The 72,089-nt window shown below is 46.6% G+C and overlaps 1 protein-coding gene across 2 annotated transcripts; it reads right to left on the bottom strand.

The window, feature by feature from the left end:
* Positions 1-24,436: 24,436 nt before the first annotated feature.
* On the bottom strand, positions 24,437-64,071 carry Ndufa10 (NADH:ubiquinone oxidoreductase subunit A10). Of its 2 annotated transcripts, none has more exons than XM_052192910.1 (10): positions 63,937-64,071; positions 61,183-61,351; positions 60,201-60,416; positions 57,405-57,491; positions 54,405-54,526; positions 52,138-52,217; positions 51,203-51,257; positions 49,149-49,234; positions 38,797-38,905; positions 24,437-24,838 (listed from the first exon to the last, which is right to left on the bottom strand). In XM_052192910.1, the coding sequence occupies exons 1-10, from the start codon at positions 64,009-64,011 to the stop codon at positions 24,770-24,772; spliced, it is 1,068 nt and encodes a 355-aa protein (XP_052048870.1). In that variant the 5' UTR covers positions 64,012-64,071; the 3' UTR covers positions 24,437-24,769. The 2 variants fall into 2 exon arrangements, with proteins under 2 accessions (XP_052048870.1, XP_052048871.1); XM_052192911.1 differs by lacking the exon at positions 63,937-64,071 and adding an exon at positions 63,653-63,852.
* Positions 64,072-72,089: the final 8,018 nt, after the last annotated feature.

The following is a 72,089-nucleotide window of genomic DNA, read 5'->3' as shown; positions in this document are numbered from 1 at the left end:
CATGGGATATGGGGTGCAATCCAGCTGTGAAGCGAGGTTCATATGGGCTTAATGGTCACTTCCCAGAACAACAGGACAGGGATGGAGAGAAGGAAGACTCACAGCCTACAGATTTCTAAAGCCGTGTGAGCATGATCTGATCCAGAGGCAGTGCGGGGCCTGGGCCAAGCCACAGGGAAGCAGCCATAAAGTTGGGCAGGAAGGAGCCTTGCTGCCTAAGCTCACAGGTCACAAAGAGGACTGTGCCTGGCAGTCAGAATCCCATAAAGCATCACTCTCAGTGGGGAAGAGAATGGGGTGAATTTGATCAAAACATGTATGAAATTCTCAAACAGACAAACAGAGATGCTGACAAGGACCCAGGGAGGAGACAGGAACTAGAGAGCCACATGGACTGGACCTAGAGCCGAGGGCTAAAGGAAAGGGGTGTCTTGCTTCACCCACAGTAACACCTTCCTCCTTCCCTTCTTAGGACATCTCTTGCCCTTTTTGATGGCCTTTTGGAGCCAGCACATAACTCTCAGGTCCTGTCCATGTGACTCTACAGCTCCTGTCTCCCCCCAGAATCCATGTCAGCATCCCTGTTTGAGAATTTCATACATGTTTTGATCAAACCTATCCCATTCTCTTCCCTACAATCCCTCAACTGTTTTCCTCTCCACTTTTCTCTTCCAATTTAGCATGCTCTTGTTTTAGAATACCTGATGACTCCAATTTGTGCTGCTTATATGTGTATGGGGCACAACTGTTTCCTGGAGCATGGGCAGCCTCTTGGGGTTGGCATCCCTGAAAAAAAGCTGACTCTCCTTCACAGGAGGCATGCCAGCCACAAAGCAAGAAAACCACAGCATCCCTCCTACCAGATGGATTTGAACAAGTGCTTTGTCCCAGGCTGACCTTGAACTCAGAGCTCTCCTTGCCTCAGTCTCCTCGGATTAAAGGCATGTACTACCTTGCCTGGGCCTAAGCTTTTCAAGGCCACTATATCTCAAGGTCTCCATGTCAAGATCAGGGTCAGAAGCCTGTGTCTTCCAGCCTCAAGATCTGGATCACCAGTGTGGCCTCCATTTCTGGACTGTAGTTCATTCTAGATGTGACTATGATTTGTCTCATGCTCTAGGGGGAGTGTGATTTTGCCAGCTACAGATAGTTTACATTGGAAATCTGGGGACTCTTGAGAGGGTATAAACAAGATAGCCCAAAGGGTGCCTGTGGCAGCTTCTGCTCCCCTTACTGCTACTGATTCCTGTTGCTGCTCTTGCTGCCTTTGCTGTTGCTGAATTTGATGAACTGCTGAACTGCTGGTTGCTGGTTAGAGATATTCTGACAATGAAGATTGGACTTCCCCTAAGGAACTTGATGTCCCTAATCATCAGGAAGTAGTCTAAAGAGGTCTACTAAAGAGGTCTACACTCCCTTTCCCCCTCTAACATTCTTTCTCTTCTACTTAGTGTTGGGGATTGGAAATGATTGGGGTGGAGAAGGGGGTTAGATAGAGGAACTCAATAAAGTATCCAAAAAGTACAGTTACACTGGGAGCAGATGTGGTTAATAGTTTTTGTGGCTTTTGTGCCATCAATAGGGATAGGGACCACACTGGAACCTTCTCAGACCCTTATTGTAAGTTTGTTTTTCTCATTCAATTTCTAGAAGCCATCTTTATGGAAGGTGTCACATGTACTTTATAAAGAGTTTCAATATACTCAAGTCCAGTCTTTAGCTAGCTTACTTTGTTCCTTAAGGAGATGTATGTGTGCTCTATTGTGTACACAGAATTTAATTATCACCGGGAAAGTTTTCGTCAAATTGTGCTGTGTTTAAATATGCCTAAAATAAGCTACTCAGATCAGACTCCCAAAGTTTGAACTAACACCAGGTACTAAGTCATGTTGAATTGAACTACCTTCCTGCCTTTTCTGGATCATTACTCTGTTGGTCATGGTAGTCACAGAAAACTTGTGTCATGTGGACAGTGGTCTTCTTGGATGATATTGGGAGTGTCACACTCCAGACTCACTGTGGTCAGCTTCAGCTCCAGCTGTCTAGACACCTCTGATTTTTACTGCAAGCCATGGCCTCTAATTCCATGGTCTTGTACACTGGGTGTAAGTATGTTTTGAAAATCAATGGCAAAATCTCCTGGAGCCTAGAGAATATCATGTCTCCCCCACACACTCAGCAAATCTCAGAGCCTGGATGCCTGTGGGTGGGGCAAGAAAGAAGCCCTCATACTAACTCTCCTCTTAAGGAAAGCATTACTGTCTTAGAGTTTGTATTCCTGCACAAAACATCATGACCAAGAAGCAAGTTGGGTAGGAAAGGGTTTTTCAGTTTATACTTCCATATTGCTGTTCACCACCAATGGATTGGAACTCACACAGGTCAGGAGGCAGGAGCTGATGTAGAGGCCATGGAGGGATGTTCCTTACTGGCTTGCTTACCCTGGCTTGCTCAGCTTGCTTTCTTATAGAACCCAAGACTGCCAGCCCAGGGATGGTACCACCCACAATGGGCTGGGCCCTCCTACCCTCGACCACTAATTGAGAAAATGCCTTATAGCTGGATCTCATGGATGCACTTCCTCAAGGGAGGCTCCTGTCTCTGTGATAACTCCAGCTTGTGTCAAGTTGACACACAAAACCAGCCAGTACAACTACCTTTCAAGATGCCAGATGAACCTTGTGCTCCCTGAGCAGGCCCACCATGAGCTGAGTTCAGGTTATGATAGACATCTGGGAAATATCACCCATGGCCAGTTCACAGCCACTTTTAAATGTCAGTTATCTCCTTGGTTCCCATGGCTTTCTTGACAGTGTATCTGGACTCACAATAAAGTTCTCCAACTTTATTGTGTTGTCTTTCATGCCAAAGGCCATTCATTCCTTTCATATCCCCTCAGAGTCCTAAGAATAAGTTTCAAGTGCAAAGCAGTGACATTGGAGACTTGTAAGGAAATGTTGTATCACACCCAGCAGTGACAAAGACCCTCACCAAGGTTGTTAATGGAGAATAAGGAGAGAACATGGATTTCTGTCCACACCAGAAATAATGGGGCAATTGGCCTCCTGTTTAAGGAGTTAATCAATGCAGGATCTGAATAAGAGCCAGAGTTCAATAATGCAATGGAAACACATATGGGTTTCACTGACAGTCACTTGTCATTCCAAGATCCAGGAGGACTTGAAACTAAGTGAAAATCAGAACATGACAACAGTGAAGTGGCAAAGAAGTCAGAATTCCACCAAGGTTGCAAGGAAACTGTCATGACAATGCTTCAACAAGCAAATGTAAATGTGTTTGATGTAAACTCAAAACAAAGGCACAACCAGGGCGTTCCTGCAAACAAAATAGAACATTCCTACAGAAGATGCAATTTAATCGCCAGCTGCATGGGACAGGGAGGGCTAACAGGACATAAAAGGAGGGTGGCGCACGCACTTCACCTGAAATAGATAAGCAGAGCCTATGACAAGCGATGTGTGTACCGTGTAACATCTGAAACAAATCTTAAAACTGCTGGAGCAAGACACATGCAACACTGCACAGCAGTCAAGATGGACTGCTGGACATGTCCAGGGACAAGCAGCAAAAATGAACGCATACAACGTGTCCCTATACCTATGGCTACCCTGCAGCACAGCCAAAGGCTCTAAACACACCATTTAAAGACAGGGAAAGACCAACTGACTAGAAAAGAGATTAAGACATGTGACATACTCTTTACATGGTGTACTGATGTGAATGAGAATGACTGCCATGGGTTTATACATTGAATGTTTGGTCCCCAGTTGGCAGAAGTGCTCGGGAAGGATTAGGAGGCATGGCCTTGTTGGTGGAGGCATGTCACTGTGGATGGACTTGAAGTTTCAAAATCTGGCACCGTTTCTAGTTAGTGCTTCTTCTGCCAATGTGTAGATGAGGATGTGAGCCCTCAGCTCCAGCACCATGTCTATCTGCCTGCTGCTGTACTCCCAACCAAGATAGTTATGGACTCTAACCCTCTGTAACCACAAGCCCCAAATAAACTTTCTTCCATAAGTTGCCTGTGTCAGTGTGTGTTATACCAGCAACAGAAAAGTAACTAAGACACACGGTGATGTAGAGAAGATAAAATAGATAATTAAGATTAAGAGGCATAGAAGATTAAAAATAGATACATTGAACTGTATGAATGAAAAGCAACATATTAAAATTCATGTGTGAGATCTAGAGCCACAGAGAGAGGGGGAGGAAGGGAGGGATGGAGGGGGAGGGAGGGAGAGAAAAGAGCTTGATGTCATGAAATAAATACACAAATTAGATGAGATGTCTTGAGGCTGATGCTATAACTCAATAGTAGAGCATTTACCTAGCATGTGTGTGACCTTGGGGTTGACAAAGTTGCAAATGTCAGTCACCTAGTCAGGAGCTGCTCTTCAGAGGAGAGGACAGATATAAATGTGTGCACCCCCCCCATAGGTCTGTGAGACATCAGAAAGGAAAAGGGAAACCCACAAATCCTCAGAGCAGTGACTTAAGAACCTGCCTTTCAACTCAGTAGAAAAACTGAGCAAAAAGTCAGTCAAGCCACAGGAAAGCACGCAGTGTGAACCATAGAACCGTCACGGCCTGTAGGACACAATCTGTGGTTCAAGAGCCCAGGGCTCATTCAGTAAGACACACTGAGTAATGCACCATAAGAAAACCTCACCGATCAGTGCTAAAGAATCAACTGCAAGGTGTGCTCACTGACTAGAGGAAATCAACCTGAGGATCAATACCATTAGGATTCTCCCAGACAACTGGAAACTAAATAGCACGTTCCAAAATAGTCCACAGGCCAAAAAATGGAGTTTCAGGAGAAATTAAAAGTAGATACCTTGAACTGCATGAAAATGAGAAGGAAAATGTATTAAAATTCGTGTGTGAGATCTAGAGCCACGGGGGAGGGGGTGGGGGGGAGGAAAGGAGGAAGGAAGGGAGGGAGGGAGAGAGGGAGGGAGGGAGGGAGGGAGGGAGGGAGAGAGGAAAGGAGGGAGGAAGGGAGGGAGGGAAGGAGAGAGGGAAGGTGGGAGGGAGGGAGGAAGTGAGAGAGGGGGGAGGGAGGGGTGTTCGATGCCATGAAATCCACTCAGATGGTGTCTTGAAACCTATGCTACAGCTCAACAGTAGAACATTTACCTAGCATGTGTGTGACCTTGGGCTTTATCTCCAAACCTAAGAGAGAAAGGGAGGGAAGGGGGGGGGGAAAGAAAGGAGAGAGGGAGAGAGAGGGGTGGGGACAAGATAAATAGAACAAAATTGAACACATCACAGTAAAGATTAAAAAAATCTAAACTCAAAATGAAAAGCAGAAATGATCAAATTGAATCTTTGTGTGTGTGTGTTTAGATTGTTTTCTTTTTTTATTCAATATATTTTTTATTTACATTTCAAATGATTTCCCCTTTTCTGGCCCCCCACTCCCTGAAAGTCCCATAAGCCCTCTTCCCTCCCCCTGTTCTCCCATCTACCCCTTCCCACTTCCCTGTTCTGATTTTGCCCTATACTGCCTCACTGAGTCTTTCCAGAACCAGGCCACTCCTCCGTTCTTCTTGTACATCATTTGATGTGTGGATTATGTTTTGGGTATTCCAATTTTCTAGGCTAATATCCACTTATTAGTGAGTGCATACCATGATTAATCTCTTGAGACTGGGTATACCTAAACATAGTAAAAGCAATATACAGCAAACCGGTAGCCAACATCAAACTAAATGGAGGGAAACTTGAAGCAATCCCACTAAAATCAGGGACTAGACAGGGCTGCCCCTTTCTCCTTATCTTTTCAATATTGTACTTGAGGTACTAGCTCAGGCAATTAGACAACATAAGGAGGTCAAAGGGATACAAATTGGAAAAGAAGAAGTCAAACTATCACTATTTGCAGATGATATGATAGTCTACCTAAGTGACCCAAAAAACTCCACTAGAGAACTCCTACAGCTGATAAACAACTTCAGCAAAGTAGCAGGTTATAAAATTAACTCAAGCAAACCAGTAGCCTTCCTATACTCAAAGGATAAGCAGACTGAGAAAGAAATTAGGGAAATGACACCCTTCACAATAGCCACAAACAGTATAAAGTACCTTGGTATGACTCTAACCAAACAAGTGAAAAATCTGTATGACAAAAACTTCAAGACTCTGAAGAATGAAATGGAAGAAGACCTCAGAAAATGGAAAAATCTCCCATGCTCATGGATTGGCAGGATTAATATAGTTAAAATGGCCATTTTGCCAAAAGCAATATACAGATTAACGCAATACCCATCAAAATACCAACTCAGTTCTTCATAGAATTAGAAAGAGCAATTTTCAGATCAAATTGAATCTTAAGATGCCCAAATATATTCTGGAAAAGAAAAGGACAGGAAAGTCACATCAGGTAAATAATATTCCCAAGGGCTGAGCTGAAGGGCTGAGGTCACTATTACACAGGGAAGATCTGTGGGGAGAGAGGCTGCCATTGAAAATGGGGATATGAGCCTGGAGAGATGGCTCAGTGGTCAAGAACAGCAGATGCTCTTGTAGAAGGCCTGGGTTTGGTTCCCAGCACCGCACAAGGTGGTTTGCATTTTCTGTTAACTCCAGTTCCATGAGATCTTACGCTATCTTCTGGCCTTCGCGGGCATTGCATGCAGGTAGTGCAGAGGTATCTGTGCAGCCAAAACACCTTTAAGCATGTCTTTTTCTTTTTTTAATTTATGAAGAATATGTCAAAGTCCTAATTTTGAAAGCACTAAGCCAAGAGATGAGTCTTTTTATAGATAGTCTTAGAACAGGGTTTCAGAACACACAAAGACAACTGATAAAGCAAAAAGGGAAAGTATATGAACCCATATCTCAACTCGAACATGTCTCTCCCCATAATTAATGTCACAGCCGTAATGAAAATAAGGGTAAAAAGATGAATAAACACACAAACCACGGTCAGCTTCAAGTTTACAGGATGCTCTCCCTAGAGGGCACAAGCCACACTTCTATCAGCTGCAGAATACTAGATAATTCCCAAATATTTAGAAGCTAAATAAAATCTTTTAGCCAATTGTCAGGTGAAATTTAAAAAAAAAAAAGTCACAAGCAAAAGAAACAGCATTTTGATCTGAATGAAAATCCAACACAAGACACCAGCGTTCCCAGCATAGCTCTGACCATGGAGAGGGTGAGCTCTGACTGAGGTATGGCCTGTCACTAAGGTAGGTGACCTCCAGAATCTTCAGAGTAGCAGCACACATCCTCAAACAAGCATCAGGAATTCGATGACTATAAAAGCAAAACTCAACAAAAACGGAGCAGAAATAGAAAAAAATAGAAACCAACTATGCAGGTCATGAATCCTCTTCTGCCAAAGCGACGAGCCCTGCTACCTACTTCAGGTGATTTGCTGGGCTCTAGGAGCAGCTGACACAAAGTCAATGGTGAGCACACTGTGCCGCCACACCGAGAAGGGCAAGGGGTCCCAGCCTGAGGCCAGGGAGCAGGTGGGCCTTGGATGTCAGCAGCAAAGACTGACTGTGTGTGCTACTGTAGGAGTGCACAACCCTGGGGTTTCCAGAGAGGCCCAGGGACAGCTGCTCTGAGTACGAATGGTGCCATCCCACAGTCTGGGGGCCTGGTTGGACTATAGGGGAGAGGAGAGAAGTCCTGTAATGCCTGTCTTTCCTTCTCTGCTGCCTGGGCACCATGGTGTAAATGGCTCACTCCATCATGTCCTCTCAACCGCCACGGCCTGAAGACTGAAAATGTGAACCAAGGCAAACTCCTCCTTTCAACATTGCCTCTCTATGTGCCATGGTGGTGGAAAGCTGGCCAGCAGTCAACTTTTCCAAAGATGAATGCCAAAGAACATGTCCAGTCCTGTGAAAAGGTTCCAGCTAAACCAGAAGGTAAATGACTGGGCAACTTCCTCCAAACTCTCTGGGCTTCACCACAGGGTATCTTGGGGGTCCCAGAAGCAGGAGTCTCCAGCTGGGGAGATGAATGAGAAGGTTCTCCTGGACTTCCAGAGACTTCTGTACCATATACTAAGCCTGCAGCTCACAGTGGGACTATTTAGTCCAGGGACCTTGCAGACATCCCAAGATTTCAGGTGCATCCCTGCCCCACTCTCCTTTCCTGCTCAGAGGGCTGCCTGGAGCCTGATTCGGGTTTGGCTCCCAGTGAAGTGTCTCCATGGTGGCCGTCAGGGTCCTGAGAGACTCTGCCTAGGTGTCAGGACCTGGGGAGAGTCAATGATTCTCTGTAATGTTCTAAGTCAGACTGGTCCTGGGGTCCTCCAGTATCAGGGACTCGAGAGCTCTGGCAACCTCAGGATTGGTTACTGTGTAGAACAGGATTGTAGACACCTACTGTGGGGTTTTGTGTCCCTGAGGTGAGGTCATCTTGGTTCACACCAAGGAGGCAAAGTGTCCCTGAAGTACCTGCAGTTTTTAGAAGCTCAGCTTAATTAGAAACAAATTTCCATGATACTAGTTTCCCTGTGGGAAAATCAGCTTCAGAAATGCAAAAGCAAGAGGCCAGCGAGGGCCTAGAAAGATTCACCTCTGGGCATAATGTGAATACTTTCTGCAAAGGAACTAAAGGAAACAATTCTCAGCATTTAAAGCAAATTGTGCTGATGGCTGATATTTCCTGAAAGATCCAGGCTGCTGCTACACAGAGGACAAATCAAGCAGCTGGCACACGCTCCCTCGGGGCTCATCTGAGGGACAAGGAACAGCCCCAAGCATGCTGCCAGGGCTCTGAGGGAAAATTCCTGTCCTCAGGGGAACCAAGGAGGGGAGCGGAGTGTATGCTCTGAAAAGCCGAGAGAGCATCAGATGTCTCTGGAGAGGGGGGCTTCCTCATTCCTGGAATCCCAGGGAGGGCTGGGGTGCAGGGGTGCAGGGGTGCAGGGGTGCTGGGGGTGAAGCTCCTAATTCTACAGGACAAATTCATCAGAAAACCATGGAGGGAGCAGGGCTTTGAGTAAAATGGATCTGTGTGGGCAAGTGAGGTACCTACTTGTACACGGGGTGGGGGTGGGTGGGGGAGGGTGGGAGAGGGTGGGGTTGAAAAATCAGCTGCTGAAAATGGATGCACATGGATGCGGGGAGCCCTTAATATTCACAGGAGGAACCCCAAACTGTGAAACTGCTACAGTCAGAAAGGGGAAATGTCACATGTCATGTCCCCAGTCTGCACCAAGAAGAAAGGATGCCTGCCCAACCCTTGATGCAGATCCTGTGCCCCGCAGAGTCTAAAGGTGACCCCTCAGGTCACAGAACAGAGAAGCCTCCATGCCACAGGCACAGAGCTAAGTACCTGCAGGACACAGGCCAAGGTCCCATTTGTCCTGGCTGTGATGGGAGAGCAGCCCCTGATAGTGGGATGAGAAAGGTTTGCTTTGAGACCTGCTTGAGAGGGAAGGAGAGAGAGGGAGGGGGAGGGCCTTGTGGAGATGCCCACAGAGGAGGGTTTGGAACACTCTGTCATTGTCCTCATGCTGCATTTGGAAATTTACTAAAGAATCACTAGGATGGACAGACTTCAAGCACCCAGGTAGACAGGGTGTTGGAGCCTAGGATAGACAGACAACCCTTCCAGCTTAAAGCCAAGAACCCAGAGTCCCCATTGGTCTCCCAGAAGCAATAGAGTGACTGTACCACAGCTGGGCCACACACAACCTCTGTCTTCCTGATGCCCAAGGTATCCACGGCTCAGGTCACCTTAAGCCACCTCTCCCATAAAGACACTACGGGTCATGCTTTCCCCATCTCTATGTCAGGCACCAGAGGGTCCCATGGGCTGTGGAACAGACTCTAGGTAGAAGATTCTGTCTGTTTCCCTGTTCTAGGAAGGGAGGAAGACATGGCTTATGTGTCTCCCCATTAGAGTGTCCTAAGTCCCAAATCTCCATGGAGGAACAGAGACCCTGAATCCCACTTAGTGTTAGCTATGCAGCCGGACCCCAGGCAGGAGTCACCTCCACCGAATGCACACACAGTGAGCCCCTTTCTGAAGTCTAGATCTATGGCAAGAGGCCTCTCCCTTTGCTGAAATGACTTTATTAGTTTTATTGCCTTTAAGTGATTATTCTCTGACTCATGCAGAAACAGCTTGCTGTAACTCAGGATAATATGTATGGACATCGTGTTTAATTTAAATAACTGGGTGTTTGGCACCTGAGTTTTTCCCTACTTACGGGCAATGTAGCTATAGTATCTTTATTGCTAATAAATCCACTGAAACCCACAGAATTCACAGTCAGAATTCTGTCTTTTAAAACAAATTAGAGAACTTGTGGCTTCACACCTGCCCTACTGTGTTCCTGGGGAGGCAGGGGAGGGCCTGCCTGTGCTCTAGAAGGAACTGGAGTGACTGTCACGGAGCACTTGAATGGATGGGTGTGACAGAGTACAGCTGTGGAGGGGATCAGGATGCTGTGAAGGGGATGCTGTGAAGGCCCCTGAGGCTGGACACCTGCTACCCTCCCACAGCCAAGTTTCTCCCTGTAAAAGTCCCCGAGGGCAGCCTGCTCCTCTCAGGACAAACCCACACTGCTTAGACTGGCCTGAGAAGGGTCTTTGACCTGCCCACAGTCTGCCCGCATCTGCTCAACTCCACTCTCCCTCCCGTGGAGAATTCCTGCCCCACGGCCTAGGAGACTAGACTCCTGGCTTCCGTACACATCAGGCCTGTTACTGCAGATCCAGCCCCTCCACCCACTCAGAAACGGAAAGCTCACATCCAGATCTGACTGCCAAGCGCGCTGTGCTCACAGCTGCCTGTTTGTATCAGGAGCCGTGAGGTCCACATGCTACCAAGTCTTTCTCTCCCTCTCCATCTGACCCCAGGCCTGCAGCATCCTCAACTTGGGGGAGGTGGACCATTCCCTGTGAACTAGGTGAATCTAGGTGCTGTGTCCTCTGGGAGTTCTGTGAGCTTCTTATTCCCACCCAGTCCAGGATTTCTCATCTCACATCCATCATTGCCAGGATCCTCAGCAAAGCCAACTGTCTTAAATAAATAAATAAATAAATAAATAAATAAATAAATAAATTGGCTTTCATAGTCTGTCCATTCAACTATCCGTCCTTTTATCTTCACTGGCCATGTAACCATTCATCCTGTATCTATCTACTTATTCTTTGGAGGCAGATTCTTACTACGTACTACAGGCTAGCCTCAAGGTCTCCGTGCTCCTCCTTTAGTTTCCTGAATGCTTCACTCACAGGTGTATGCCCACAGCTGCCATAGCCCGTTTGAATTATTCTTTTCTAAACACATTGACTATAAGAACAGCAGACTCTTGCTGCACATGACAGGGTCCAGGAGTAGAGGAACCGGTTGGACCGTTCACAGAGAATGGCTCTGGTTATGAATGCTGCAGACGATGTCCCCGGCTCTCCAGCAAGTCATTGGCAGGGTCGGAGGGAGGGAGGGAAAGGAGACTGGGTGGCATGTGAACTTGATGGCCCCTGATGCAAACGGCCAGCTCTGAGGACACGGCTCAGTCATATCAGGATGTGAACCTGGGTTTATGCTACAAGGGAAGTCTTCCTGAGCTGGGAACTTCTGGATCCAGGTGATGTGGGGAAAGGCCTTGCCACCGAAGGGTGCGGCTCGAGTACCCGCAGCCAGGTGGCAAGCTGTTTGCTTTAGCACAGTTTAGAACAAAGGGGCTGGTTTACCTCACTGAAGCTGGGGATACTGCAGACAATGTCTCCAGCAAGGTAGAGTTGAAACAAGATTGGAAAACATCTCTCCCCTTCTTTCAACACTAGGGACAAATCCCAGGGCCTCATGCTTGGCAAGAACTCTACCACTGAGCTACATATCAGCTTCAGAGACTTTTGAATATTAGTGAATGGTTAATCACCCATTCACAAATAAATATATGTATATGTACATGTACAGAATTTTGTAGGATCACTGATCCCTGCAGAAGAAAACATTTGCTTAAAGAATATTTTGAGCCAGGCGGTGATGGTGCACACCTTTAATCCCAGCACTTGGGAGGCAGAGGCAGGTGGATTTCTGAGTTCGAGGCCAGCCTGGTCTACAGAGTGAGTTCCAGGACAGCCTGGGGCTACACAGAGAATCCTGTCTTGAAAAAAACAAAAACCAAAAAAAAAAAAAAAAAGAATATTCTATAATTATGTCTCGGTCTCTTGGCTAATGTCAAGTGAGGACTATTTTTTAGATGGTTTGTTTTCCTTTTAAATGATAAAGAATACCGTTTTCTTCTTTTAAAAAAAAGAATGTTAGATTTTTCATCAGTCTCCAGTCACTTTCAACAATGCCACAGTGGCCCCAGTGAAATCTGTAAAACAAAATTTTAACAGATTGAGGCGAGAAATGTCTCCTGGGATTTTGTGAAACACACTGTACAGAAGCCGAAAAATCTCACTTGGCAATTTCCTAAACTCTCCTCCTTCTTAGTAGCTTGGACCAAGAAAAACCAAGCTAATTAAGATGGGCCTGTAGTTCTCAAGAAGCTGTTCACCGGGATTCCTAAGGCCTGGCCGATAATCCGTTCTTTGAAGTTGACTCACTGACTGCCAAACTCCCTTTTAAGAATTGCCATGCTTTGTCTCATAGTCATTTACATAATTACAACCTTCCAACCACATGCAGGTCTATATGACTGTGCGTATGTAGATGAGGGTGGCCCTGGCCCTCTGTACGGAAAGCATTTATTAAGTCAGGAAGTTTTTTTTTTGTTGTTTTTTTGTTTTTTTACAAGGTAGAAGCTAAATGTTAGATACCGATTTCTCACAAAAACTTGTTAGGACCCAGGGGGTATAAGAAACTTCAAACTCTTTGAAGGTTTACTGTAAACATTTAGTGACTGTATTCTAATTAAGAAGTTTGATGGCATCTGTAAATTGATCCTCTGTATCTGTTACATGAGAAACATTGTACCTGATTGACTTTGTATTTTCTTATACCAAATGGTTATGATAATTGTGCCTGCCTCGCTGGCTACATCTTTTGAAATGGTAATACCAACTCTTCGTATAACAATCCTTGCTTTAGAGCTCCTAAATACATTCAGATTCAAACTGCCTCTGTGTGTGTGTGTGTGTGTGTGTATGTGGTTGTTTCTGTCTGTCACCTCAGCCGGACCTGTGCCTTCCTGGACCAAAGAATCCTGGTTATCCCGTTGGCAGAGTTTGGACTGTAATACAACAAACTCTTCAGTGTATCTCCCCTCAACTGCTTAATATTACCCACCGATGTTCTATCACCTGTCAGCCTCAGGTGCTCCACTAAGACAGAGACAGTGCCTGGAGCACTAGGTGGGGACAAGCAAAGGCTGCAGACACTGCCAAAGCTCCAGCTACCAGGCCAGACTCCCGAGTATCCCTACACTTCCCTTAAGGTACAGGGGTGTTTTGAAATTCTTTTTAAAGGACAGGAGATTAGGACTAAGTCATCTGAGGAACTTGTACTGGGGGATTGTTTTTTAGATTTATTTATTTATTTATTTACTGATCTATCTATTTATTGTTATGTATATGAGTACACCAGAAGTGGACATCAGATGGTTGTGAGCCACTACACAGTTGCTGGGAATTGAACTCAGGACTTCTGGAAGAACAGCCAGTGCTATTAACCACTGAGCCATCTCTCCAGCCCTCGTGGGATTTTTTGTAGGTTACCAAAGCCCCTAGACTGAAAAATGAAATTAAAAGTAAAAGGAGGAGAAAGTGGGGCTGGGAAGCAAAGGCGGGAGAGATGGAGAGGAGAGGCTGTACCTGGAGGAAATGAAGTCTCTGGAACATGTCAGGAGGTCAGAGCATGAAAAGCCACAGCCGCAAGTCTGGGAGACAGTCTACAGGAGAGAAAAGCTGGGGTTTTATACCCCCCAGGAGGTGGCACTAAATCTTACCGTGGCAGGTGCTGAGCGACCCCTAAGACTAAACTGCCTGCTTTTGAGAATTGGCACCATTCTCTGACAGATTCTAAAAGACACTGAGAATTTAAGAGTGTATGCCACAGGAGTTCAGCCGCCCCTGATGATGGAGTATCTACACTCAATAAAGTACTACGAGCTAAGAAAGTCTAGAAAACAAGAAACCAAGCAAGTAATGCTACTACCATCAAGTGAAGGGATTTCCTTCACTTAGGACTTTTAATTCATTTCCTAAAGAGCAACCATTCTATTAATACCTATTGTCAATTACTGCACAATCAAACAATTTGTCAATTGCTGCACAATCAAACAATTTGTCAATTGCTGTACAATCAACCAATTTGCCAGTTACTATATAGCCAAACAGGTGACCATGATCAAAGCCCCATTAACCCCCCCCCTCAACCCCCTTTACTGCTTGTGACTGGAAACACAGCAGGCAACATGGAAGTTATTACTTTTTTGAAGAAACAGGGAAGTGGGATCAAAAAACTAGTTGGCCATATACTTAAGTAAACAACCAATACAAAACTATGCAGTCATTCAGAATCCCTCATACTGAAAAGTCATAACCTCCAGGCTGATGAAGCAAAGCAGGTATGAGGGTTTGTATGTGCTCAGCCCAGGGAGTGGCACTATTAGAGGGTGTGGCCTTGTTAGAGTAGGCGTGTCACTGTGTGTGTGGGCTTTGACCCTCCTCCTAGCGGCCTGGAAGTCTGTAGTTTCTAGCACCCTTCAGATGAAGATGTAGAACTCTCAGCTCCTCCTGCACCATGCCCTCCTTGGACACTGCCATGCTCCTGCCTTGCTGATACTGGACCTCTGAACCTGTAAGCCAGTCCCAACTAAATGTTGTCCTTAATAAGACTCGCATTGGTCACGGTATCTGTTCTCAGCAGTAAAACCCTACCTAAGGCAGCAGGTTTCTGTAACTCATGCTCTGAGTCTCGGAGGAGCTGGTGTGGATCTTTCTGTTCAGGTTTTAGTTTCATCTTCAGCTGTGCTGAAGACAGCTGTGCCTTGTAGGGAGAGGCTTCACATAAACATGTCTCAGGATCTCAGGGTGGGTACTGTCTGCCGTGCCACAGTCTGCCTACTCTCTCCACATAATTGCCTCCTTCTCTTCATTCTGTCCTTCCTCAGCCTCCTCCTCTCCCTGCTTTTGTCTTTCTCTCTCCTGAATCTGTTTTTTTTTTTTTTTTTTGTCCTTTCGCTCAGAAGGTTCCTTCTTGCCTCTCTGCTCCACCTGTATGCTTCTAGGGTGTCTTTCAATGGTGTAACGAATGCTGGAACCCCTCTCTTCCATGGCTGACAGCACATCATTGGCATAGAACCTGTGCTTCCCTTTCATTGTGCAGTTACCCACACAGAAGGCATACAGAAGGAAGACACGGCCACTCAGGAGATGGCACTGTGGTCTCCTTGGACATGTTAATGCCGTCCAGGAATGCCTCCTCGATGATCCTGTTGTCGGGCAGGTGTAGGTCCTTGGACCTCTCCACCATTGCTCTGGCCTCTGCTCGGGCTTGAGCTTCCTCCATCTCAGGCCTCCTCTCCAGACAGTTCTAGTGTCTGCATTTCTCACTTTACTAAGATCTCAGGAATTTTGTTTTCAATGCTTTTTTTTTTTTTTTTACAACAAATTACCGGGTATGCAACAAAGTTCTGTGTTCTGTTTGACAATATTGCTTGACTTATATTTATGGTTAATTATGTAAGTTTCCACCAAAGACAAATTCAAGAGAAATCTAATTTTTATTAAAAATTCTGTCCCTAACATGTCTGGCGATAAATTGATTACCTTCCATGGCACATATAAAACCACCAACAAAGCATTCTATGTCATATTTCTTTCTTTCTTTTTTTTTTTTAAAGATTTATTTATTTATTTATTCTATGTAAGTACACTGTAGCTGTCTTCAGACACACCAGAAGAGGTCGTCAGATCTCATTACAGATGGTTGTGAGCCACCATGTAGTTGCTGGGATTTGAACTCAGGACCTTTGGAAGAGCAGTCAGTGCCTTTAACCGCTGAGCCATCTCTCCAGCCCGTCATATTTTTTTCTTAAAATGGAAGAAGAAAATAACAGGTCCAGACAATAAACAAACAAGAGACAAGTTTCAATACGAGAGTAGAGTGGATTCAGCCAACCATGGCCTCAAGTTCACAAAACCAAAGGGTGAAACTGACTGTGGGTACTGCTAAATGCCCACTATGTGATTCTGAAAGCCATCTGTATTTGATGCAGACATTGGAAAAAGTACTTATAGCAGACATAGTTTCAAAAGCCTTATCCTGGTTGTTTAGTTTTAGGCCCCAGGACAAGGGGCTGGGGTGCATATTTTACATATCAAAGCAGACCTGGCCTCCACATTCTCCCAGCATCCTTCAGTCCCTACCTGGCATACCCAGTCCCCAACCCTGAACTCTCCAGCCCAGGGGCTGGGCTGCCCTTCCCAGAAGCTCCTCCCTATATAATCTGGACATTTTTGTCCCCTCTCTTCTCCCTCCCTTCTCCCCGCCCCTTCTCCACCCCTTTCCCCATGCTGACTTTCTTGGCCTCTGTCCATAGGACCAGTGAACTCTCCCCAGAGTGGTTTCCCAATAAACCCACCTTTAATATATTCTAATCTGGCTTCAATTGTTTCATTTCACTGGTGGAGAAATAGTTTATCAGTGGTGACTTTGAAGATGCTTCACAGTGCTGAATCAGGCACTTGTGTGCTGAACATCCAAACCCAAGGAGGAATGGGGAGTGGTCATTCTACAGTGAGAGAGCTCGTTTTCAGCACCCCTTGGTCAGCTTCGCAGGTTCCAGAGGGCAGCTCAGCAGACAGATGGACAGGGTGGATCTTAGGCCTAGGAGGGAGGCTGTGAATGGAGACTCAGACCTCACAATAAGCAAGAAGTTAGAACCTAGGAAGGACATGCTGGGGCTGGGGGAGGCAAGTGGGCTCTGTGTCCTGTGCCAGGGCCAGTTGTTACAGCCCCTGCCTTGGACCTGAGCCCACGGGAGGAAACACCTTTAGAGAGCCCTGTAAAAGAAATGGGTGGGGGGTTCTTCCCCCTTGCTCCTAATTAATTGCTGAGTGTCTCTATGCCTAGTCTAGCCTGTTTAAGCTCCCGAATGAGACCTAACAGATTTACTAACAAGCTGGCAGCCCTAACTGGGCAGATACTCATTTATTCTAACCCTACAGGGCTAGCTTGGCTATTTCTCAGCCACAGGGTCCTTGACCTGTAATCCTAGTCTTGTTCAGACTTGTTCTGCTCCATGTATATCCTCATGGTGACTCCGCCTGGTCTCTTTACAGCGTCTCTTCCTCTCTCTCCTCACCTGGGACCGCCATCACTGGGGATTGGATATTCTGCCTTCAGTCTTCTTCTGCCCAGTTATCAGCTGAATCAGCTCTTTATTAACCAATCAGAAGTAATGGAAAACAATTTTTACATAACAGTGGGACCGGAGATACTCGACTGGGACCAGATGTCTGGGCATAGAAATCAGCATCTGAATACACAGTGCACAGACCATCCCCCTGCAGAGCCCAAGCAGCCAGCCCAGACTCACAGGATACTTCCTTAAGTCTAGAAGTCCCTGTCATCAGCTCCTGAGGAGTGGTGGCCAATCAGAGTCCAGAGCTGGATCCAGTGGCCTCCCAGATGTACCCTCAGTCAAATGCATGTCAGCTATGGCCTTGAGCCCTCATGTCATCTTTGCAGGATACTGTGGGCTCTCAGGTCCTGTTAGGTCACAGAGAGTTATCATCTGTCCTCCCAGGTTCTGTGAAGGACAGGAGAGCAAGAAGGCACGTGACTCATATCAGTGGTTTTAGCAAGGTCTAGTGTAGTAAAAATATTTTTAAAAAAATCCCAGTGCAGGTCTTTTTTGACCATTTATGTTTCTAGATGAAAGACATAAATATCCTTTATATTTTTAAATATGCCTTTGGTAGCATAATAGCTGGGCAACTGCCTAGTCTCCATGTTGTTAGAATCTACTTTCCTACTGATAACTCTGAGTTACGACTTATTAATTTCGATGTTCTGTCTGGGTTACTCTTAACTCCAATTTGGCCAGCCCACATGTCCATGTTTTTAGGTCTCAGCTATCCCATTCTGGCTCTCCTCCCTCCTGTAGGTTCTTCCTCTTCCAGCAGAGGCTCCTTTCTCTCTCCTCCATCCTCTTCCTCGTGTTCTCAAGCCAGGGGAACCTACCCCCCCCCCCATCTCTTCTCCCCAGCTATTGGCTGATGGCATCTTTACCAATCAGAACTAACTGGGGGCGGGGTTCCTCAGTGTCTTATGTGCAGACTTTCTGGTCTTTGGGGAAGTTGGGGGGGGACCCAAATTAGCATTAGAATATAAGCAGCATTAGGCCTACCCACTACATTCCTCCCTTTTTGTTCAATTAAAAAGGCCCTTGAACCAATATTCACCCTTGAACCAATAGTCTAGTAGGAACCCTTAATGTGATCTTACATCTGGCAGGGGGTGGGGGGGTTGGGTGGGTGGGTGGGGGGTGTGGGGGGGTGGAACTCAAGGCAACAGACAGGCTAGGAGTCTGGAGCCCAACCGTGGACCTAGGATACCCGCCCGCTGGCTGTTTGCTGAAGGCCTCCTGGTCTCCTTCCATCTTGGTAACCGCAGGAAGTGACACCCAGGTGGTTTCGGAGCAGGGGAGGAGGGGCTCCAAGGCTTCTGAGGTTCTAGGTCTCTTCCTCTTGCTCTCTTCCTCTGTGCATAGCCATCCCCCAGCCTCAAGCGAGCACCCCTGCTGTTGAGAGGGGTCCTAAGACTTGAGGCCTCCTCTGGCTTCAAACTAACTCCAGCACCAAGACTCCACAAGTCAGAGCTGCAGTGGGAGTGGAGGCCAAACATCACAGCCCAGACCCCCATGCAGCTTAGTGCACCCAGTACCTTCCTTGCCCATGTCCCACCGCCCCCAGGATCCTTTTCCCTTTGGCCTTCCCTTTCCTTTCTGAGGAAAACAGGAAATGCCCAGACTTGCTGTATTAGTTACTTGTTCTTGTGATTAAAAAAAGAAAGTAAGGCAATGAGGAGGGTTTTCTCTGGCTCCAGTTTAAGTACAGTCTGTGAGGTCTAAGAAGGTGTGGTGGCAATAGCCTGCACATTCACATTGCATCTGCAGTCCGGAAGCCGAGACGCCTAAGACCAGGAACATGAGAACCTCAGGTAGGCCATTTCATTCCACGCCTTTCTGTCTGGTCACATATGTGCTTAGTCAATGAAAAGGCCTTGACCTGAAGCCTGAATGGATGGTGTGTGAGGGGGGGTGTGGTGGGGGAGCTTAGGTCACCTGATTGCCAGATTGGTGGATACTGCCCAGTCCATAAGGCTTCCCCGGTCAAAGCCGGACTCAGAGGAGCCGATCAGCACTCTGGTCCCTCTCGCTAAGACATAGAAACCCAGAAAACCACACTTTTCAGATGCCTTGAACCTGAAACACCTGTAGGCACATAACCACAGTGACTACACGGTGGCCGGGAGACAAGTACCAGGCCTTAGCTGGAGGTAGCTGGGAAGGACAGTAGCTCTGCCAGCCAGGCACACGCCAGAGGCATCTGTAGTTGCAGCAACCCTAAGGCTCTGTTCTCTTGGCTTCCCACTGGCCCTGTCTGGATGCTTCTTGGGAGCCTCTCGGGCCAGAGAGGAGGCCCGAGTACTGCTGGCTAGAGGGTGGGATGCTGGCCAGTTTATAAGAAAGGGAAAAGATGATCTGGAAGTGTTTAAGGAAGAGAAGTAATTATACCTGTTATATGTATATTCAAAAAGCTTGGCAGCTTGGAAAGAGAGCCCGGATCTGCCATTTCTTCCTATTTCCTGCAATTTCCCCTACTATTGTCCAGGGCTCACTGAGCCAGCTCGCCCTTCTCCCAGATGGTCCCTTCTTCTCAACAGCTGCTGGTTCCCAACCAGCCCTGCCAAAAGACTCATTGTAGGCCAAGGGAACTAGTGAAAAAAGGGGGTGGCTCCCAGTCTTAGGGAGCACTGAGCATTGACATCAGGGGTCACCGGGATCACCTTGCTGGCCACAAGGCACCCCAGGGCTGCAGAGTCTTGACAATAGTCAGCTGGAAGCTGGGTAGCTGCTTGGGGGCTCCTGAGGGCAGGGGTGTCTGTTGGTATTCTGTCTAAGCTCTACCCCACACATACCTGGCAATAGCCAGGTATGCCCCGCCCCATAGATCTGGCCCACTATAAAAGGGGCTACTTGCCCCTCCTCTCTCTCTTTGTTCTCCCACATACTCTCACCTCTCTGCCCCTTGGGCTCTCTTCCCCCACTTCCACATGGTCATGGCCGGCCTCCATTACTCTCTACTCTCTGTCTCTCTCTGCCTTTCTCTACCACTAACTCCCATCCCCTACTCTGAATAAACTCTATTCTATACCATGCCTGTGTGTGTGTGGTCCCTCAGGGGGAAGAGGTGCCCGGACAGGGGCCTGCCTGGGCACCTCCTTCCCCCACACCGCTGTGCCACGCTCCTTTAAGCCCCATCCTCTCTTTTTAAGCTCTCTCAGTGTCTGCCAAATGAGATCCAGGGCTGTGGGGAAACAGCAGCAGGGGCCAGTTCATTGTATGGCCTTTGAGATTCTCTTTGCCCAGAGCCTATCTCCAGGTTGAGCAGGGTCTGTCCTCAAGACTGCCCAGCCCACAGGTCTCTGGACTCGGAACATGCTGGGTGAAAAGCAAGAGTCCACCAATAGTAGCTAGAGGCCCTGAAGAGATGGATTCAAGGGCTGAACTCCAGCAGGACACCTATGCTACAGAGAGACACTTCCCACTGGGCAGTAACCACAGGGTATTGTTTGGGTTCATCCTTAGCCTCAACAGCTATGTTCACCTCCCAGAGTGGCACTATGACTCATGTGGCCTTTAAAAAAAAATGAATCTGAGCCAGTGGTGGTCTGAGAGGCAGAGGCAGCTGGGTCTCTGGGTTTGAAACCAGTTTGGTCTATAGAACGAGTTCTAGGATAACCAGGGCCACACAGGGAAACCTTGCCTTAAACACACACACAAACAACAACAAACCCCTACCACTGCCACCAACAAAAACAGGCTCTGGAGAATGGTCCTAGGCAGAAGCCCTGTGTTTGGTACCATGGCGATAGCGTACTTGCTGGTGGGGTACCTTTTTACCTTCCACTGACACCCTTGAAAGCTCAGATATAAGATGTGTGAGCACTAAGGGGGCAGGGGTATCAGCAGTGACTCCTGGCTCCTCCCAAGGCACAGTGTACAGAGCACAGAGCAGGCGGCATAGCCACATTCCGGTGTCTCTACAGAGATCACACAGGACCTCCGAGCAGCTGTGTGCCAAGGTATCTAAGAATGCTGCTGTGGCTACAGTTCCTCAAGGAATTACTCCTGTCTTGTGACAGTAGTGAGCTCAGGGCCTGAAGGCTGCCTGTCATGCTGATGAGTAAGGCTTCTCTCCCACTCCACTGTGGCCTTTAGATTCTTCTCACTCACGAGGAAGGAAGAGTCCTTCTTTCATTACCTGGGTTTCACCAGTAACAGGATCTGGGGGCAGCCATTCTCCCCAGCCCCGGTCACTGAGAAAGTTGGAGCTGAACCAGCCACTGGCTTAACAGGTTGACAACACAATGACCTTAGTCAGAAATAACTGTTTTGATGGAGGGCTTGTAGGATGAGGCGATTAAGTGCAGGTGCACACATCTGGCCATACCTCTGCACCTGCGGGACCCTATTAGCTATGACCACCCATTTCCTGTATAACCACACCTGCATCACTTTCCAACCAAGAGAGTCCTTCAAGACAGCGCTGTTTATTCCACTGGCCAGCTCTTACCCACAACGGAGCTTTCTTTCTCTAGCTCCGCCTCACCCCTCAGCTCTGCACTGCTCTGTTGTGCTTCCAGCAACCTGAGCCTCTAATGGTCAGACTGAAGGATGGAGCCAGGCAGATCTGCAAGGCTGCATGCAGGGAATGCTAACCACGCGGACCATGCCTCCTGCGGGGAAGAGGTGGCCCACAAGCAGTTTGAAGCTGATTGGTCCCCTGCATGGTCCCCGCTGCAGGCTGTGGAGAGGATTGAAGGAAGGGTGTGGGGAATGCTAGGGATGTCTGAGATGGAAGATCCCCACATTTGGATCTTACCATCTGCTGGGCTGTTTCCTGGGACTGTGAGGAGGGAAGTCAGTGTCTTTGTCCCAATCTGGCTCCCAGGTGGCACATTTCATTTCTTGCCACCGACCTGTGGGCTGAGCCATTCACATCCCACTGGACTATGCCCCCACCCCTGGAATGCCCTGGCTCTGTGCCCTGTCCAGTCGCTCAGCCATGAGGCTACTGCATTTGGTAGGAGCACAGGGACCTTCTGCTTTCAATCCACACAGCATGGAAAAGATCCTACTGCGGTTGGAACCACCCCTTTCTAGGAAAATGCAGGTGTAAAAGATTTGTTTGACATCCTGTCAGAATACTAAAAAATGTAGTAAAAGCCAACCGCTTATGGGTGCCAATGCTATCCTGCTTTGAAGATCCCTTGCAGTAAGCCTATTCTGGAAATCTCTGGTCCTGGGGTGTCTGGTGAGAATTCCAGAGAGAACAGGACACATCCAAACTCACAGCTCCAGCCTCCTGTCAAGTCTAGGGCCATGTAGCCGAACAGGGTTAAATTCTGGTCATATCCTAATCCTGGGTTTGCTTTCTTTCAGATGAGCCTCCCTCTAAAGAAACCCAACAGGAAGAACCCCAGGGGCTGGCTTTGTATTAGAGGTAAATAGAGGCCAGCGGGTGACTCCGGCTCTTCCTCCCATTCACCCAGCTCTGAGCTGTCTTCCTTCAAAGCCCTTGTAGCCTGATGCTGCAGCCCTAACCTTGCAGATCAGCCCCAGGGCAGGCCTGTCTCTTTGGTGCTCACAGCCAATCCTGAAGTCCTTTTTGGTACACAGAACACAGGATGTTTCCAAGCAATTAGGAGCCTGCAGGCTTAGAAGAGGGGCCTGCGTACAGCAAGAAAACACTTCGTTCCTGTGGCACTGCTCAGCCGCACAAAGTGTAGGCCGACTGCAGGTCCTTGGAGCCCCTGGTACCCTTCATCCTCAAGTGGCCACCTAGTCACATGCTGCCCTCACTGAACTGCTTTGCCGGGTGAGCAGCTATTTGTCATAGCACCATGGTTGTGTGGTGGATTGCATTTGGCAGCAGTCAGATACCTGGGGAGCATGCCAGCTGCCACCAGGCTGCAGGCTGAGTCTAGCTCTGCTGACAGAGGAAACCATGAGAGCCTTAAGTCCATGAGGACTTCCCCAGTCAACAGAAAACACACAGAACTGGTGTTGAGACAGTGCTCTGTTCCCAGTCCTGAAAGGCTGCCAATATGGGCTATTCAGGGTGCATGGTTACATTTCAGCCCGGATCCGCAGTTTACAGAGCAGTAGGTGTTTCGGTGAAATTGATGAGGTACTGTATTGAACCCAGATCAGAATACCTACCAGTCTCAGGGCTTCGTCCTGGGGATGGGTAAGAATACTCATCTTCCTCTGCCTAACAGAGTGAACACTGGAAATTGGCAGATGGACTCCTGTGTCATACTACATCCAGGGAGTAGAGCCATCAGGGAAAGAAACAAGCACGTGGATTGAGGGACGGAGTCTGTGCTGGCGAGCTAGCCACCAGGGCTGAGGTGGCTGGGCAGTGGCCCAGCACCTACTACTGAAAACGCCCTGTGCCTGCTACGTGGGCTTTCAGGGGCAGCAGCGCCATCCAGCCACACAGTAGGCAGAGCCACGATAAAGATGCTTTCCTTCTCTTTAACCCTCAGGAGGCTCACAAGCTACTCAAACCACAGAATTCCAGGCTGGCCCATTTCAGGAGTGGGGAGCGGCAGGCAGGTGGCAACAGCAGCAAGGCCAGCTTTTCTGGAAGATCAGAGTGTTCTCTTCTGTACTGTCTAACACCGACCTGCTCCCCAACCCGTTCTGTGTGTGACTGGATGGAGCCCAGTGCTGCCAGGGAGCTGAGCACTAAATTCCACGAAGTTTTAATTAAGTTAAATGTAAGTCACATGTGCTCGGAGCAGCCACAGCAGGGGTCTCAGTACAAACTCACAGCTCAGGACAGACAACTTAAGGACCCCTCAGACTGACACCAGCTCTACGGACTATTCCCCCAGGTTCCAACGCAGGTGAACAGGAAGCGGCCACTGCTCTTTTCACTGGGGACTGGTCTCCTCATTTAGGAGAACAGCATCTGTACCCGCCCATACTCTATGTTCAGCTTGCTCTTCAGAGATGAGAGCACAGCCCCCCACCCCCACCCCCAGGGCGGCCGAGGAGGGAGCCTGCTCTAAGACCCTTAGCCTGTGGTCATTCTTCTTTTCCATTTTGTTCTAATGTACTGTTAAAAAAAATGCTTCAGAAAAAAAAAACCTGCTTCAACACTGTGAGACCCAAAGTGCAGGGGTGGGTTGGGGCAGGGCTGAGTAACCTGTCACCAGGCACAAGGGTGCTGCAGACACGGGAGAAGGGGCTATAGAGCCAGCTTTATTTCTTCAAGTTGGGAGAGCTCAAGGGAACAGCACTGGGGCAGGGGGCTTCCAGCAGACCAGCTCAGTATTGCTTTATCCCCAGATGATTCCAAAGCAACACTAGAAGGTTCCAGAACCTTTTCAATAGAAGTTGATTCTTTCAACTCTGACTAGGCACGGGCCAGATTCTTTGTTAGATCATTTTTTCTGGCAACTCTTGATCATCTGTTTTTTTCCTGTTGTCTTGTAAAGCTCTGGAGTTCACCGAGTTGGGCAGAGCAGACATCCTATCTTCACGGCTGTGACACAGCTAGGCAGAGGGCACCATTCACTTCAGCCAGATCCACTTGTCACCTACTTCGGCATTGTACCCAGGGGCGTACTTGCGTCCTGGCAGCTGTTGGGGAAGGCATCAAACATGGTTTAGAGTAAAGACCACTTTCCCAATCCTCAGAGTTGGTCAGCTACTGCCCATCCAGTACCAGGGACACCGAAGGCAGGGATGCACTGTAATGAAGCAGCCTTGCCCAGAGTCGAGTCCAGGACAGACATCCGATGGAGACAGACCCCTAGCTGGGTTTTCTATTTTGTATGAAGAAACCAGCAGCACTCAGCGATTACTGGCGGAGGAGGCGGGGCTTAGAAAATGCCTTGTTCTCAAGCCCTGACTGCCTGCTTGACTACTGTGAATGAAGACAGTAGGTTAGCTTTGGGAACCAGTGAGGGACTCATCACTAAGAGGCCACAGTCTGACCACTCTGGCTTCCGTGACACCATTACTAATGACTCATCAGGCTCCTCCTGGTTATTGTCATGGAGACCCTGCAGCTTTGGAACACCAGCTGGCCTTTCATGCACCCCAACCAATCACAGATGATAAAGATTTTGGGGTGGGCGAACTCAGAGCCCGAATCTGGGCTGGGGTAGCAGCTGAGCTGGTCAGCCCGTCAACTCCCCTTTAACCGCATCACTTGAGCGAGCGATTGAGCGAGCTCTCCGGCCCTGCTCTGGCTAGGCCGCTGGCAGGAGGCAGGGTCAACTTTTCTGCTCTCATGCCCTTAGGGCCGGCTCTCCAGCACAGCCAGCTCTACTGCGCTGCCCAGTCAAGGCGCATCTCCCAGAGCTGCAGTCTAAGAGGGGCTGGCTCACCAGTGCATTCGCCATCAGGGCCAGCTCCACTGTATAGCCCAAGGGAGTTACAGTTTAGCTCCCCCCTGCCCCAGAGATACAGCCAGTGAGGGAGCAGGGCCAGCTCTCCCCACTGCTGCAGATGGTGAGGGGCAAAAGGGACCAGGCATCACCCCCACATCACCTCAGATGAGTGGCAGGACCAGCTCTCCTGAGACCACTGACTCATTGCAATGGACATTCACAAGTGAAGATGTGTGGACAGACAGATCTACTGTGGGATGAATTGGGACACACTACAGCTTCCATGATGAGATGTTGTCTATGCTTTTTGTTGTTGCTGCTTGTTTGTGTGCATGTGTTATTTTGGGGGAGGCTGCAAGAGTGAAGGGTATTAGGGGAAGAGGAAAGTGGACTGGGGTACATGAGGTGAAACTCATGAAGAATAAATAAAAAGTTTAAAAAAAAGAAAAATGGTATTGACTTACTCATGAATTTCCTATAATTATTAACTGATAGCTCTGCCTGGAACACTGATACTCAAAATATTTGAGGAACTAACTTCTTTTGGTATCTTAGCTAATATTAATGTAGGAAACTAGGAAAAATCTTGAAAAGTTTTTCAGGCAATGGCTTATTTTGAAATATATTGATTTGAACTTCTTGGAGTTTTTTTTTTTCTTTTTTTTCAGAATTCATTATTATAACTACTTCAGATTATCTTTGTGAGTTCCAGTAGTTTATTGTGTGGGTGCCCATGTACTCAGATATGTGTACTGTGGTTTCTTGTTCTATATTGAGTTTATTTTTTCCCTGTTTAGGGAAAAAAAAAGAAAAAAAAGAAAAAAAGAAAAAAAAAAGAAAGAAAAAAAGAGGCCGTGGTCCCCAGGGCCTTGGTTTGGAAGGGGTGCATAAAGGGAGTGTGAACTTTGCACGCCTGGGAAATGCAGGCAGGTAAGGGAGACAGCACAGGGCTGGGGGCGCGGAGGACTTGGACAGGACAAGATTAGGCCTTGGGAAGCCACTGAAACACCCAGGCCTGAAGAAACATTGGCAAGAAACTACCCTGGAAGCCAGGAAGCCATGGAGAGGCCCGGGGCTGTGACGTGACTGAAGGGATGGAGAGCTCGGCCTCCCTCTGCAGCCGCTTTGCCCTCCCTGGCTGGTGGTACGCACAGCCATAGAGCTCAGAGAGAACTCCAGACAGACAGAGAGATAGCAGAGCAGGTGGATGCACCACACAGCCACAAGGGCAGCCTATCAGTCCACTGTACGAGGGCAGGCCGAGGCTGGAAACATCCCTACCCCCATTTCCCCGAAGCTAGCAGCAAGAGGCTTTCCTGCAGAGAAGGTGGTGAATCTAGAATGGCCTCAGGCAAGACGCTCAGGTGTAGTGTGTGGGAGAAGAGCTGGCAGAACAGCTCCTGAAGCACAGCTTCTCCAACTGCCACCCAGCTGAGGAGGTCACTTCTTATTTACTGAAGCAATCCATACAAGTATGCCTGATGAACCGAACACACCCCCTTTAGAGGATTACATCTACACTGCTTGTTCTTGCAAACAAGGCACCCCCATCCACTGTGTGCAAGTTGGCCATGATGGCCGCACCAAGGTCTCATTGGGAGCTTGAGACATGGTGGCAACTGTCATCTTGTGTACAGCAAGTGATGTTACTGAGGTCTGTATTACACCAGTGGCCAGTTGGCCAGCATGTCCAGGGGCTTTCAACCACCACTGCCATGAATTTTAAACTAGAGCAAGTAAAAACTAGCTGAAGACCACCATCCTGTTGAGCCTCACCAATATCTAACTGCTTCACAAAAGCCACTTTCTGGAATTCTTAGGGCATGTAATTGCCTATAAACTCTAGGGAGGGCGCTCTGTCCTCCGGTTCTGGGAGAAAGCAAGCACCCGAACACATAAAGCACCCCCAGTTCCCAGCATCCAACCCTGCTTGCCTGTAGGCTGGAGGCCATGCTGATTTAAACCAACAATTAGTTCTTTGGGAGGTTGAAAGGAAGCTGCCTCTGGGGAGGGCCCCGGGCAGCTGGAGACAGGTCAGGACACTCTGCTGTACTTGTGCTTTCCTACAGAGTAAGTCACTTGCCTGGAGCACACAGCTATTCCATCCAGAGTAAGAACCAGCTCCCCTCACACAAGCACACGAGGGAGCTCAGTCTCCCAATTCTGGAGTGGGCCCTGCGCCCAAGCCCCTGACAACTCATCTACTCCCCCCAATGAGGGTGACCTGTGCCGCTGAGCCCTGCTGTCCCCAGCTCCCTTTCCACCTTACAGTGCTTCCCCTTGCTATGTACTTAGGATAAACTCCCAGAAACAGAACTGCTTGCTGAAGCAAAACAGCCTGAAGAGCAGGTGTGGAAAGCCCCCTCCACGGGTTTAACTAGACAGTGGGGAAGAGCTGGTCTGGAGTATGGTGTGGAGGCTTCGGCGAGGGCGCAGACTCGGCACTGGCTCCTTTAAACTCTAACCATGACCTTGGTCTCCCAGGACCTTCACGAGGCTCAGCGAGCTGGCTTCACTTCACCCCTGGTTCACTGTCACTCAAACGAGGCACTCCCTACTCACTGTGTGCAAGTTGGCTGTGGTGGCTTCACCCAGGTCCTATTGGGATCGTGAGACGTGGTGGCAACTGTCATCTTGTGTATACCAAGTGAAACTACAAGCACTGTGAAGGAATGGGGTTCTGAGAGCCATAAAAGGTGTCCCTGACATACCACAGCCAGCTTGAGTGGATACTTCAGTCTTCAGTGTGGACCCCCACGCCCTATCCCGACCATATACTGACTTGGGTCAACCTGTAATACAGCAGCTTCCAGGCCCTGAGAACTTTAGACCTGCCAGACTAAGGTCATCAAGTAACAGTAGCTTCCCAACTGGAAAGCTGAGACCCATGCACTATCTGATTCTCAACAAGTCAAAGTGTAGACGGTAGGACTTAGGGTCTAGGCAGAGAAGGAACTCCTGGATTTGTTACAGGGCCACTGGTCTTTGACTGAAGACAATGTCTACACAAGGCTGGACAAAGAACCTCCAGGAGCTGTGAGCAGAATGAATCCATGGTTACTCAGAGAGAGCTGTGGGTCAGATGGGCTCCCACCAGCCCGAGAGCTCTCCAGTCATATTGTACCCCCAACAAGCTGAGCTAGAGGCACTGGGAAGCTGGAACTGAGTGCTAGCAAGCTTAGTGCTGATGTGCACGTAACTGCACTGCAGCCAGAAAACTTCTGACACTTGTCTCAGAATAGAACAAAATCTAGCATTCCAAACCATGAAACACAATATCTTGCAGCCAGTGATAAATTTCCAGACCTGTGCAAGTGGAAAACACGACCCTCAACCAGAGGGAAATCAGGCTGACTCTGAAATGATGAAGACGATGGATTAGTGAACAGGGACATTAAAACATCTGTTAGGAAAGTGCTTGATATGTTCCGGGAACAAAATGACAGATGACAGAAATAAGGGAGAACTGGAAAACAGAAAGGACCCGGCAGGAGTTCCGAGTATAAAACTAAGATTCCGGAGGTACCATTCTATTGTCTGGGTGTAGGCATCCTGCACTTCGCTATTTGGGGCTATGAAGGACGAGACCTTGGGATCCACTGTGCTGCCCATGGCAGGCCACACCCTCACTGCCATTGCTGGGTGCACAGGAGCAGTGCCAGTCTGCTTGGTGGCCAAAGGCTCTTCCCAGAGGCATCCTCTCTAACCCGGCTGTCCTCCCCGCTGCCTGCCAAGCATGCCTCCGGCCCCCTGCCCCTTGCAATCCACCTTTCTCTGCTTTTTCCCAATACTTCCTTGTTGTTGCTTCACCACTTCCAAGCTTTCTGTGTCCTTGAAGAGTCAAATGAACACAATGGAACACCAGCACATTTCTTAACGGCATAGAAAAGAGCATCAAGACCTAACAGAACTGACTCCAAATAAAGCAGAAAGAAAAAGGCCAAAAAGTTCCAGAGACCCATGAAAACCCTCATTTAGTGCATGTATAAATAGTATCCCCCAAATCTTCAAAAGTAATGGCTAAACCTCTTCCCAATGCTTTGAAAAATACAGCTTACAGCTACTACATTGAGAAAGTCAGTGAACCTCTGCAGGATCCAGACAGGCAACCACGGAGGCATCACAAGGCACCCTAAGGCAGGCAGTAAAGGGGCTGCAGGATCCTGAAGGCAGCCACAGACAGACGGCGACAGGGACACCAAGAGCAAGAGCGACTAGACTTCGCACTAGAAACAACGCAGGTACAAGGTGTGGATAACCCGCCATGTGTTGTAAGAATGATGAAGCTAGAATCCTGTAGCAATTGAAAATACATTTCAGACTGAGTTGAACTAAATATATTTTTTTAGAAAGCCATCCACTGGAATTTGTCACCATCAGACCATATGTAAGAACTGTTCAGTTAGTCAGGCAAAACCTGGGCCCAAACGAAAGAATGGAGTACTCCCAACACGACAGCTCAGAAAGAAGACAGAAGTAGATCCTTGAAGGGTAAACAGTTTACCACATCCTTTCTTCCAACCCATTGCTTCAACACTGCTCCTGGAATGGCTTCTGGAAACAACATTATAGCCACAGAGGAGACTTCCCCTCTGTCCCCTTTTAAACCTTGTTTTCTAATCATCTTACAAAATAGGTTTTGATTTTTTCCCCATAACCCCACTGTCTTGTTAACTATCCCACCCCATACCCTGTCTTCCTTATTCTGGCTGGAACCAGTCTGTACCTAGCATGAACCTTTTCTACTGTCCTATTACCTGCACTCTAGCAGACGGCCTCCCTTGCGGGGTCCCTCATGGCTGCTTTCCAGCTCCTGGCTTCTACATATGCTCCAAGTTATGCACACAGCTCTAAAGAGTCTATGCTGGATCCATGTATGAGAGAACACGTGGTGTTTGTCCTTTTTGGCCCTGGGTCATCTGTTTTCTAGTTCTGTCCATGAGTACAATCCCATTTTGTATACATCACATTTTTAAAAGCCATTCATCTGCTGACAAGACATTCAGAAGGCTGGGTCCATTGCCTGGCTACTGTGAAAAGATCAGCAGTGAACACTGGGGCCAGTGTCTTTGTAGTAGGCTATCTCATCCTTGGGGTCTATCCCCGGGTGGTAGGGCTGGGCCATATGGTTAGTCTACATGTTGCTTTCTGCAGGACCTCCACACTGATTCCCATAGTGATGCACCAGTCCACACTCCCACCAACAGTGAGTAAGGGTTCTTTCCCCGTAACCTCGACAGCATCTGCCATCATTTCATTTCTAGATAATAGCCACACTGGTTGGGTGAGACGGAATTTCAAAATGGTTTCAGTTTGCATTTCCCTAATGGCTTAATTATGTTGAATCCTTTCTAAAGTATTTATTAGTCATTAATATTTCTTATTTTGAGAATTTTTTTCAGTTCCAAAACCCATTTTTAAATCGAACTGTTTTCTTAAAGTTTCTTTCCTTTTCTTCCTTTTTAAAAGTTCTCTGCACAATCTAAATGTTAGTCCTGTCAGGTGTATAATTGCCAGATATTTTCTTCCACTCCATAGGCTGCCTCAACAAAAATCCTAGTGCCAAATGTAAAATCTCTTCTTATAAGGTATTGGTCAGGGAGGCACCAGTATAGATTCCCAGCATTCTTCTTGGTTACCCACCAAAACTAAATGATAAGGCATCATGCACCTTGGCTGCAAAATACAGAGAGATCAAGCTGGAACTTGGCCCGTTGCTTCTTCCCTGCCAGACAGCGTTCACAGCGAGAAGGTGCTACACAGACTAAAGGGATTAGAAGAGGCACCAGTTCTACCAGCTGTGAACCCTACAACTATCAACACAACTTGTGAGATAAGATGTGCTTACAAGTACAATAGTGACAGTACTATTATAGGTAATCCACAACTCTTGGACTAGATTTGAAGCCTGCTCCATAGGAAGTAATGGTAACACACACACACACACACACACACACACACACACACACACACACACACACACCACTTTGCTCCCAAACTTATGGCTGGGCCACTGTAGGTCTTGGAAGGAACTTCCTGCTGTTGTCTGACAGCACACCAACTGCCTTCTAATACTTATGACCCACTCATGGGCAAACGCCACTGTTGACTTAGAGAAGCTTCTCTGGGAGTGACGAACGATGAGTGCAGAGACTCACGTCTGTTCAAGGCGCTAAGAATAAGAGACAGCTAAGTGCTCATCCCTCAAAGGAGATTTATATAGACGGCATAGTGGAGGAGGGAACTTAAAGAAAGTAAAAGTGGGAAGAAAGGAAAGGGGCTGCAAGAGGCTCTCTTCAGGGCGTGACTGAAAACATGCTCTCCCCGCAGCTGCGGTTGCCTGCACTGGGCTTTCCAAGCGGAGGCCTGTCAACAGTCAGCCATGGATAGATAGCGGAGGGACTCGTGGGACCCTACCCAGCCATACTGAACTGCTGGCTACTGACATTCTGGAAGTTACTGACTTCAGGTGCATACCCAGTGGTGATAGCTCTGAACCTGTGCTCCCACAGTGAGACCCACACCACCTGACAAGGCCCCTCTGGAGGCAGCTGCTAAGAGATGTCAAAGACTTTGCTAAGGACAAATGCAGAGGCTGTGAGTACAGAGATGGCCTCCAGCTCTATCACCAGACCTGTGGCGTTATGCAGAATTAAGTGATGAAGGTGCTGGTAAGCACCTGTGTGGATGAGGCCTGAGCATAATGTACGCTTAGAACATCTGGGTGCCAGGCCAAAGGGTGACCGTGAGATAATGAATCTGGATCGGGATCAACCTCTGGGTGCCTGTGTTTTCAGAGGCAATGACAGCATGAGGGCTCTGACCGATGGGTGGATGGACCCCTGGGTGGACATGTAAGACGACAAGGTGCCTGGGAGGTGGTGAGACTAGGAGCTGGGGAAGCAGGAAGCAGTGAGCACTGAGGGCGAGGCTTTGGGGTGACACCTGTTCTCATTCCTGCCTCGGCTTCTTAACTACCTACCTGTCTTCCTTGCCTGGATGGACTATCACCCCTGAAACTCCCAGGAAATAAGTTATTCTTCCTTGATATTGTTTTTGTCAAGTATTTAGTTGCAGCTACAAAAAAAAAAAAGCAACTACTAGAAAGTCTTCTGAAATGACAGTGACAGTCTAAACCCCACGGCCCCAGTCTATGTAGCATGGCCTGGTCAGCTGCTGACCCCTGCCCTGGTGCCCATTCTGTCCTCTAAGTCTCCGTGACTTCTCTTCCCACTGGCACTGCCCTTTGCCTACCCATTCACATGCACTCTTGTTTTTACCAACACTTTCTAGATGCTCGCTGCAGCCCCTCTGCAGTCATAAAGAAGCCTCCCAAGCCTCCCTCTCTGACCTTCCCGGAGTCCCCAAGGTGCACAGCCAGACAGTTCGCTCCTTCCCACTAGCCTCCTTGTTCCTCACAGCATGAAGTGTCCTGACAGCCTTGTTTGAAGTGCTCGTGTGGACCTGCTAGCTGGGCTGGCACTCCTGTACTTCCCAGGAGTGGCCGTGCTGGCTCCCAACACAATGACAGTAGTGCTTGCAGTGCACTGTCAGCACATCACCAAGTCAGAGCTGTCTGACGTCTGAGCATGGCGGCTGGAGAGCAGTTCTGCTGCCCAGGAAGCGCCTCTCACCATGAAAGGCCACACGTTCCTGGGCTGCCAATGGCTGGTGGGAAATGGACTGAGGGCCTTATCCACGCATCTCTGAATCATCCACAAAGCATTTCCAGTGGGACATTTTGTGATAATTGTTGCTGTCTTTAATAGCAAAGAAAATTCTGTCCCTGAGAAGAAAGTCATTTACTTATTTCCATGCATCATTTTAAGCCATCTTTAAAAAAAAAAAAAAATAAAAGCAACTTAGTTTCCTTAAAAGACAAACAAACAAAATTAACATTCCTCTAAATGGTCACACAGTCAACAAAGAGGAAAAGCCTGAAGAATACACAGTACTTTTGAAAGAGACAGAGCAGCTCTGCAGAGGAAAGGCTCCAGTTCATCAAGGTTTAGGGCCTCAACGGCAATGCTGATCATTCACCCCACCCTCACTACCTCACCAGTGCCCACCTGAGACTGCACTGCGAGTCCTTACACTGTGACTAAGAGCAAGGGGCAGGCACATCACTGCTGAGGGCCTGCAGGGACAGTTTGTGTCATTATGTCTAGATGGGGTCCTGGCACAGAAATGACACGCTGAGGAGCTCTAGGTGACAGCTTCAGTTAGCACTGAGTCCGTGCCTAGCATGAACTGAAGGGTGGTGATGTGGAGAGTATACTTGGGCAAGGGAGACATCCACCAGCCTCACAGCGTCCGATACACAAAACTGTTTTGTGAAACTAAACTTGGAAAACTAAACTTCTTTCTTTCTTTTTTTTAAAACACTCAGAAATTAAAAAGAAAAAAAGATTATTTGTTTAAAATCTTTAACATTTCTAACATTTAATCAAATCCATGTCCAGTGCCACGGACTCTCTGGTAGTCAGTATTAGGTCTCTATTGCTCTGCTAAAACACTATGACCAAAGGCAACTTGAGGAGCGAGGGAGGAGTTTATTTCATCTTACAGTCTGTAGTCCATCACAGGGGAAGTCGGCAGGAACAGAAGCATGGGGAATGGAGGACGCTTGCTGACTGGCCTGCTGCCCATGGCTTGCTCAGCCTGCTCTTACACCATCCAGCACCACCTGCCTAGGAGTAGTACTGCTCACAGTGGGCCGAGCCCTGCCTTACTGTGAATCAAGACAATGCCCCCCAGGCTTGCCCAAGCACGATCTGGTAGTGTCATTTTTCAATTGAGGTTCCTTCTTCCCAAAGCTTGTGTCAAGTTGACAAGACAGCATCCGGAAGAATATGAGAACACAGAAAGCCTTACAACACAATGATGGTGACGTGTCAGGCTCACCGTAAAGCCACCTCCCTACGTGTGGCTCACTAGTTGGCTCAGACCAGCTCTGCCCTCCCATCCAAGCAGACAGATGGCTTGGAAAGCCCTCCACTCACAGCAATCAAGGCGGGTGGGCGGGCAGTGCCTGTGCTTGATGTATGGTGTTAGTGCACAGAGCAGGTAGGCTTCCAGTCAGCATGTTAGAGTCTCTTGAGCTGCAGCAGTGAGGCACTAAACAGCGTCTGGAAGCAGTGCACACAGTAGGGATGAAATTACAGGAAAGCAGGACAGGCTGGCCACTTCTCAGACCTCATGGAGCCCACACAGCCCATCAGCTTGGGATTGGAACGGATTCCTGCGGTCTGCCTTCACTTTAATGCTGACCAGAAGACCTCCTTAATAAAATATTATTATTTAATACTCATTCTTAATAAAATACTATCAAAAGAGACAAGTAACAGCCACAGTGAGAGAAGATGTGAGACAAAACACAGGGAGCACCTGCCGGGGGCCAGAGGGATGACCGAACATCAGAAGGGAGCCAGGCAGGCCAAGAGACCCAAAGATACACAGCACAGTTACCCAGATCACTCTATCACAAGAGAAGGCTCAAAAATGTATGGCAAAACTATTCTGCAAAGTTGAAATTAAAGTGTAAACTTAGAAATAACAACACCAACAAGACCATGATGAAAATGCAGAGCTCAGTGAGCGAACGGGCTAGCAGAGCAGGGAAGCCAGGTGCTCGGGAGCTCGGGAAGAGCAGCAGATCCTGTGCAGACTGACGAATGCTGACACACAGCCCAGCACACAGCGTGACAGAAACTGCCACCCTTGGGAGCCTGAGGAGAGCCAAGAACTGGCACTGACTGTGGAGACCAGCTAAAGATGCAAAGGACTTCACGGACCCCAAGCCAAGTGATGACAAAGGCACATAGCCTGGCCCCCAGGTGTACACAGCCTTGGCAAAGCTCAAAATCACATCAGAAAGCAGACAGAAGCCAGCCACTCAGGAGACGAGAAACATTCATCAGAAAAAGCAAGCTGCTCTTTAGAATAGAATCAGAAGCCTAGGATGCTGAAATGTCAATTGGCTAAAAGAAAAACAAGCTGGAAATTCAGAATTCTCTGCCTTGTGCAATTTATTCCTCAAAAAACAGTCTCCCGCCCTTCCTTCCAAGCTTGACCTAAAGCTTCCTGTAAGGCTGAGTAGGGTTTCTGACTCCCTAAAAGGTGAGACCCTGGTAGGGTTTGAAGCCCACCATGGTAACGGTAGTGGCCGGCGCGGGAGCCACAGAGCTGCTCACAGGCTTGGTCCTGTAGGTCCTACAGGGACAATGTAAGAAGGACCGAACAGTCACCTGCAGCCCTGTAGAGGAGGTAGGAACCGGAAACTGCTATGGGCTCATGAGTCTCAACATACACAGACAAACATACAAATGATTCACAGGCAGGCAGATGGTTTCCTTACAGTAGAGGTTGAAGATGTGGAAGGGGTGACAGAAAAAGAACTACAAAGTTAAGAAATTCAATGGGGGCCAAAACTTTGGTATAAAAATCTGTCAGAAGAGCACGTTTGCAGTCTCAACTTCCCCCTGCACTGCTGGATTTTGCAGTGAAGGAAAGAGTCACACTGTTTAGTCACATGACCGAAGGGCAAGACAAGCAGTTTTGAGCCAATGAGAATATGTACTGCCTAGGAAGTTGAAATGAGTTGACGTTCCCTCCACAAAAAACTATAGCCTGAATCTCAGCCAACAAAGCAGACTGAGGGAGAGTCAACAACTGAGGGAGAGACAACTAAGTACCCTGTCATCTCCAAAAGTCCTGAAGTATCAAGTTCTTAAGTCTAAGGGCAAGGAGTGGAGACAGTGCTGCCAGGTGCAGCTCCCATCAAGCCTGGGCTTCTGGGCTCACTGCTGTCCCTCAGTTGGAATGTGGTTAGCAGTGGCACATACATCCCCTCTTATCGATTCTACCAGATGAGTAGGGTCTTGTGGCACCTTGTCTCTAAGAACCCCATCTTTAAGTGCAGTGCCCCAAATCTTAATGGTCATTACAGTGGACTGGAAGGCTCACGAGGACGGAATTACACAGATCATAATGGGGTGTGCTCCAGCAGTCTTGGTGCTCCCAGGAGCTGTCTTCCTAGACATGAGCCTGCACACTCGAGGTAAGGAGGAGACACACACACAATGAGGAAGAACAAGGTGGTCAGAGCCCGACCACGGAGGCTGACAGAGGGGCATGCAGTGATCTCAGCTGTGTCCAGAGCGGCTACTTTTCTATAACTTTTTTTTTTCAGGTCAGCCTTCAATTCACTGTGTAACTAAATATTACTATACAGTCCCGATCCTCCTGTGTCTCTCCTCCAAATGCTGGGACTAGAGACAATCAGACCTGGCGTATTCTTGTCATTTTAAAGAGTTATTTTTATTGTATGTCTATGAGTGTTTTGCCTGCATTTATATTTGTGTACCATGTGTATGCTTGGTGTCAGTGGAGACACAGGAAGGCATAGAATCCCCTGTAACCAGAGTTACAGAGTTGAGAGCCACCCATAGAGGCTAAGAACCAAACCCAGGTCCTCCACAATAGTAGGGCATGAGCTTAATTGCTGAACCATCTCTCCTGGCCCTCTTATCATTTTAAAAATTTGAAGTATTTCAGAAGAGTGAACCCCGCAGGCTGAGTTAGGGCGCTTTCCCTGTTGGAGTCAATACTGTCTCCACAGTCCCCATAGTGACTTAAAGGACTTAAAAGTGCATGGAGAATTAAGACACATTATCACAACAGCCCACAGGAGTTGAGCAAACAGGGCTCACCACAGTCTGTGACTTTACACTGCCCGCAACAGGAAAACTACCAGTATTAGACTCAAATATATCAAAGTTGATCATTTTAATTACCAGATTAATCCCTACAGTGGTTAACTAGTAATAGACTGATGACCAGTTGGTGAGCAGAGGAACATACATGAAAGCCAGAAAACAAAATGTAATTCCCAAAAGATAAAATAAATAGGATAGGTGAGAAAACATTATGAGACAACCCGTGTAAGTACTTCATCCAATGTAACTGGATAAATATTATAAACACCCAGAATAACTAGAGGGCTTTTTTGTCTGCTTTTTTTTTTTTTTTTAACCTTCAGGTAACCAGAGAAAGGCTGACATGAAAGGGAATAGGAAACAAATCCTGGGTAAATACTAGCTGAAGACAGTCTAAGGTGCTGGAGCAACGTTCATGAGCAGACACTTGAGGCAAGCTCTGTAGTTAAGGGTACAGACGGTCACAGGAAAGGCACAAGAGGAAAGCACTCATCGCCTCGCCAACTGCACACCCGCTACCAATGAGGCCATGGCTGACAGAGGGAGGCAGGTCCTGCCATGCTACAGACACTCCTGCAGCTGACAGGCGAAGCTGGACCTGAATGAGGCTACTGCTGTATGGCAGAGGGAGGCAAGGAGTGTGTGGACCTGGAGGCCGTAGGGAGCAGCTGTATCCACTCAGGCAGGATGTCAGTCCAGACACAGACCACGGTGAGGAGATACCTTATGGCTGTGCTCCCAAATGTATATGGTGAATACAATTATTTTCAAAAAGGCCCAAAGAACTTGTTTGAAAGAAAATGTTGAGTCCTTCAAGTAAGGGAGGAGGAAGGGGAACAACTGGCCACACTGAACCTTTAATCAAAGCTCCTGTGGTCTGTAGCCTCTGCTGCTCAACTAATAGGAGCTCAGGCAGCTGTCTCTGGATACAGACCCACGTGCTCACTTCCAGGTAATGAGTCACACTTTCCAATAACCGACATGCTACAGCAGAGCACAGACAGAGGACACTCTTCCCATTCCATAATGCTGTCTGGTGCAGGCCCCTGACCCTGTCTACATAGCTGGAAATGACAGCAATAGAAGAACATAAGACTTGTGAAGAAGATGTGTAAATTAGAGAAAGGCATGAGGAGAGGAGAGGTAGCTGCCATTTCCATGTCTGCATGAGCTCTGCCACCCTTGCTGCAATGTACCACTTGGTTGGAGGACATTCCATAGAAGTGGAAGGCCTCGTAATCCTAAGCCTCAGAGCTACACTGTGAAGGTAAGGTGACATCAGATGTAGCTGGGAAGGACTGGAGCTATCAGCTAAAGAGTGGAGGCTGTGTGTCCATCAGGACAATGTGCCTAGGAAGGACACTGGGTCCAGTGTGTGCCTGAGGACTCACTGCTTTATCACTAGAAATGAGGGGACAGCAGCAGACTCATTCTTCATGGAGGTGGCTTAGTGACCACCTGACTCTGCCCCCATAGTAGTGCTCACCTCTCTGAAGCTGTTGTAGATCCGGCTACCCTGATGAGCTCCAATAGTGATTTCTGGGAGGTAGACAGGGATGGTTGTGAAATTCAGCACTTCTGTCTTATCCTGAACCCTGCAAAGTTAAGACAAGCATGGATTACAACAAGCCATCCAAACAAATACTACTAGGCAAATATTCTTTCAGTCTTTTTTTTTTAAAGACTTATTTATTATGTATACAGCATCCTGCCTACATGTGTGCCTGCAGCCCACAAGAGGGCACCAGATCTCATTATAGATGGTTGTGAGCCACCATGTGGTTGCTGGGAATTGAACTCAGGACCTCAGGAAGAACACCCAGTGCTCTTAACCTCTGAGCCGTCTCTCTATCCCTAGGCAAATATTCTTAACTCTTCACATATCTATAGGGGCTGGAGAGATGGTTCAGCAGTTAAAAGCACTGGCTGCTCTTCCAGAGGATCTGAGTTCAATTCTCAGCAACTGCAAAGCAGCTCACAACTGTCTATAACTCCAGTTCCAAGGGATCTGTCACCTTCACACAGACATACATGCAGGCAAAACACCAATGAACATAAAAATAAATCAATCTTAAAAAACAAAAAACAAACAAAAAAAACCTAATCCAAAACAACAACAAAACACCACTAAGATAAACGCTGTTCACAAGTAGGTATGTTCAAAGCAGCACTTCTTTCCAAGATGCCCAGGCCCATGTAGCCACTTTGCTAAAACAGCTCCAGAACAGAAGTTGTTCTGGGAAGCCCTGATGCCTTCAGATAGTGGGCTCTGGATGAAGGGTTTGGGAAATGGAAAGAGCCATGGCGTGCTTTACACACAGTAGTGGGAGTAATCTACCAGCTTTGGTAGTGCCTACGGCATGCATGCTATGCCCTCATTAGAACTATGTAAAAATGTCAGTGCCAGTGGGAGGCTCTGTGGTGCCTTCCACAGGCACTAACCTGTAGAAAGCGAAGTGACAGCACCACATGGAACTCGCTAGGTTCATGGGGCCATTTTATCTGGGCTCAGCTTCATTTCTGGCACTAGTGATACCAACTGTAGGCCCCTCCCTGCTTTGCCACTTCATTCTGCTGAGTCAGGAATGTCTATACAATGGTCACAGCACATTCTCTTCAAAGTTGGGCCCAACATAACCACTGTGCTTAGAGACAAACCTTTAATTTCTTTCTTTTTTTTTTTCTTTCTTTCATTAAATCTGGGTATAGTCATGTAGGCTTGAAATCCGTGAAAGCTAGAAACCCTACTACTCGGGAAGCTAAGGCAAAGGAACTGACACAAGTCTGAGTCCAGCCTGGGCTACCTGGTGAGACAACTATCTGAGGGGAAAGGAACTAAAATTTTTCTTATTCTTTCAGGCTCAAGAAACAAAGTATTATTTTCAACAGACACTTAGCTATACCTAAGTTGTAAAGGCAACAGAGGATGTTTCTTGCCTGCTGATTTCCAACTGTGGATTCTATAACTGTATCTGGCTCCTGGTGGTTGGACCTAGAAAGTATCCAGACTGTACTGGCTAGTTTCCTGTGTCAACTTGACACAGGCTAGAGTTATCACAGAGAAAGGAGTTTTAGTTGGGGAAGTGCCTCCATGAGATCCAGTTGTGGGGCATTTTCTCAATTAGTGATCAAGTGGGGAGGGCCCCCTGTGGGTGGTACCACCTTTGGGCTCGTGCTCTTGGGTTCTATAAGAGAGCAGGCTGAACAAGCCAGGGGAAGCAAGCCAGTAAGAAATATCCCTCCATGGCCTCTGCATCAGCTCCTACTTCTTGACCTGCTTGGGTTCCAGTCCTGACTTCCTTTAGTGATGAATTGCAACGTGGAAGTGTAAGCTCAATAAACCCTTTCCTCCCCAACCTGCTTCTTGGTCATGATGTTTGTGTAGGAATAGAAATCCTGACTAAGACAAATTGGTACCAGCGTAGTGGGGTATTCCTGTGACAACCTGACCATGTTTTGGGGAGGACTGTGGAAGGACTTTGGAACTTTGAGCTAGAAAAGCTGTGGAAAGTTCTGTAGGAGCTTGGAAGACAATGTTACAAACAGTGTAGAAGATGGAGGCCTGGCTTGTGAAATTTCAGAGGGAAGATTAAAGACTCTTAAAGTGGCCATGTTTTGATTGTGAATATTCTGTGGTTTTGGTTAGCTGGGGCTAAAGAATCAGCTGTAAGTAACAAGATACCAGAACCACTAAAGCAAACCTTTGTGTTACTGGGACTATTGATGCTGGTTAGCTGGAGCTAAGAAATTAGCGGTGATTAAGAAGAGACCAGCATCACTGAGATGAAATCTTCTTGGAAGTGTTTTCTGAGAGCACAGAGAGTGTGTTCCAGAGATAGCCACAGTTGTATTTTGTGCTGTGGCTGGACTTGGTACTGTGTAAGAGTCACCCAGATGGTGCTGGTATTGAAGGCATGAAGGGGTCATGAAGAGCAGCTGAGGCTCTCGGCACAGTGAGAGGCCACGGAAGGCCATTGGTGAAGGTGCAGCCTCAGTTGCAATTGATGGCCCAGGACTTGAATGAGTCATGCATAGAAGCAGAGGCTTGTCACCATGAAGAGAGCCTATGAGAGGCTATTGGTGAAGCCTAATTACAGTAGAAGTCAACAGTGTTTTAGAGATGCCAGTACCATACGATGACCACCAAGAACAGCAGCAGCAGTGGAGTACAGGCAGCTGGAGCCTAGAAGACAAGCTGTGTGCTACAAAGGGCAGGACTGAAGAAGTGACCCAAGCCCTTGTAGGAGCCTGGAAGACTGTGAGTTGGATCCCAGACATTGAACCATTGTAGTTTGAATTTTGCTTTTGGTTGTGACTGTGCCCTGATATGTTTCCCTCTTGAAGGAAGAAAGTATTTTAGTGGAGCCACAGTTAAAAGACTTTGAATTTTGAATTTTAAAGATATTGGACATTTTAAGGTGATTGAACTTTTAATATGTAAAGACTGTGGACTTTTAAAGTAATTTAGATCTTGGGGATAAGAAAGTAAGGGTTGAGGCTTAATAGTGATGTGTTTGTGTGTCAAGTTGACAAGGGGTCAATTGTACTGATAGTTTCGTGTGTCAACTTGACACAGGCTAGAGTTATCACAGAGAAAGGAGTTTTAGTTGGGGAAGTGCCTCCATGAGATCCAGTTGTGGGGCATTTTCTCAATTAGTGATCAAGTGGGGAGGACCCCTTGTGGGTGGTACCACCTTTGGGCTGGTGCTCTGGGGTTCTATAAGAGAGCAGGCTGAGCAAGCCAGGGGAAGCAAGCCAGTAAGAAACATCCCTCCATGGCCTCTGCATCAGCTCCTGCTTCTTGACCTGCTTGAGTTCCAGTCCTGACTTCCTTTAGTGATGAAGTGCAACATGGAAGTGTAAGCTCAATAAACCCTTTCCTCCCCAACTTGCTTCTTGGTCATGATGTTTGTGCAGGAATAGAAACCTTGACTAAGACACAGGCTCACTATATAAACCTGCAGAGAGCCAGGTCCCCACAGAACTAGAACAACCTACGAGGAATGCATGGTGCATGGTTCACACACCATGCACCACGGGTCAGGCTTCCACAAGAAACCACAGGGAAATGAGGACTGTGGCAGGCTGAACTTGGTGGGTGGCAGGAAGATCACAGCCTAGTGTCCTAGCACAACTGTGCCACTCCCACAATGATTCAGAGATTTAAATCCCCCAAGCACAGCTGTTCAGGTAGCCTGCCTGCCTGTTCCCTGAGTGGGTTTGCACTGGTTTAAGTAAGTGGTCATACTAGACACCGTCAAAGGTTAGGATTGCTTCTCTTAGCTTTCATATCCTACCCAGTTGGGTTTTTTCTGCCAAAAGAAATGAAAACATTTAAAAACAGTCCAAGCATGCAAACAGTAATGTCTGTAGAGGACACAGCAGCTATGACCTGTAAGCTTGCTCTGATGAGCTGTTCGATGAAATTCCAGTGCCAAAGCCCATCGTCAGCACTGCACTCAAGCGCTCCCTGTCCACAGGTCCCAGCCGACAACCTTCTCACACTCCCATGACTACGCCAGCAGTGTATGCATACAGCTCTCTACTTTAACACACAGGGTTATTCTGTACCTGCCAGTGTTTAATTGTATTGAAGTGGTAACAAAATATTTCAGCTAAAAATGAAGTTCACAGTAAATGTTAACAAATATTAAAGGGAGGCGGCATGAAGTATGTGAAATATAGAAGAACAGCGCCATCTATGCTTAGTTTGACAAAATTACAATTCACACATGCCCCAGAAAAAGAACAAGGCTTTAAAAGTACTCAGTTCTGTACCTTACTTAAACCTGGAGAAACAACTCTTAGCAGAGCTCACAGGATGAGGAGAGCTGACACAACTCTTGTAAATACTTATCAGACAGGCTAAAGATAACAGGCTAGATCAGAGATAATGAAAAACTACAGGCACTGGGAAGCTGCTTCTGACTCAACACAAAGGCATTAGTAAGGAGCTCTGCTTACACAGTAAACACTTGGTTCAGCGCTGCAGATGGACAACCCAGCTGAGAACAATGTTCCTGCCACACCAGTGTCCAACTATGACGTGATAAGTATCATGGGCTGGTTAGTACCACGGACAGACAGCTCTAACTAGAGGCAAGACAACATAAGAGAGTGGAGCAGTAGTTAAGGTTTCATGACTGCAGATTTCTCCAACAGGAGAGAGTCCGCTTTCCTCCCACCTCCCACAGCTTGTTTCTACTTCCTCCTGAGCTGGAGTTCCACCTGAAACCACATGGAGAACTTGCATCTGCCGCCACAGTACTAGATCTCTGTCTGGAAGCTTCAGCAGCTGCAATGAGCCTCACGGGCACAAGGCAGGGTTGGGAGGTGAGGTGGGTAAGGTGGGTGGGTGCGCTGACAAATGTAACTGAAATTAAACAAAAATGTTCTAAAGCAATAATTTGGTCAACTTCTGGACCAACTAAGTCTAACTGGCAAGTGGCATGTTTACAGTAACTGTCTCAGAAAACAGATCATAATTTTCACTCAAGAAATTAAGATCAACACAATTACCATTGAAAACTTATGAAACTGAGGAGAGGACAGGACACAGGGAAAGGACAAAGCCACAGTAAATGAAATACAAGCATTAACTGGATGCTGTAACTCACGAACTCTGGGAAAATGACAGGACACAGCTCTATACCCTGATAACCATATAACTAAGTAATTACCAAAATTATGATTTTTAAGCACGGGTCAGATCAACACGTGTTTCAGATCACATTTTGAAAATGACATGTTATTATCTGTGGGAGATCAAAAGCCAGAAATACTCCCTAGTCTCAGAGAGTCTGTCTGGATCTTAGACAGTCCCCTTTTTTTGAATGCTGGGTCAGACACTCTGCCCAGTAGTAACTGATCCTAAAAATCAAGGGTCACAAGATGTCTGTGTGACAGACCCACAGCATTACAGGAGGTGTCACGGTGGTAACAAGACAGCGATAACTGTTCAGGCTGTGAAGAAATAAAGTTCAACACTGGGATTCAGATCACCAGGTGCTAGACCAGGACAGAGGCTGAAGTTTCTGAGCCAATCCAGGAACAGAAATGTCAGTGCTTCGAAGCGTTCTTCATAAAGGAGAAACAGGAACTCCCTTAACTTAAAAACAAGCAGACAAAACAGACCAACCTCTGGAGGTGTACTGGAAAACAGTGAGTGCAGTTAGTAACTGACCAGAGGCAGAGATCCAAACCGAGGACACGGAACCACCACAGCAGAGAGCAACAGGGTCAGGAAGAGAAAGCACAGTCTCAGCCCTCAGAGTAGGCTCAGGGGAGAAGCATGAGTGGAGGCGCCCAGCCTAGTCCCAGACTCAGCCCCAGGCACACGACAGAGCAGGGCAAGACAGGCCCAGGCACAGGGCGCCGCAGCAGCCCCACTTCCTGGGTTCTTTGTGACAGACATCTCATGACATCTCCACCATCTGGGGTCTCCATGTAAACCAGCCTTTACTTTCTCATCTTCATACCACCATCTCTATGGCCTCCTGCCCTCTTAGGGCCTCCTGCCCTCTTAGGGCAGCCTTTATGCAGGGACTCCCCTGCCACACGCTGCCTGGACTCATAGCTCTCTGAAACTATGGGAGAAGAATTCCTGACTCCTAAGTTCCTACATATTTCCTGCCTCTAGAGCCAATACTGTTTAGATAACATTGCCAAGTTCAGACGCCAGCTTGGGATGGCCCCTCTGCCCTTGCCCACATTGGGATGTTGAAGCTTTCTAGAGAAAGCACTCAAATCTCCTCAGAAGGTGGAAGCTTGGCTGTCTGAGCGCTCGTTTCCTGGGCATCCTAGTCCTTCAATGAGGAACAGGTGGACTCTCCTTGAACTCATCTATTTGAATAATTAAAGCCTCTCTTGACAGAGATGCCTTGGCTACAAATATAAACATCAAACTTCCTAGTGCTTTTTTCTCCAAATTATGTATATTGCTATTTCTGTTTCATTTGCTCTTTTTCAGTGTAGAACTATATATGAGTTTTCATTAATAACCAAACCACAGACTCAATGCTATACTCTTGAAATTCCCTCTGCCAAAGAGATTAGTCTATTTTTTATAGACTTATTTAACTTCAGGCAAGTTCTCAGGACCAGGGCAGAAGGCAGCCAGATCCTTTGCTAAGATATCACAGTCTAGTTGTTGGTAAAGCCCATGCATGAGTATGACCCTCAGTGTTACTGACTTTTAAGTTCTTACTAGAAGAGTCCATTACGTTCTGCTTACAAAATTCCACTACTTTAATAATCCAAAACACTAAAGCCTTCCACATTACTTAAACTAAAACAAATAAAACATGGTCAAGTTCTTCATAGCAACAGCCTAGTACTCAAACTTCGAGGACAGCAGGGTATAAGGTCATAGAATCAAGAAGCAAAATGTTTCTTACTGGGATACGAAGGGTGACAGTGAATGGAATCATGTTCATTTCAACTCCCTGATTCCATACACTGAATGTACTGCATGCTGATTCAAAGCACAAACTACCTTCTGGAGCACCCTGAAGGGTGGGAAATATTCACAGTGAGCACCACCATGGGCAGTGTACGTGGTTGTACATTTTACTTGGAAGGAGAAATAGCCAGATGTGTTGCTGTCTGTATATTGATTTATGGGCTGTAGACAATGTTTTGGCTGGATGGTTAGGGCTACAGACGGAGACAACTGCTTCCAGCCTGCTTGTCCTCATTCTTGCTGGCCAATCCAGCTATCCTGTTGTTGCAGCATTCATGCACCAGTGTCAGAACTAACTTCTTTGGGACTCTAATGTACACTTAAGACTCCGAGTCCTCCAGGCCTTCAGCACCAGATAGGGACTAGAGAGAAAGACAGCCTCATGGACTGAACACCTGCCCGAGTCTCAGCCCCTCCAGTGTGAAGTAGTCATTGCTGGATTATCACAGTAGCATCCTATAAACCAATCTGATAAATATCTCTCTTTCTCACTTGTATGTGCACGCACGCACACACACACACACACACACACACACACACACACACCTATCTATTCAAGGGAACTGAATGTATGACTCCATTTCAAGCAGTTATAGGTATCCTATGGTATCCACAGGGATGCTTCCAGAGACCCTGTGGATAGCAAACTCTAAGGACATAAAAAGCACAGTACTGTTACACAGCCTCCATGTTTCTAGCCATACACTTTCAGTAATCCTCACTGTGGTCACAGCAGTCACACCACAATGCTTAAAGAATCCTGAGAAAAAAAAGTCTCCACATACTCAGCACAGTCATAATATTTACAAACAACTTGGCTGATGCTGTGGCTAACGTAGGCTGACTGTACACTTCTTAGCCGACAGTTACAATACACTAAGAGATCATATCTTGCAGCAGAGTGTAACAACACCAGCAGTGCTGTAAGGGACAGAGGGTGCACCCTGCTGTCAGCCACCTGCCCTCCTGTGGAATGGCACTGGACACACACAAGCTAGGAATGACAGGAAAACACAGCAACTGAAAATGTAGCTTTTTCTAAAGTATGAAATGCTGATACAAAGTAGAACATATTAAATGATCAGTTAAATTCAGAGATGGGGAAAGAAAACAATGTAATAAGCAGAAAGCACAAACCATGGAGAAATGGATTCCAAGAGTACTGATCATTTTAACGTAAAAGATCCAAGTATAGAAGATACAACTGTCCGTCAATATGAAAAAACAAGACCTACCTACTTGCTATGTAGGAAAATGACTTAAAATTGAGATAATAAAGGTAAAAGAATGGATGCCATACCTCTGCTAAGAGCAAAAGTACCTTTAATATAACATTTCAGAGCAAAGGAAAACGGCAGGCACATGCAGATGAGCATTATCTAATTAGATGTTCTTAACAACAAGGGAAACACAAGGTAGAACTCAACAGTGGAGACTGGGAAGAAGGGGCACTGCCTGAGCTTCACCCCCCTTTCAGAACTGACAGATCCTACAGAGGCAGATGACCCAGTCACCACTTGCCTCATCTCTATCAACAGGTGGGTTCAGCATTCGCTGTCCCACAGCAGAACCCACACTGTCTGCTCAATGGAGCATGTGCCAAGGCAAAAGGATGCCAGCCAGAAAGACACCTGAAAAGAACTAGAAGAGAACTAGGCAGAAAGTTTGCAGATCACAGTAGGGTTTGGGGATGGGAGGACAATGGTAGGTGGAAAGCCCCAGATACAACACCAAACAACACATCATATGTGAGATAAGGAAAGTCTCAACAGAATTCTGAAAATATTTTACCTTAGTGAAACTAAGAATATTTTTTAATCTGCTAAGTAGGCTGCAGGAAAAGCAGTACTAAGGGAAACTGAGCGAACCTGGGCTTTGTTAGGACAGAGGTAACTCAGCTGTCTACCCTGGATGCTGAAGAGAGCAGCTGAGATCTAAGGAAGCAGGAGGAAGAGTGAAAACCGTCACTGAAAACAAAGCTGTGATGAACAGCCAACACCTGGCTCTTTGAAAGTCACCAGCAGGAAAAGGAGACCCAGCACAAAGCAACCAGGAGGAACGTAGCTGAACTTTAGAAATGGCATGCCAAGGCGACTCTTTTCTCTGGAACAAAATGGCAGATTTCCTTTGATTTTTATTTAATTATACTGCATCATTGTGTATCCATGTGCACACATTCATGTTCCTGTGTGTATGCAAAATGCACGTGTGCATATTTGTGTCTCTAATGTATACAGAGGCCAGAGGGTAATTCTGAGTCTTCCTCATTCTCTTTCAATCTTAAGTTTGAGACAGGGTTTCTTACTGAGTGAATTTGGCTGGACTGGCTGGTTAGCACACCCCAGGGATCCCTCTGCTTCCACACAAGTGTGCACAAGGAAACTTAGATTTTATGGGGGTGCCTGGAATCTTAACCTAGGTCCCTTACTAGTTAAATGGTTATCTCTCAACCCTAACTGTAATTCTTTACAGATAAAATATTCACTACCAACAGTTTCTACAGAATCATCTCGCAAAAAAAGAAAAAAAAAAACCCAGTAGTTGTAAAGTGTATTTATTTGTATAGTTTGACCCAGTAACAAATCTTATTATCAGTGAAAGTAACCTGCTGCTACAATTGAATCTCTGGAAGTCTCTTTAAAGATCTAGCATGTCCTCTATGGAAATACAAGGCAGCCAACTCTGCCTGTGGGCCCTGTGTAGGTATATCTGCTCAGGATGCACACCACGGTCCAACAGAGGGCTGTAAGCTTGCTGACAGACACAGTGATAAACAGAAACAATGGGGAGCCTCTGGTAACTCAGAAACTCAAGGCTCTCTGAGTGTTAAGTTAGCTGGGAAGCTCCCTGGGGCTGTAAATGTGGCAGGAAGACACTCCCTGCAGTCTTAGCTGGAGGGAAGAAGCCAGTGGAAGGGGCTAACTGACCAAGGTGGACAGGCCTTTGCATGAAAGGCCTGAGGAGGCAGGACTCAGCCCTCTGTCTGAAGCTTTCCAGGAGGCAGACTTGGGAGTGGCCTTTAGGACTCAATAGTTCCATGCACTAGTTTGCTTGTATCTCCCACTAAAATGTGTCTCTACTGAGAGCAGAATTTTTATTTGATGCTAAAGTCTTTCAAACTAAAACCAAACCTGGCAGAGTAGAAGCAAAATAACGACAGAATTACTAATGACAAATGACTAAGTACTGAGCCCACCAGAGAATTCAAGAGTTGCTCAGAAGGAGAAAGGACCAACACCTCAGTCCTGCCTGTGTAGCTGAAAACTATCGGAGCACTAATTACTTAAAGACTGTCTACTTCCACAGCATGCAGCAGACCCTGCAGTGCACACCAAGGAGTATTTGTTCCCGCCCCAAGAGCTCCCCCAGTGACTCACAGCATCCGCAGATTGTGAAAGGTCCGATCGTCCTGTTTAAGCCAAGGCCCTTTGTTGTAGTTAAGGTATTCAATGTCCTCTACCACCTAAAACAATAGAAACAGAACCCCAGCTTAGAACTGTGAGTTCGGCAACACTGCAAGTTTACAAAGCTTTGGCAGAATCATACAAACCAGTAAGACGTACTAATCAAGAAGAACAAAATGGTAGGACTTGAGTGGGCTCAGCATGACCCTGACCCATCAACATTCCAAAACAGCAAGGGGCAGAAGCTGCCCTGCAGATGGGAAGAACGGTGAGACGAGAGGAAAGCCAGCAATAAGGATAGAATGCCCTCATCTTCCTAAACAAGTTCCTTCTGGAAGGGAAGACGGCCAGAGAAGCAGAGGAACCTGAACACCAACATATTCCTGGAGAGCCCAGGCCTCCAGTCCTGCCCTTCAGAGAGACAATCTTCTTGAGATCCAAATGCTCTTCCAGAACATGCCCAGCTCAGACCTCACTTAAAGGTCGGAGGCTCATTATTCTGATATATTATCTAAACATGTGTATAAACACTAATCAAAAGGTACAATAATAAATTGAAGGGCTAGAGAGATGGCTCAGTGGTTAAGAGCACTGAATGCTCTTTCAAAGGTCCTGAGTTCAAATCCCAGCAACCACATGGTGGCTCACAACCATCTGTAATGAGATCTGACGCCCTCTTCTGGTGTGTCTGAAGACAGCTACAGTGTACTTACATATAATAATAAAATAAATCTTTAAACAAATAAATAAATTGAATATGAATAACTTGGCGTTGGTCCAGGAGGGTAGTGAAATTAGCCTTCAGTCCAAGTAGGAAAGCCAGGAACTCAAAAGAATGCTTACAGGATGAAGCAGCAGAACCTAGAACACAGCCTCTGGAGAGCAGAAAGCTGTTCCCTGGTAGAAGAGCTCTCAGGGCCCCCTCCCTCCTGCCCTCTATACAGAGGGACAGGGCACACAGGTGGCTCCCAGCTGTCGGCTCTGCAGGACCTTTCGGCAGGTTGGGGGAGCCTGAGATGGCACTTAAATCTTGAATTTGCATGCTTCTTATTGTTTACTAACCCTTTCCTGGACCTTCATTTCTGTCTGATTAGGTCTTGCTATGTAGCCCTGGCTAGCCTGGAACTCACTATGTAGAGCAGGCTGCCTCACACTTGCAATAATCTTGCTCTGCTTCCCAAGTGCTGACACAATAAGTCTCACTAGGCCAGGCCTGACTGCTGGTATTGAAGCTTTAGATACAATGAATAAATATAAGGCAGAACTTGGGGGCCGGAGGAGGGGGCAGTATTAGTTTTTGTTGTTGTTAACAGGTCTCATTACCTAGCCCAGGCTGGTCTTGACTTTACTATGTAGTTCAGGCTAGCCTCATATTTGTTTCTGTTTTTTCACCAAGTGAATATTTATTTTCCTTAATACCACGTAAGAAATGACCTTTCCCTTTTTGATTATTATCTTGAAGGAACTCTGCCAAACTAAGACAGTCTTTCTGTGCTGTTCCTGGAGTCTGGTACAGCAAAGCAAACTCACACCGACTGGATGATCTGTTATTCTTGCACCGACGACACAATCTTTTCCTTACTGTGCATATGCTTTTGTACTTGGGAGAGCAGATGTCCTGAATTACTCCTTTTCAGAATTTTCTTGGTTGTTACTCATTAAGTTCCCTGAAAACTCCATCAAGACTAACTGGAATGTCATAACATGCAGATTTAGGGAAAATGGTTTTCTTTAAATGTCCTCTGAACTAATAAGGCACAGTTCTGTCATGTTTTTTGATACAAGTCCCAAGGCATTTTGCATCTTTGCTGTCTATGACTTTAAGATCATACACACAAAGCTATTTTTTGAAAAGTCAAAGGCTTCATAGCTCCGGGAGGCTGATGAGCAGGCTTTTCAGGCGGATCTTGGATTATAAGATGCCAATGCTTGTAATCTAGTAGGAACCAAATTTCTCCTGTGATCTGGGGAACCCTGTGCATCAACCTGAAATGAAGGGCATCTGCCACTGGCTGGCATCACCCTACCTTGGTCGAGTCTTCAGCTTCCCAAGAATTGTATACCAAAACCTCGCACATCTCACTGTAAGACAGAACAAGAGGCACAGGGTCAGCATTTCCAGGGAGGTCTGTGTAAATGCCCAGAGCCACTAGAGCCCCTTGCTCTGACACAAGTATCCCCTACCATCTGGGACTTGAGTGTCCTGGAATTCACACCACCACAGTGTGACTGCGGGAGGTGAAGATCACTCACTTCATTTTGTTTTCACTCATAGTTTTAAGTACTTTGAGGATCTAAACAATGTCCTGAAGATTTTCAGTATCAATCTGTTACACACATTAATGACCAGAAAGCCATGGAATGTGAGGAAACGGCACCTCCCTCATGCTTCAACATAACAGGGATAGAAGAAGACCCACCCAGTGAAGCTGGCCCTAACTTCACTGAGGGATGCCCCCTCAAAGGACCTATGCGGCTGTGGTTTGTGTATTCATGGGCTTCCTTCTCAGCCATGCTGAGTGGTTTTCTAGCTATCTACCCACTACCTGAGTAAGAATGCACAGGACCTTTAGTGCTAAGATTTGCCATGGATGTAAGCACAGATTTATTTTTAGCATCAAGAATTTTAAGGAATTGGGCGGTGGTGGCGCACACCTGTAATCCCAGCACTTGGGAGGCAGAGGCAGGCAGATTTCTGAGTTCGAGGCCAGTCTGGTCTACAGAGTGAGTTTCAGGACAGCCAGGGCTACATAGAGAAACCCTGTCTCGAAAAAACCAAAAAGAATTTTAAGGATATAACAGGAGGGGGAAAAATTAAAATAAAAACCCCTACCCCAAAAAATTTACAAAACCTGAACTGAAAAGGCTCCTGTTGGCTCAGCAGCCTGAGGCAGCGAGTGGGGAGAAAGCACTGTGGGCTGTGAGGCCTGAGTCTTATATGTGAGTGCTGTGCTGGGCTCACCTCATTGTTGGGAGGAAGGTTTTCTTGTAGGCATTCTCGATGTCCTGGAGATAGGCAGAGGTGACCTTCATTTCATGTGGCTAAACGAAAGCAGAGAAAACGTCCCAGGAGGCATTCAGACTCATTTTCTTATTGTTATGTGTATAAAACATGACCAATAGATCAGAGTCAGGACCCCACCCCACCCCACCCCACCCCTCACCTCTGCCAGTCTTTCTGCTACTCCTCACCAAATGAAGGCTACGAGGGACGCCTTCCTCCCTGCCACAGGACTGGGAAGCCCGCCCTCTGCAGCTGCCGCAGCTTTCCTACTGGAGACCGGGAGGCTGCCCTCCTCACTAACTCAGACCTCCTCTCCAGCAGGGAGCTCCTTCCTTACCAACCCTACTCACCCTTCCACTCCTTCACTTCCCTTGCCATCTGAAGACAATTCTCAACCATTTTAAAATTCAATTAATAGTCGCACGTTTCATTATTTAAACCAGTTTAGCCCAGGCTCAGAGTGCTCCTCCACCCTGGGCCGGACGTGGTGTGTCTGCTTGTTTCCTTGCTCACTGCGCTGCGCTTCTAGAACCTATGCTGCTCGAGTGGGGCACCCCTTTCCAGTGAGCACACAGTCCTAGTACCCTGTAACCTGGGACAGAGGAACTCAAGAAGCACTGTGGAAGGGAAAAGGACAGGGAGAAGAAAATGACTAGGCCTACTGATTTGGCTTATAAAACACATACTCTAAAACTGAACTGCGAACATGTTCTAAAACTGGACTGTGATGGGAGCTCCATATTTTGCTAAGTTTGCTAAAGCCGAGTTGTAAATTTCAGCTGGTTGCATGTGAGCAAGCATAAATCACATCCTGTGGCCCTGGCACCCAGAGCAAAATGCGACCGTCTAACTGCACTCTGTCTATGAGGGTGAAGGGGACTGACTTCCCTGGAGAATTTACTGCAGCAGAGTGGGGAGCATGCAGACACTGTAGGTGTGTGACAGATGCAGGCATTTAGGATGAACAGTAAGGGGCCACAAAAGCACTGTTGGGGTGACAAGGAATGACTCCACCACTAGCCATAGCCAAAGTGAAGCAAGATTACATAAAGAGGGATCCTAAAAGATCCCAGAAACAAATACCCACCACAAAAGCCACTTATGCACACTACACCCACAGACACTGAATAACAGAGTTATCAGCAACTCTGCCGAGGCCTGGCTGCCCATTGTTGATCCCAGAGGACTGCACTGACAGAACAGCAAGAAGCACATGTCTCTCCACAGAAGCTTCCTGTCTTTATACAGCGACTATTTTTGTGTTGGTGAAACTAAGATTTGACTTAGAAAAAACATAGCTGACAGTTCAAATTTGGACTCACAATTATTTGAGACATTTCAAACATGTTATCTAGCATAGCAAAATTGCTTTCTACAGCTTTGGAATATGACTTGGGCTTTCTCAATAACTGCCATAAACAATTTTGCTGAAAGTTATTTTACTAGAGAAATGAAATATTTGCAGTTCCCTCTGTAATTCCATGGCAAGTCCTGATTTATTCATGCAACTTAGAGTGAGCTCTTACGCAGCCTGAGGGACAGGCACAAAAAATGGTTGACTTGTCCTTGTCAGGGGCAGGGAAGAGCTGGTTCACCTGGAGGGTGAGGAAGATGGCTCGGTGGGTTAAGGCGCTCACCACACAGCCTAGATACCAATCTCTGGAACCCAGAAAGTGCAAGGAGAGACCGTCACAAAGTGGTCCTCACACTTCCACGTGTGCTGTGATACATGTACCTCTTGACAACTTACAATACAGGTATTACATACAATAATAGTAATCAATGAATGTTTTAAAAGACACTTGAAGCCACACTAGGAAAGATGCCCGAGTCCTGTGAGGACACAGCACTGAGGATGGGCACTTTAAGCTCAGCGCAGCTCTATCTCCAGCACCGCATGCAAAGGCCATGAACTCCCCACCACCCGCATCTATTAATCTCTCAGTGTCAACCAAAGGGCGACTTTGAATCAGGACATGTGAAGGACATGCAAGTCACTTTCATTTCCAGGACAGCGGCCAGGAGACTCTCAGAGAAGAGAAAGGCCCAGGCAGGGAAGACAAGGTGCTCTGTCTCCCCACAGGAATGACTCAGGGACAGATGTGTTTTTGGTTGGGATCTCCTGCACATGTGTCCTGACCTACAAAGGCCATTGGGAACTGGCACCTGTCACATGCCGATCACAAGAACATGTAGGCACCTGGATCTCATGGGTAATGACTTACATCTCCTTTCTTCTGGATCCTGCTCTGTATCTCCGGCACAGGCACATCGATATAGATGACTGCGTGTGGTGGCAGGTACTCCGGGAGAGTGAGCCGCTTGATTTCATAATAGTGGTCCACACCTACAAGAGAGCCCAGCATCATCACACTCCAGACGGCTACAGGCTTCTTCTGGTACAAGGATCTAAATCATGACCTGATCTAACCACTGCCCACAGGACAGCCCGAGTGTGTCAACCTCACTTCCTGGGCAAGCTAGAGGCACACCTACATATCTCCATATGTTTCTTGAGCTAGGATGCATGAAACACCCACTGGGTATCCATCTATTTCCTTACAATGCACAGATAAGCATCTGCTCTATAGGGGGTTCTAAGTATTTCACAAAGATTCAGCTGAAAAATGTAGGCTACACTTACCTGGGTTCAGAATGCTTGAGAGACTTTGATGCATGACATGTGAGCATCCACTGAATCAGGTTTACACAAAAGTAAAGTGGAGCATGTGACTGCTGCAGTCACCTCACCTCGGCCCCCAGCACACACACACACACACACACCCCACAGTCCTGATGATCACTCTTGTTCTTAGAAAGAACCATCACCCAGGTCATCACACACACTATCCACACTAGCCCCAATAGGGAGAATGCACTAGGTTCACAGTGGGATAGCCACACTTGGATACCTCTACACAGTGTTGAGAAATACTGTTTCCATGGTAAATCATCCAGAAGTGACAAGTGGATGCTTGCACTAAGCCCATGGAAAGACATTTCACTTGACTTCTGAAATGTTCCAGTGACCCTCGAGGTCACTGTGTTGAAGGCTATATTGGACTGCTCTGTGACCAAGACCAAGGAAAAGCAAGTAGAGGAGCAGGAAGTGTGATGGAGGAGGCAGGCCCATGGGCCCAGGGCACCTGCCCCAACTGTCCTGACCATGCCTACACAGGGAGAGAGCTATGCCCCCTTGCCCTGCTTGCTAGACTTGCAATAGCAGCCCCTGCCCTCTGCTGGCTTCTGTTCCACCTCATTTGCCTCCTTGTTTACATCAACATCCCATTCCTTAGGCCACTCCCCCCCTGGACGCCATTAACATCAGCTAATGTGCTTTTCCCTATTCTGGCACTAACATGACCAACCACAGTCACTAACCCCACACAGGAGAAGCCAACGGCCACCCGCTACAGCACACGCGGCCTGGCCAACCCTCCTCCCTTCAGCTACCCATGAGCACACATAGCCATGGGGCTTTACCCGTTGGGGTTTCCGCCTCCTCAGATGTGGGACCCAGGAGCTGGCTGCCTCTCTGTTATCTCATGGGCATTATCAAGTCGAAACAGGCCCACTACGGGCCTGCAGTGCGGGCTGCAAACTACACCTGCTGGCACCTATTCCTCAGGCCTTAGCAGCATCAATCTATCTGTAGGTGTATCTTGAGCTGATCTCAGAGAATCTCACATCCAAGAGTAGCAGACAGAAGCCACCATGCAGCCTGATTCCTCTTCATTCTAGAAAGTAGTTTTCCATCATGCTCCTGCTGTGCTTCTGCAAGAGTGACCACTGTCCGTGGTCACTTTAGCTCCTGCCACCAGTGTCCTCCAACCTAGGCCACCTGCTCCCTTCCTACGTCCTCCCAACTGCTTCCTTCCCTGGGACTTCCCTCGCCATATGTTCTCTCCAGACATTCCTGTGACCACCTAACTGGCAAATCTTCCTTCTCACACCTAAATGCTCAGTGGTCCCTCGGTGTTTCCAGAAGGCACCCAAGCTTCCCACCTCGATAAGCTGCCAGTCCTTGCTTGTGCATACCCTGACTGCCACTCCAACACCACACTGCCTGCCCCCAGGCCTCCTTTTACAACAGCACTCACCTAATGCTGACGATTTGGCTGTCCTCACTCCCTCCTGCACTCGGGTGTTTGATCCCCGAAGGACATTTACCACAGGAGCTGTCCCTGGGCATGACGCCTACTCCTGCCACTTTAGCCAGACTGCAGGGTGCTCCTTCACAGCACTCTGAGCCAGCTGAGGGGTGTCAAGGATGCTGTTCCTCACTTCTGCTGCCTTAATGCCCCTTCCCAGGGACAGCAAAAGCCTTGCTTGGTGTGCCTGTGCATCCAGCCAGAACTGTGCTCACAGTGGCTCAGAAATACCCGTTGACCAACCTCAACTGCTGCTTGGCATGTATAGGGCAGGCTTGCCCTCAGGCAGAAGCGAAATGTTTCTGCCCACTCTTTCTGTTCCCCATGCATAGGTGCATGACCTCTAGCCACCCACCAGGAAACAGCAGGGCCAGAGCCAGAGCCTCAGGTTGCAACCATTCCTTTGCTTGCCTCAGTTTCCCTGATCAAGAAAACTCACTCTGACCTCCAGGTTTCAGTGCCCACTGGTGCAGCCACCAAGCACACAGGCAAGAACCCGACCCTGAACTGATGCAGGCCAAGCACAGCATGGGCAAGCTCTTCACAGATACACCAGTCTCCCTGCCTGTCGCAGGTCAGTCTACTTTAACTTTTATTCTTTCTCCTCTGTTATCTGTCAATGATGCAACCAGTGCCAGTGTTCCTAAGATAGGGTCATCAATTGGAGGGAAGCAATGACACTGGCAACTGTGCAAGGACAGAGGGGAAAGTAAAACAACCCAAGTCTAAAAACCCACATGCTAGAAACTGGAGAGTTCAGCACAATTAGTTACACAGGCCAAGGACAACTCGTGATGCTGTAGTAATGAACTGAGGGCCAGGGGTCTCCTAGGGACGGCTGCAGGAGCTGTGGTATTCCTGAGCACCAAGGATGCCACTTTGCTTACAGGGTAAGTGAAGGGAAAAAAGAGAGCTATTTAGGGTGAAGATGACAGTGGGAACCTGGTGACTCCCTTCTCCCTGGGGAATATGCTATGCCACAGCACTTATTTCATTCAAAATAACCTCCCCTTGCCCTCTTTAGGGCATGCCCGTCAGCAGAGGCCCAAGCACCCCAGGGCTTAAACAGCTTACACTGCTTCCGGATGAAGCCCTGGTTGTACATGGCCTCCAGGAAGACAAAGTCACTGTAGATGGAGCGCTCCAAGACCACACCTTGTCCTGTCAAAACAGGGAAAAAAATAATTTGAACCAAATGATAAAAAAGTACTTCTAACTAGAAATTTCATTTTAGAAATGGAAAGCCAAGAACAACAGAAATGCAGTCTCTGCCATTCAAAGACTATGCTCTGTACAAAAGGAAAGCCCTTAAACCACAGTGCTCTTTTGGTCTGGGTAGCACTGTCTTCTCTATCCCCTGTGACAGAGGACTCCTGAGGACCACTGGGACCCCTCTGAACTAGCACCTCCCCTACTGCATGCCCTACTTTTCAACAGCCATCAGGGCCTCTCAAGCATCTGAACATAAAGAATTAAGTATACAAAGTTTCAAGTTCAGGATACTTTCATTTTTAGTTGGCTCATGTGTCTAAAAATGAAACAGACTTTTAGGTAAGTTCTGTGTAAGATCTTAAGTCTCAAATGGGCTAGCACAAGAGATGGAATTCCAGTGTTTGTTACAATGCTGTACCACAGGGCCAAAGCAACAGTCTTTTTTCTTGTGATACCATCCCCATCATTAAAGAAAACTTCGTGTTCTCTTTTGACAGCAGCTTCAGCTTCCTGCCTCACAGCAAGCGTGTCCAGAAGACCCTGCTTCAGCTTCCTGCCTCACAGCAAGCGTGTCCAGAAGACCCTGGCTCAGGGCGTTCTGATTTGCTTTCTAGACCAGCAGTTAGGAAGCAGTCTCAGGGCACTTCTTCCTCGAGGTCCAGTGTCTTCTACATCTTTTGGCATAATCTGAGAGGCGTACAGCCCCTGGGGACACTCCGGTCTTTGAGGTGGTTGTGCTGAAGAAGCCAAAGGTGAATATTCCCACCCATTCAGTGAGAAGGTGAACAGGAGGTTCACAGAAGACACTGTCTCACAATTACATCTAGATCCTTCCTTCTCAGCAGCAGGACACTTCCACATTCAGCCTGATGAGGTTGTGCTCAAACCTCCCAAGGCCTCCTCTCTCCTTCAGAGTAGAGACTTCCAAAGTTTAAAGCCTCAACTGTTAACTTCTTACCTTTATTACCCACATCACCAGCTCCACTCATTGCAACATAATCACTCAAGGTCTTCCAGAGTCCCTGCAATCCATCCTGCGAGGCCCAGGCACAGCTTGCCCCTCATGAAGAATGGGCCCCAGGGCTCCACTCACCACAGAGAGAAAACTGGTTGTTCTGTAACTTCACCTAGGACTAGCTTCCCCAGAGCACTCACCACCACTCACTCCTGTCCTGCAGATTTCCAGTCAGTCTTTACTCTCCTATGAAAATCTAAGCCTCCTTCCTGTTGTGTTCCTGGCTTTTGGAATAAGCCTAGCACACAACAGGTAGTCACAATGTTTAGTGACTGAACACAGCATAAAAATGAAACAAATCACTGTGACCTTAACATGCAAAGTGTTTCTTTTTAATTCAAGAAACAAGTAGTTAGAAAATAAGGACGAATATGCTTCTAAAAGAAAATGGACTGCCCTGAAAGCCAGTATCATTTCCAAGCTACTGCTTGGGTTTCCTTGAGGTAGGTCCTGGTACACAACCAGACCACATAAGTTTCTAGCAGTAACACTAAGACAACAGCTTCCACCCATGGAAGGAAATAATCATTAATACAAATGGAAAATAAAAGTCAAGACACTTCTGTGACAACTTCAGCCCAACCTGGGGGTCTATGGGCACATGTTGTGTGCTTAGAACCCAGAGTCCCAGGCAATGGGTCCCAAATGCAACCTTGTGAAACAGCTGTATGAGCTCTCTTGAGGTCTTGCTGAAAACACATCCTTGTTCTCACAGCTCGAAATCACTGAGCCAACTCCCAGAGGCAGCTGAACTTGTTTCTAAGCCTAGCATCCACCGCAACGAAGCCACTGCTAAAGGAAGCAGACATAGCCTTAACTATAAACCACCCAGTCTTTCTCACACAATCTGTCCATCAATCATGGGCAGCCATACAAAGTAGACACAGCCTTCCACACCAGCTCCCCCTTCTCCCACGCAACTCACTCACCAATCACAGGGCAGCCACTGCTATAAGGGTAGACACAGCCTTAGTTATCAAACACATCCTTTCTCTCCCCCCCCCCCCCCACATGATGTACCACTGTGAATACTGTTCCTGGTACACAGCTTTGGCTACAGGGTCAGCAGGATGTCTACTGTTTGCTTTCAGGGCATTCTGGGTTGAGGACAGCTGTATTCTGACCTTATCTACACACACTCTGGATCTGTCCTCTGCCCTCCTCTCATGTCCTAACTGCTTCCTGGTCCCTGCTGCCAGTCTCCCACTCTACACATTGTGTGCCCAAACATTTACTTGGATAGCATCTGAGGACACACTTTCTTCTAACTGAATGGGTGCCAGGACCCCTACCTCTGCCACCTTTTCAAGGTTTAACTTTTAACCTGACCACTGTCCCTCCAGAAAACCCGCTAGCTGTCATCCATGTCTCTTTCTATAGGACATGCAGTCCATCCTCATGAATGTGACTTCACATTCTCCCAATCACCTGAATGCTGTCCTCCAAATGCAGTGTCATACCATCTACAAGGGGCAGATCTCCCTGCCGTGGGCAGCAATGATAAGGCTGTGCTATTCTGAGTCTGCAACATCAGGGATTTCGAGGACTTACGATCTTACACAGAACGTATCTTTTCAGAAAACTTCTCCTCAGAAAAGAATCAAGGAGCATGCCCTCCACCCCGACCAAGGACACAACGGTACCTGTGCTCAATAGGTGCTCCAGGGCGTCTGAGTACTGCAGGAGGCGGCTGGCGTACAGCCAGGACTGCAGGCGGTAGCTGTTGCCGTCGTTGCTCTTGGGATCATCATAAAATTTCTCTAAACTACAGCTGCCGCTGAATTCTATGTCGAGGGGCCGTCCGTCACCTGTGGTGCTGCTTGAGTACTGGATCCCTGCTTCTGGAAAGTGCTTCATGCCTATGGAGAGAAGACCTGGATGGAGCCTGGGCAGCCTACACACTCCTCCTGCGAGTGTGCAGTGGGGCGGAAATCACAGAGAATCTGAATGTTATTGCCAGGGCTGGGTGTCAAAACCCAAGGACAAGTTTCCCTCACGCCCACGCTTCATCACATGTTCAAGACGCACATTCTGTGCTGTGGACAACAGCTAAGGAGTATGCTTCTTCATTCTCTACAACAAGCAGCCCAGCCCAGCCCCTCCCAAACCTCACCCCACTGCTGCACTCCAGTATCCCCAAAGGCAAGCAGGCAGATGGCTGCCTGAGGAAGGGAAGGGATCTGCCTATCTCCCGTCACCCCACGTGAGGATGAGCGGAGGCAGTGACAGCCCCTCTGGCCGGGCGGCTCAGACAAGGATCCTGCTGCACTCCCAGGTAAAGCCCAGTTCCAACTGGTAACTGCCATGGATGTTTCAACGTTACCTTTGAGAGATTAAGACCCCTCTCCTAATCTGGTGGTTTTGAGACAGGGTCTCCCCGTGAAGCTATCAGCGGCCTAGTACTCACTACATAGCCCAAGCGCCCCTCGATCTCATCGCAATCCTCTTGCTGAAGCCTTGCAAACACCCAGATTATAAACATAGACTCAACAAGCAATTAGAAAATGTAAAAGTCCTCTGTTAGGCCTACATTTACCTAGTCACTAGCCAAGCAGAAGCTAAGTGGGACAAGCAGCCACGTGACCGACAGGCCAGGCCCATCCTGCCGGTGCGTACGATGCGTACCTAGCTGCTGTGCGATCTCCTTTGCGAGCTTGCTCTTCCCAGAGCACAGGTTCCCGTCCACTGTGATCACTCGGCTGTACTCATGCAGCTTTTTGGTTGTCTTATCACCGAGAATGGAGGCCAAAAGTCCATACCGCAGCCTGCAGTGCACGCTGGTATGGATCCGTCCCTGAAAACACAACACCACATCACCTCTTGGTTACTGCAGGGATTATCGGGCATTATGTAAAACACTAAGAGGCTCCTCTTATTTAATGACCTGACTCCCTTCTTCAGTGTAAGCTCTCTGAGAGTTGGCTATTTTACCTTCTTAGGTCTCAGAACAGGGCTGGAAACTGGAAACTGGATGGATGAACAGATGAACAGGATGGATATGCACAAATGGCAGTAGAGAGGGGCACCTGACAAAATAAAGTACTCTCTGATCTAGGCTTTTGCCTTAGCTGTTACCTAATTACCCTACCACTGAGTAAACACTTTAAGCATGGGAAAGCAAGAAAACTTAGGCTTTTTTTTTTGTTGTTGTTGTTGTTTTGGATTTGTTTTTTTCAAGACAGGGTTTCTCTGTATAGCCCTGGCTGTCCTGGAACTCACTCTGTAGACCAGGCTGGCCTCGAACTCAGAAATCCGCCTGTCTCTGCCTCCCAGAGTGCTGGGATTACAGGCATGCGCCACCACCACCCGGCGAAAACTTAGGCTTAAGAAGAGTTTCCATGCTCTACCCGAGTATGATGCCATCAACAGTGGGAACTGCCCACGATCCACAAACAGAGCAATATAAGCATTAGTTCTGCCTTTCTTCAATTCCATAACCACCCAAAGAACCCGAATGCCCAGGCTCTGTGGAAGAAGCATCATCTCCCTCTCTGATGCACGGATGCAAAGGTTCTCCTCATACCTCTCTCCTCGAGGCAAGGGATATTCTCAGCAGTCTCCCCTCTCTATTCATCAAAATAAAGCTAAAACAATCCACTCTCCCCAAACAAAAATCACCAACTGGGGACAGTGGAGGATACATCATTAAAAGGTAGACAACTGAAAGGGCAGTAAATATTTAAAATACACAAACTTATCTCACAAAGATCACGCAGACGGCATGTAAGTGCCTAAGATACTCCCTCGGGAGCCAGAAGGTGTGCTATGTGTGCTGCTCACTGGATGCTCATAAATGTAAGTGACTTCCAGCACCAGTGTCAGCAAGATCGCACAGATGCTCTGTACTGCTAAGGAGTACAAATGGGACAGTCGGTGGAAGACAGATAGTTTTAAAACTACAGCACATCACTAACGACCCAGCAAACACTTCACCCAATGATAAGAAACATTCCCATTAGAAATCTGCATGTATACTTAAATCAGCTTTTTTTTTTAATTGCCTTGAAGAGGAAATTACCAAGATGGTCTTCAATAGGTAAATGGATAAATGGCAATATAACCAAACTATGGAACTAAAGGGAATGACTAAACAAGCCTTAAAGACAAGAGTGGATCTTTTTTTCCCTTGATGTATTGAGGGGGCTGGTTTTGAGACAAGAGTCTTACTATGTAGCCCTGGCTGGCCTGGAACTCCCTATATACCAGGCTGTTGTCTCATGTTGTGACTAAAGGTGTGCACCACAGTATCTGGCTTAAAATTATTCTTTAGATTGTGATTGTGTGTGTGTGTGTGTGTTAAAAGAGAAGACAAGAACTCTTAACAGCTGTACAGCAACACTAATGAATTGTAAAAGTATATGTAAACAAAGAAAGCATATGACAGGTAATACATATGACTGATTACCCGAGTCTAGGAAAAGCAAAATCATCAAAAGCACAGTGGCTGTCATGAGTTAAAAGGGTAGAAAATAAATGAATATTAAGGACAATAGACTTTTTAGGGCTGTGAATTACTCTGTGAGTACTGTAAAGGACAAGATATAACATTGCTCACTGTAAAATAATAACACTTTACAGCATATGGAATGAACTCTGCACGCAAATCTTAGGGTGGAACACAGAATGCGACTGAACTTCTGACATACAAATATGTGAAGCGACCTTACTGAAGGGGGCGATGTGAAGATACAGGGGAATGAGTGTAGTCTCTAATGTTCAAGGTCAAAAGTGCATTGTGAATATGCGCTCTGCTCTAGTTGGTGTGATCCTAATGGGGCTTAAGCTGACAGCGCTAATTCATAATGGGGCTTAGGCTGACAGTGCTGATCCAGGTTCACATTCACACACATCTCATCTCTCTCTGGCTCACAGCCATACCTCTCTCTTACACAGATTACTCCTATTCAAAATAAAAATCCTTAGCAGGATTGTCAACCCATTTACAATTTAACACCTATGTAGTTCTCGCTACTAGAAATCAAAGAAGTTATAATGCCGTCATAAAAGGTGTTCTGTTTGCAGCCACGGTCCCCTAGGCACCTATCACCCACTGTTTGGCATGCACCTTAAGAAGTCCTAATCCTCCCCAATCTACCCCAAATCTGTTGTTGCTCCACATCACGTCACCCCACAGTCTACAAGGCGTTCGACAAAGCAGCTTCGCCAATCACGAACGGATGAGCATGCGGGCCCAGGCTCCAGGGCTCCGGCATCTCGGTTCCCCAAGTGCAGCCGGGAAAGTGAGTCCCGCTGCACCCGGGAGCTGTGAGTGGAGGCCTCAGGAGCTCGCGGCTCATGGGTCTGACCGACAATGCCGGAGCGTCAGGGCTCGGAGCCGACAGGCCGAGATCCAAGCGAGGAAAGCCACCCGCCGCTCACCACGCGCTGGGCTCCGGCCGCGAGGCCGCGCGCGGGCGCGGACGCTGGGACAAGTCTCAGCAACCTCAAGGCCATTGCTTCGCCGGCTCAAGGACCAGAGGGACAGGAACGCGACGGGGTCCTATCTTGTCCGCGGCGCGGTGTCATGACGTCACGACCGAGTGTTCGCGGCGCCTGTAGAAAAATCTTCCGGAGATGGGGCGGGGCCAGAGGGAAGGGGCGGAGCTTAGGTCTGGATCCTTGCTCTGGGGCGTGGGCTTAGATTGTTTGGGCTGAGAGTGCGGCTTGCGTCTTTGACAGTTGCATTATGAGTGTGGCAAAGGGCTAGAAGATCTGCCTGAGCCTTGTGGATTGCAAGAGAGGCTGCCAGCTTTGAGCTAGGGTTCTCGCAGATGCTTGAGTTGTGTGACAAAAGTGTGACCTCCCCTCTCTCCCGGTTTTCTGTGGGGTGGATCCACTCGCTCCCCAGATTCTGTGGTGAGAACCTGCTGCCTCCTTGGTCCAGGCCCGAGTTCTGACAAGAGGACCTACTTCTTGGTTTCTATGGACGCTACCCACTCCCAGTCTGAGTTCTGTAGGGAGGATCCGCTCCCTGCCCTCCTGATCGCTGAGAAGAGAGCCCATTCCCCATCTCGGTTCTATAGACATCACTCTCTCCCCATCCAGGTTTCTGAGAGAGGGACTTTTCACCAGCCTGTGAACCCTGTGAGAGCCACCCGCTCACGACCATGTTCTGAGCTCTTTAGTACTAAGAGCTGAGGTGGCCTCAGGCCTGGTAGCACTATATCTCCAGTGTAAAGCTCCCTGCCTCACTTCCACAGCTGCCGACTTAATAGTCACCTGGAAAGCTCTTCAGCACCAAGACCCTCTGAGGCTAAGATGGAAAAGCGTGAAGAAGCCAGGAAAATGCTGACAGGGAAGAGGATCGTGGGGGACAATGGAGAGTTCTGGGCTGGGTGTGGACCAACTTCCATGTAGTTGGCACAACCCCACCCCCCCACCCCCCATTGCATTTCTGGATTTCTAGAAAGCCCCGTGTCCTTTCCAGTACATTGAGAACCGGAGGGGGAGCCTACTCCACATTCCTTTTGCATCCTGATAACTATCTCATTTCCCAGCTCCCCTTCGGTGTACTAGGTGTCAGTCTCAGGCTCACCCTTAAGGAAAGACACTGCCTTTCCTCCCAAGATAAGGTCTCTGTGCTTGACAACTTCTAGTGAAAACAACGGTGTGATGCATGTAATTAGACTGCCTGTCTTCATGGTGCTACTTAAGCTGCAGTCAGTCCAACTGCCCCAAGTTTGCTGCAAGCTTTTGTTGTGAGTTAACTGTGAGATTTTTTTTTTTAATATCGACAATTGGGTGAGCCTTGAATGTCTGGATTAGCCTCCCTCCACTTGATTATATATCATTCTTATAGCAATGAGTTCTACTTAAATTTTTAAAAATAATTCTTTATATGTTCACGAAGAATGATGGTCTATGTTTATTCTAGGGACTCTCTTTGTCTTGCCTTAATATCAAGATACTATAGGCTTCAACAAAGTGACCTGGGGAGCAATTCCACCCTTACATTTTCCCTGCATGCTTGTGACCAAGCGAGCAGGTTTCTTGATGGGGGTTGAGGCTCTCCTGGAGCTGTTGGAGGAACTCTTCAGCCATTCAGAGGGAGAATAAGCCTACTTGGGTGGCAGCTCTCATCGCCATCAAGACTTTTCTATAGAATAGTTGGCTGAGAGAAGCTTTCCAAATGAAAGCAGAAGGCTGGGGTCTTAGTCAGGGTTTTTATCCCTGCACAAAACATCATGGCCAAGAAGCAAGTTGGGGAGGAAAGGGTTTATTCAGCTTACACTTCCACATTGCTGTTCTTCACCAAAGGAAATCAGGACTAGAACTCAAGTAGGTCAGGAAGCAGGAGCTGATGCAGAGGCCATGGAGGGATGTTGCTTACTGGCTTGCTTCCCCTGGCTTGCTCACCTTGCTTTTTTATAGAATCTAAGACTACCAGCCCAGGGATGGCACCACCCACAATGAGACCTCCCATCTTTGATCATGAATTGAGAAAATGCCTTACAGTTGGATTTCATGAAGGCATTTCCTCAGGGGAGGTTCCTGTCTCTGTGATAACTCCAGCTTGTGACAAGTTGACACACAAAACCAGTCAGGACAGCTGGAGACTTGACCACAGAGAATAATGGAGAATGGAAGTTTCATATCTAGCACTCAGGGAATGGGTTTTTAAATCACATTTTGTGGCTGAAAAAAAACTGTAGCATCATTAGTGTAGTGTCTCATGTGTATACATAAAATACTCAGAATAATCATATTTAGAAAATGGGGGATGACTAGAAGAAGAACCTAAATGAAAGTAATGTTTAGTCCAACATGAGGAATAGTGAATCATCCCTACAGGTAAATTTATCTGCAAACTGTAACACCTAGATTCACCACTAAAAATACTGCAAAATCTTGGTCCCCAAACATAAGAAAATAATGATGGAATTATTTTAGAGATGTACAAAGTATCCATTGGAAGGTGGAAGACAAGGAGAGGACACAAACAGAAAACAGTGATTTCATGAAACTAAAAACAGTCTGCACTGCAAGAGAAACAACTAAAAGAAAACAGTGATTTCATGAAACTAAAAACCTTCTGCACAGCAAGAGAAACAACTAAAAGAAATGATAGCCTACATAATGGGAAAAAATCTTTGCTTGCTCCATACCTGTCGTATGATTGATGTCTAGAATATACAAAGAACTCACCAAACAGCTCATTCCATAAACAGACCAGTAAAATGGACAGGTAGTTTTCAAAAGATGAAGCACTGGTGGTCAATAAACATGAAAAAATGTAAAGACATTAATGATCAAAGAAATGCAATAAAAAGTACATTAAGATTCCATCTCACCCCAGTCACCATGGCAGTCATAAAGAAAATGAATAACAACAAGTTCTGGTGAGGATGTGGACTTAAAAGAATTATATCTATACAATGCTGGTGTTAATGTAAACTAAGTCAGCCCGTCTGAAAATCATTATTGAGATTTTCTTTTCAAAAACTGGAACTAGAGCTACCATGTGACTAAGCTATACCACATCCAGGTGCTTGACCAAAATTTCCAAGTCAACATGCCACAAAAATACATGTACCACATGTTTATTGCAACATTGCTCAAAATAGCTAAGTTATGGAGCCAACTTAAGTGTCCAGCATCAGAGGGATGAGGAAAATGTGCTGGGTTTTGTTTAGCCATCTTGAAGTTGTGATATTTGGAGGCAGGGGTGGGGGTGGGGGAACGAAGCTTGACATTATCATATTAAGCAAATTAAGTTGGAAAGGCAAACATCTTTTCTCCCACTGGTAGGTCCTAACATGCATAGACAGATAAAATCATGTACATGCCGGTGATATAAAAATAGAAGGGAAACTGGGGGGCAGAGGGAGTGATGTGAAATGTAAGAAGAGAGGAGAGCGTCGTGAGGTGTGGGAGGTGTTCAAAGCAGATTACATACATGCATGAAGTGGCCTTGTACAAGGGTGCAACCTTTTGAGTCATTAAAATGAAAAAAATCATACCTAAGCCTTCAAATTATATGACAACCTTAGTTGTTCTGCACTGAAGAAATTTGTAGGATTTGTAATTCAAATATCACTCAACCCAAAAAGAGAAATTTCCTAAGCACATATGTTTTATTGAAGATTTTTACTTAATACATTAATATATAATACTAAATATGTACAGTTTTCTCCAGAAGACAGAAGAGATAATGCTTACCACCACATGTTATGTTGGCATAACTGTCAAGGACAGTACAAAAATTTAAGACCTCTCTAAGAACTGCATAAGAAACCCTACATAAGAAACACCAGCAAATTGAATCCAGCAACACATAAAACGAGTGGTACACTACGAGCAAATGGGATGACGTCCAAAGAGACCTGATGTCTTAAAATCAACTAATATATAAAACAAACTAAGCAAAAGAAATAAGTGTGATCAGATTGCCTGGTTCATGAAAAGCATTTGACTGAACTCAATATTCCTTAAAATAAAAGAATACATCTGCTCCAACAAAGACTACAGGGCGATTGCTTCATCTTCATAAAGCATGCCCACAAAATCCTAAAGCTAACATCATGTGAATTGAGAAGGAATGGGATTTGCCTTTTGAATAAAAAGCAAGAGTTTCTGCTTTCTCACACTTACTCAAAAATGGAACCCGTACTCACCATAAAAAGTACAAATGATATAAGTGGAATGTATATTTGGAAAGAAAGAGATACAAATATTTGTAGATTATATTATTTTTACTCAGAAAATCCAAAGAAGTTGACCAAAACCAGCTTCTAGAATAAATAGCAAGTTCAGCTAAGCTGTGCAACCCAAAATGCAAAAGCAAGCAAACAAAAATAAAAAGATAAACAAACATAGACACATAGAGAGAAAATACACAGTATTCTGCATGCTAACAGCATGTAAAGCAAAGCTGAAGAGCAGATGGAATTCAATTTATATTTGGTCTAAGTAAACTTGTCATACTTGAGTTTAAATATAACATATCTGTAGGTGGGAACATTTATTTTAAAACACTGATATAAGAAATCAAAGAAGACCTGAAAAGGTATATATATATATATATATATATATATATATATATATATATATATATGTGTGTGTGTGTGTGTGTGTATATATAGATATAGATGTAGATATAGATATAGATATAGATATAGATATAGACATAGACATAGATAGATATAGATATAGATAGATATAGATAGATATAGATAGATATAGATAGATATAGATATACATACATACATATACATACATATATATGTTTGTATAGATCCTGTCCATATCAGATCAGAAGAAACAGGCAATGTCAAGTCTCCCAAATTTAATGAAGTTCCAACTAAAACCTCCACAAGGATGTTTTAATGAGCAAAGACAAACTTTCTTAAGTTGCAGAAATGTAAAGATGCTAGAATAGCCACAATGAGTCTAAAAAGAAGAATAAAGTCAGAGAAGTTGATCTTCCACTAATGAGCTTTATTACATGTTGATACAAATTAAGAACAAGTAGTGGTGAGGAGGGCTACCATGTTCATAGAACAAGAACTCGTGAAGCAAAGAGAGTTTCCACAGATGAACCAGCACACATGTTCTCCGCTGTTTCTACAAGGGTGCAAGCATGGTTGCACGGCAGACAGTGTGAGAGCTGTTGGTGAGCTGTGGGGAAGCAAACGAACCTTTAATAACCTTACCACAAGAAAACAACGACAACAACAAAGCCCAGAACAACTGCAAAACAAAACTTAGCTCACAAAACAGATCCTGGATTTGAATGTAGAACTACAAAGCTTTTAGGAAAAAAATAGGAGAAACAGTTTGGGCCTAGGAGTAGGGAAATAGTTTTAACTAAAAGGAAACAAGTTAACTAGATTTATCAAACCCAGAAATGCCTGCTCTGGGAGAGACATTCTTAAGAGGTTGAGACGACAAACTACAGACGGAGAAATTATTTACAAAACACATTATTTGACAACAGACCAGTGTCTAGAATACATAAACAGCTTCCTTAAATTCAGTTTGAAATAATCCAGGGTTGGGCACGGTGGTTGTCACACTCCAAAAGTCAAGTGGTATGCTTCCATTTGTATTATTTTGTTCTTCCTGAAATAAAATTACAGGAAGAACAGGCTAGGTGTTTCTAGAAGCTACAGTATGAGGATGTGGGTGCAAGCCAGCAACACCAGACTTCTTCTGGAGATGGAAATGTTCTGGCCCCTGACATCACGAGCATGCAGATGCTATGACACATGAATCTGTATAACTGATGTAACTTGAACAAGTGCAGCAGGGGGTGCCAGAGTCAGAGCCCTGACACTGAGCTGTACATTAGCCATGCAAGATGACACTAGTGGGAAGACCAGGCAAGGGACACATGGGACTACTGTCTGTATTATCTCTAAAAGAAAACTTGAGATTATATTGTGTGTGTTACAATAAACCAACAGGATTTTAAATTTTAAACCGAAGAGATACTTTTTGTGTTATAATTTTTAGAAATTCAAGCACCGGTAAGAAGGACTGTTAACCAAAGCTACAAGGTAGTTTTAAGAAACTGAAACTATACCGGAAGATAGGTGCTCATTGTTTTCTGGTTAAAAATTGTGGATGTAACATTTGCCCACAAACTAATCTGTAGATTCAACACAATCCCACAAATATGAACCCACAAGCTTTTTATTTGGTCTACATTGACAAGCAGATTTTGAGATGTGCAACTCTTCCTTTCTGGAAAACTTAGGAGAAAAAAAGGTGGCCTCAACTAGAAGCAGGTGAATGGAAGACATGCTAACGGGCTTCCTGGCACATGAAAAGCTACATTCAAGAAAGCCCTGGAGTACTGGGTGCAGGAAGAGACAGGTTGGTGTGAACCAGGTTCATCTTCAGTAAGAGTGCCTGCAGAGAGAGGTGCCAGGGGGAGGGAAGGAGGGAGAAAGGGAGGGGGGGCAGAGGGATGGAGGAAGGAAGAGAGAGAAAGAGAGAACAAGAATAGAAAGAAATTAGGGAAACAACACCCTTCACAATAGTCACGAATAGTATAAAATATCTTGGTGTGACTCTAACTAAGCAAGTGAAAGATCTGTATGACAAGAACTTCAAGTTTCTGAAGAAAGAAATAAAAGAAGAGCTTAGAAGATGGAAAGATCTCCCATGCTCATGTATTGCCAGGATTAATATAGAAAAAATGGCCATCTTGCCAAAAGCAATCTACAGATTCAATGCAATTCCCATCAAAATTCCAACTCAATTCTTCATAGAGTTAGAAAGAGCAATTTGTAAATTCATCTGGAATAACAAAAATCCCAGGATAGAAAAAACTATTCTCAACAATGAAAGAACTTCTGGGGGAATCACTATCCCTGACCTCAAGCTGTATTACAGAGCATTAGTGATAAAAACTGCATGGTATTGGTACAGTGACAGGCAGGAAGAGCAATGGAGTAGAATTGGACACCCAGAAATGAACCCACACACCTATGGTCACTTGATCTTTGACAAAGAAGCTAAAATAATCCAGTGGAAAAAAGACAGCATTTTCAACAAATGGTGCTGGTTCAACTAGTGGTTAGCATTTAGAAGAATGCAAATCAATCCATTCTTATCTCCTTGTACAAAGCTCAAGTCCAAGTGGATCAAGGACCTCCACATAAAACCAGATATACTGAAATTAATAGAAAAGAAAGTGGGGGAAGAGCCTTGAACACATGGGCATAGGGGAAAATTTCCTGAACAGAACACCAATAGCTTATGCTCTAAGATCAAGAATTGACAAATGGGACCTCATAAAATTACAAAGTTTCTCTAAGGCAAAGGACAGTCAAAGGACAAAACAGCAGCCAACAAATTCGGACAAGATCTTTACCAACCCTACATCCTATAGAGGGCCAATATCTAATATATACAAAGAATTCAAGAAATTAGGCTCAAGAGAACCAAATAGCCCTATTAAAAATGGGGTATAGAACTAAACAAAGAATTGTCAACTGAGGAGGACTGAATGAGTGAGAAGCACTAAAAGAAATGTTTAACATCCTTAGTCATAAGGAAAATGCAAATCCAAACAACCCTGAGATTCCACCTCACACCAGTCAGAATGGCTAAGATAAAAAACTCAGGTGACAGCAGATGCTGGCAAGTATGTGGAGAAAGAGGAACACTCCTCCATTGTTGGTGGGAGTGCAAGCCAATACAAACACTCTGGAAATCAGTTTGGCAGTTCTTCAGAAAATTGGACATAGGACTACCTGAGGACCCAGCTATACACTTCTGGGCATATACCCAGAAGATGCTCCAACATGTAATAAGGACACATGCTCCACTATGTTCATAGCAGCCTAATTTATAATAGCCAGAAGCTGGAAAGAACCCAGATGTCCCTCAACAGAGGAATGGATACAGAAAATGTGGTACATTTATACAATAGAGTACTACTCAGCTATTAAAAACAATGAATTCATGAAATTCTTAGGCAAATGGATAGAACTAGAAAATATCATCCCAAGTGAGGCAACCCAGTCACAAAAGAACACACATGGTAGGCACTCATTGATAAGTGGATATTAGCCCAGAAGCTC

Source organism: Apodemus sylvaticus, chromosome 9, assembly GCF_947179515.1.
Source record: "Apodemus sylvaticus chromosome 9, mApoSyl1.1, whole genome shotgun sequence".
In the NCBI taxonomy this organism is placed as follows: Eukaryota; Metazoa; Chordata; class Mammalia; order Rodentia; family Muridae; genus Apodemus; species Apodemus sylvaticus.
The sequence above is the reverse complement of the archived record's forward strand: the minus strand, read 5'-3'. Positions and strand labels throughout refer to the sequence as shown.

Coding starts and splice junctions, on each gene's coding strand:
- Ndufa10 (XM_052192910.1), bottom strand. CDS start 64,011: ATGGCCTTGAGGTTGCTGAGACTTGTCCCAGCGTCCGCGCCCGCGCGC. Junction 52,218..54,404: donor GGATCCAGAAGAAAGGAGAT/GTAAGTCATTAC, acceptor GCTTTCGTTTAG/CCACATGAAATGAAGGTCAC. Junction 38,906..49,148: donor TTTCACAATCTGCGGATGCT/GTGAGTCACTGG, acceptor TTAACTTTGCAG/GGTTCAGGATAAGACAGAAG.